At 36.5% G+C, this 72,089-nt stretch overlaps 3 protein-coding genes and 1 pseudogene across 3 annotated transcripts; 3 read left to right on the top strand and 1 right to left on the bottom strand.

The window, feature by feature from the left end:
- Positions 1–2,059: 2,059 nt before the first annotated feature.
- On the top strand, positions 2,060–13,033 carry LOC138331068 (uncharacterized; the record flags this gene model as incomplete). The annotated part of the gene is made up of 6 exons (XM_069278524.1): positions 2,060–2,288; positions 5,773–5,895; positions 7,786–8,950; positions 9,340–10,534; positions 10,735–12,110; positions 12,272–13,033. Coding segments are annotated over 6 exons (4,847 nt in total), but the record flags the coding sequence as incomplete, so codon positions are not given.
- Positions 13,034–13,070: 37 nt separating this feature from the next.
- LOC138331069 (uncharacterized) lies at positions 13,071–27,902 on the top strand. Its single transcript, XM_069278525.1, has 12 exons — positions 13,071–13,080; positions 13,200–13,316; positions 13,452–13,762; positions 13,874–13,981; positions 14,308–14,464; positions 14,839–15,022; positions 15,788–17,391; positions 17,599–18,858; positions 19,031–19,547; positions 26,113–26,423; positions 26,980–27,106; positions 27,431–27,902. Exons 1-12 carry the CDS (start codon positions 13,071–13,073, stop codon positions 27,900–27,902), a joined length of 5,178 nt encoding a protein of 1,725 aa, XP_069134626.1.
- An 8,400-nt stretch (positions 27,903–36,302) lies between these two features.
- On the top strand, positions 36,303–37,662 carry LOC138331071 (uncharacterized). Its single transcript, XM_069278528.1, has 2 exons — positions 36,303–37,008; positions 37,220–37,662. The coding sequence occupies exons 1-2, from the start codon at positions 36,303–36,305 to the stop codon at positions 37,660–37,662; spliced, it is 1,149 nt and encodes a 382-aa protein (XP_069134629.1).
- Positions 37,663–53,087: 15,425 nt separating this feature from the next.
- Positions 53,088–72,089, bottom strand: part of LOC138331072 (uncharacterized) — a 48,680-nt pseudogene continuing 29,678 nt past the window's right edge.

Raw genomic sequence — 72,089 nt, forward strand, 5'->3', positions numbered from 1 at the left:
GGTGCATGTACAGGATATGATTTTGATCAAATTAAGTTTTGGTGTTATGATTGATTTAAAGATCATCAATTAGTCCAATCAGGTTAGCTGCTTTCCCGTGGAATATATCTTTTACGGAATATTGCTTATATATTTCAGGTACATATTAATGTAAACGTTTGACAATAGGAATGGATTGTCACCTTTTATGGAGGATTTTTGTGTTTCTACTCATTCCTGTTTCTGTAACAGGTAAGGCACAGTAAGTTTTTTTTCTCAGAAATAATTTCGATGTAAAACATGAAAAAAGTGCATTAAAATAGTGAATAAAATAAAGAAGTATATGACAAGTATCACCATAGGGTAGATGACGAACCTAAAGCCGATGTTACTCTATTTTAGTTGGTGTATACCCAGGAATGACATTAACTATGAATACACAATCTGCTGATAATATTTAGATTCCACATAGAAGCATAGCATTAAGTTCTGATGAACATTTATATCTTACAGATATAATATTTTATTTAAGCATTATCTTGAAAAGATTTTGTTATATATCTCCCTCATTTATTCAAATAAATCATAAATGCATTGTATTTCAACTTTCTAATGATAATCACTTCAAATATTTGGACGCCTTTATCTATGAAATCGTTATACTGTTATCTCATCCAAACAGAAGCGACGTGACAGAGTCACCATTTTATTCATCTATAGGATGATAACTAATTTAAATGCTCGTTCACATCAAATTGAATTTTTTTAGCTTACAACAAACTACGTGTTACTTTTTTATTTATCCACGAGCGGTTATGTTATAAAAATGAAATATACGAACACATGATTATGGGTTAAGTGTATAATGTCTATCACTAGGGACATTCAAAACCCTGCTTCGAAAAAAAATTGTCATTGCAGAATACTATTTATATATTTTTTCAGCAGGTGATGTGTCCTAATTTTATTGATTTTTCACGAAGTACCCTTGTTATGAGATATTCCCCAAATGAATGTTAAGTATACATGTAACTAAGCGATTAAAACTTAAACCAATAAGGTATGATATGAGACAAGTCGCTTTTTATATGTTTGTATATATTTTAGCTAATCATTTCAATAGAAAAAAAAATGTTTTCTCTGCATTACGTATTCGGTTTTATACTCAGTTCCGTGTCAGGTTTGCTTTCATATCACATAGATATGATTAACATTATTGTACACTTCTGCCTTCAATGCATAAACAAAAAATGTGACTAAACATGAAATGTTTTTTTTTGTATACTTCCTTATTGCTTCATTTCAATTGTTTTGCTTGATACAACGTCACGTTTTTGTCCTCGAGTCGAGCACTCGTTCCCTGTGAGCTAGGCTCGCGGTTCTGAGACACGCAGATTACTTTTTAATTCTGCTTACTCTCTGGAAAGAGTAGAGGCGACTGGTTCGCTCGTTGGTTGCATAATATGACATGATGGATCGTTGTTCGGTTTGTCTCAGGACAACATTCTAAATCGCAGCTTAATAAACAATAGAAATTCACAGAGTATAAACATATCGCAGTGCGGTGGAGACCTCCATGCATAAGCCAAGCTGTTAAACCCAATCACAAACCAAGATGTCATGTCTGTTTTATGAATTAGTTCCCACTTTGTTGGTTGATCCGCGTTAAATAAAAGTATCTGCTTCAGTTTATATCAATTTGAAATAGAAAACAAACAAAAATAAGTCTCATCCACTGTACAAACATTACATTTCTTTTTTCTTATTTTGTTATTATTTGTAGGGGGGTCTTCTGATTATTTCGACTAGCAAATAACAACTCAAGAATAGTTAAGTCATAAACAAGGAAAATTAAACTTATTGTACAATCATGTTCTATGTTCCTTTAAAAAGACGAAAAACCCGAACTAATTTAGCCAAAGTTACATTACTTCTACCAAGATCCTTACCAGATTACTAAGAAGAATAGGAGTTTATCGTCATAAATTACCAATAAGTTCTTAAATCTGATTTTTGTTCTTTATATACTATCAGAAAGTTATAATGCTATTAGACCTTGTGTTTTATTTTTTGGTTTCAGGAGTGAGAGTTTTTAACTTCAAAATAAAAACCGGATCCAGATCGTGGTTTGCCGGAACCTCCGCCAATGTACGGATAGACGTGGAAGGGACAACAGGCAATGCAAATTCAGTGTATTTAGGCGATGACTTCGGTGGTGGGAATACCAACTATAAAGATGTGAATATCAATGTTGGAAGAATAAACAGAATTACTGTATACCATGACAACAGTGGATTCAATCCAGGCTGGTATTTGGATTATGTATGTACATTTACAGTATTTTTAATTTATGAAATAATATTTTTTCATGTCAAATAAAATATATTCAGTTTCAAATATATAATGCAATGCTATACCTATTTAGTTTTTTTACGTGGCACTCCAGTGACGAAGGGTTGTATGAATCATAATGCCTGAGATATCTCTAACTATTACATGAAGAACATATAACATTTACAATCAGTCCATTAATGAAGGATGATTTACGTATATTACACTTGCTTTGACCTGAAAATGGTTTTATTCATCCTTCTTTAACTTGGCATTGGTGTTGTCGGCGAAAAAATAAATACTTATTTTTGCTTCCGTACGTGCAACGATTCGACTGACCTTACTTCCAAGTTGAAAAGTTGAAAGACGGACATAATTGTAAACGACGGTTGGAATCTCATTCAGGCCAAAAGTAAGTAGTTGAGTTTTGATTCGAAAGTTGTGGGATAAAAAGTATACATGGTACAGATGATCGATTAAAAAATGAAGAATTTACTTTTGCTCAGAAAGAACATGTGGCTCGCTGAATGGCATCTTCACTTTTGTCACTCTAAACAGCTCGCTAAAAATACAGCTCATATTTTAATACACTGACCATATATTTCTTCTATTTCTTTAAAATTGGTTTTAGTGAAATGTAGATATATTTGTATTGGATTCAAAGGTAAAAATGTGTTTATTGTGGGTAATTAGATTGTACAATGTACGACAGGTCAGCTGCTCTTTTGGTACACGTTTGTAGTTGGATAATTTGCAGTGGGTGAAGCGATGAGAGACCGAGACTTAACAATAATAACTCCTAAAGGGAACCGCGACGTCTTTAATTGTCTCTATTGCTAATGTTTTAGGTCAACAAAGATCAGTCCTCACAAATATATTAACAGGGTTGCAGGATCTCTTGACTCAATGTTGAATGTTTTGTAATCGTAATTAGTAACACTATGTCCTGTGAAGCATTTTGCCGAGTTGCATCTGCAGTAATGTTTTTTGGCAGGATGTTCCCCAGACTATTATGTATGAGTCGGATACCAAGATTTATACAGTCATAACAGATACCAATTACAAATAGTATGGTTTTTTTAGACAATGAACCGAGAAAGACTGAGTGGTGAATATAAGCTGTCCCTACCGTGAAACATAATTGGAAGGACTTATCGCCATTCTTAGTGACGTAGGACTCATATCATTTTTTGAGGTCGACTGTATCCTCTAGGCCGTAATCACAATTCCACGGGATGTTGGACCAAAACCTATTATGATCGGATACAAGTATTACACAGTCAAACAGATTGGTCCATACAGATATGGTTTTAAGCTATGAATTATGAAGGACTGAGTGTGGTAATATGACGATATGATAGAGCTGTCCTGCCGTTGAAACATAAGTGGAAGGAACTTGTTGGCTAGTTGAGTCACATGATCCTCCCACCGGTAATTACCATTCCTCACGGGCTTAGGTGCCAAACAACTAGCTGTGAGAAGAAGGGAGGACCTCGTCATGTCTCACGATAAAATCGATATGTATTATTACTCCGTTTGTATCTTTCCGGTTGTATTAAATTCACTATGGGGGCTAACAAAAGAAAAAACGACGTAGGTAGAAGTTACGTTCAACAGGCCAAAAAAAGACTATACTGATTGTATGATTAGGTCCCGTCACAAAGAACCACGTCTAAATTATTGGACACTTTTACCTGAAATGGTGGGACGTAATCGACAATAAATCGTACATGACCCATGTACGCTTTTAGTATCGTCGAAACCAACGAATTATATTTTAATCGTTACTATAATATTTTATGAGTATTAATGATTTATTTCAATTGCGTCGTTGCAATTCATTATTTGTTTTTCTATAGGGAGTATCTGAACGCTAGCATGCATGGTCCAGAACGTGAATATTTGAGTTTTTTAGTATGGTTTTTACATGAATTTCACACTACAACGAAACAAACAACCAAATGCGTAATACGACCCCTGACAGATTTGAGTGCCACCAATGTGTGTAGGTGGTCCCAAGTGGTTTAAGGACGTGGTTACTTCAATCGTCAATGATATTTCATGTAGCGTGTTGATGTAATCATTGTATTTATATTCAAATGTATGGTTCTAGCATGCTCTTTCTACGCAAATAAAGTGTAATTCCTTCAAGCTATTTTTGTTTCAAACTTTATTTCAGAAACTTTGACCTAAAATACACAATTGTCTGACATAAAATGCATATATGTGTGGAGGGACGCCTTGAATATATCTTCAGGGTGTTGTGGTCCTTGAATAGGAAGATAAACTAGAAAGACTCGTTTATATAGGCTCATTTATCTCCTAAGTTTGATAAAGTGCACATAATTATGGGACACAAATCTGACAAAACATTAGCTTGGAATTTAATTTAAAATGTCACGCCAGTTTTCATAGATGATCTGACATCTATTAACAGAATGGTCTCGCTCTAGTTGCCTTTCTGACAAGCCAATCAAAATCCTACCTCCTGCGTAATCAGAGATATTTTGTTTTTGTTGTCCTATACGACCGTAGAGCACAATATAGCCACCTCTTAAAATGTTTTAAACTAGGAATTGACGTTTTCAGCTGTTGTGGTTAGTAGAAGGGGAAAATCTTTTTAACTTGAAAATGCTGGAAAAGAAGAAAGTCATCAGTTAACGAGTTACCGGCTGTTGTCTCGTGCTTTTTATGAATAGATCTGTGGCATTTATCAGATTGGTTTCCCACTCTGCCTATATTCCCCATGTATATTGTTTCAGCGTGTGTGATTGTAATAACCGTAACTTGCAGTATTACGTTATGCCGGGTGTACTCGGTCATAACGCTGGTGTACAAAGGTGCAGGAGATGATGACCTGGATTACAAAACTGAACAATGGGAGGAAAGGTCATGAGTGAAAGTAAATATGTGAAATTAATGTGTGTTAAGTATCTCTATACATATGCATATGATAGAAGAAGGTATTCTGAAACTAATCTCTTGTTTTCGCGAGACACTTTTCTAATATTTTGCGAATAATTGTAAAAAGTTTTAAGTTAATGTACCCAATGTCGGTAGAATTTCTTGATCGCTAGATTATGTATTCGCGAATATGTAAAAATAACGATAGTCTTAACGCTTAAAACTCATAAGTAATTTACATGGTAAAGGAATTAAATATTATGCTTATTCATATGACGAAAAAGTAAATTGACGCTTTAAACTTTTCAATTATACAGATCAAATTTACTCAAAAAACCAAATGTGAATGTAAGCCGTTATCAGATTGAACCTTAATGAATAAATGGCTTCTAAAACATCTCTATCATTTATCGCAACTAATTACCATGACATATACATATCCTATCACACATTAAAGTCTTGTTGATAATCAATTGTATTTCAATTCATTACAATTTGCATTAATCGTATTAAGTATAAGTGTCAATCCCCTGAATTGATAATAACTTGTTTTTTTAGGAACGTGTTCGCAACGACGGACGCGGTGGTGCCTGGACAGACGGGACGTGTGGCTGCCAAGTCAACGGACTTTCACGGCAACTACAAGTCAACTGTAAATGTGAAACATAGCAATAATCTTCAGTAGAGTGTACGATTCAACTCGAGGCTCAAAAAGCCAATTTGTGAACCGACTATGCATATCAGATACTCTAACTAATTAAAATTGCATCTGAAAAAAGGAAATAGGCAGGTTGATAGATCGCAAATTAACATGACATATGTAACTTGCTGTAAAATAATAGTTAAAAAAGAGAAAAAACAAATCACACGGAAAGAATGTGTTAAAGCTAAGTTAGTAAAACTAAGTTATATACCAAAGATTTCTACATCGCGTGTAATTGTGAAGTTTTTTGTTTAAAAGATTGTTTTTTTTTGTACATTATAATCTGCATTAAAATGACTCTTAGGCCATACTAATCTAAAGATTCCGGTTCCGGAAAAATATGTATTTCAATTAATTCTTTCCCTTTAATTTGTTGGTTTTCAAAGTGACGAAGGTTCCAGAAGTTGTGATCTTGTCGAATGAAAATATTTCGACCAAGGTCAACGACGAACGCATGTCTTTAGTTCCAAGCTGGACAACCGAGATTGAATTGTCCAATCAACAGGACTTTTACGGAACATACAAGTCAAGAAAGTGGAAACAGAGACAAAATTCGATCTTGTGGTTGACGTAACTCACCTCGATTCCCAAAAGCCACATTTCGTTATACGGACTATGCATTCGGTGTCACTGATGTAATAACATTTCTCATCGTGAAAAAGTATTGTTTCAGGTAAATGATACCAAATTTTCAGTATCAAATGGACCTTGCTTGTACAATACCGACCCTATAGGTGTGTGTCATTGACCGTTAATAACAGCTTGATAAAAAAAGTTGTATTTTTTTTTTTTTTTTGGAGAACGGACAAATATGAAATATTAATATAATTGCCAATGAATGTATCAATTTATGTTTTGCAGAATATGCTCAGTTTTATACTTTATATTTTTACGATAGGAAAAAATTTATTTAAACTGTAAGACAACGAGCTGTTACATTTACCCAGTAATCAATTGATATAAAAATGAGACTCAATTGTATGTGTGAATTTTCCTGAAACCGGTATAAAGAGTGTTTATCTTTCCGTCCGATTGATACAGTACGTCTTTCCCGGACATTTGTTTTCTAGACGAATAACAGAAATGAGAAACCAGCATTTTTAAATTTGTCGAAAAAACACAATTTAATTCCATATGGGATAACTCAGCCTGAGATTGAATATGGGTTTACAAGGTCTAATTTGAAATGTACAACGGATCCGGGGCTAATGTCTGATTTCATTATTGTTTAGTCAAAATTAAATAAATCAAATCTAACACAATAGCTCTCCCAATAGAATCTAATATGGCGCTGTACAATTTTTGATATGTCTAATTACAGGTCTCATTACAGTTCTGATTAGCCTTGGACAGCTGGAGTATATATAGCTAAACCCTAATTCAAGAATATTGGAGAACCTACTACTTCTAGAAATATCTAACTAAAAGCAGTAAACAAATAAACGCACAGAACTTTCTGGAAATAGATCATTCTAGATCCCTACTTATAATAAACATGTTTACAAACATATTTGTTTATACATGATAATATTTTAGAAAGTTCTATAACCTAAATTTATTACATTGTATATGAACTTTGTAGGATGTATTGATAATTTTGCTGTAGGAGTTATCTCCCTTATCCAATAACAACATGTATCTAGTGTCATACATAACAATGAAAATCAAATAATGTCATATGTGACGGTATTACTTTCAAAAATTGTATTTTTCTGCCATAGCTTATAGGATCGGTCACATCCCAGTCACCGGCATACCATTCTCAATTTATAAGTAGACGAATTATGTGTATATTACTATGATATTGGAATATTTAAGGATGTCAGCAGTATGTTGCTTTAAAAAAGTATCTGGTTTTATTGTGAAAGGCTTTGTCTGCGATTTGAAGTTCATGGAGGCGGCCATTTTGTGTCAAGAAATGTTAAATCACATGCAACACATTTAGTACCATACCCTAAAACGTCTTCTACTAGGGAATTATGCTATTGGTATGACAATGCCTCACCAGAACACTGCCTGGAACATTCCGCTTGTGGTACAGAACCACTGGACACGACCAGTCGTATCCTGACAAGTCGGGACTTCACAGTGACCTTCACAGGCTGGGATGACCCCTCTCCTGTACCGGGAGATCCAAAGTTCGCTTCCGGTATACACACATACGTGGTTAACATGTATGAAGTTAAAGAATCAGGATCTGATTTCCTTGACGTTGCAAGAATTCCTGTTATACCGGCAGTACAGATAGAGAAGTTATCGCCGGTAAATATCAGTATCCCCTCGAATTTACCAAATCCTTCTATGTATGCTGTAGTTTTAGAAGTGACGGACGTTGCTAACAATGTGCGACAAGCTCGAAGATTCGTCATATTTGACAACTCATCAACTGTAATGGCGAGAGATGACAAGCCTTTCTACTCCACAACAGCCTCTCAGAAAGCCAACCACAAGTGGCAAACAAACCTTGGACAGATATGTTACTCCTGGACCGACAAATACTACAACGACAAATTCCATACACTGAATCTTCTAAAACCAATACGAGACGATTCACACAGCATGATATATGGTGTGTATGAACAAACAACAGGAATCCTTCCCGTATCAGGAACTGAAAACATCCACGGCATTACGAGGTTTTATTACACACTAAGACGGGATGGGATGGTTATAAATAAGGCAGACGTTCCGGACTTTACATCACAGAAATTATGTGTCTCACCAAAACTAACTGATGGGGAAACTTATCGTTTAGATTTAGTAGCAGAAGATGTGATGACCCATACCTATACTGACTCCCTGGTTACTTACATTGACTCCAGTGAACCTGACATAGTCGATATTTGGCTTGAGAAAGACGGATATGAGCGACTCTTTGTACATAACAGTATTGACTTGTCTAAAATGATCCTCACATTCGAGGCTTCTGATATAAACAGTGGTATTTACTCCGTAGACTGGTCTCTTGGTACAACTTTTGGACGGAACGATATCGGACAGGGCTCCATTGGTGTACATCGGCTCGGCCCGAACGTAAGTATCTCTTCATTTCTTTCGTGTGAATGTTCCGCCAAGACCGTTTAATTACAACGATGTTGATTCAAGTACTCCCTATCATCAACGTGTATTTCTTTAACTGGTACTGACATGTGGAGGACAGAAAATCTTAATTGTGTAGTCAGATCAATGTTAAATCAGTTTCATAGTAATTTGAAAGTTTGACTTTCCTTTTTGAAAACCATTGTATGATCCGCTTACAGATGCCAAAGTTAAAATACGATACTTTTATCCTGTAGTTTGAACGTAATAGTCATTTTTTCATTACCAATTGGCTATTGCAAAATATATGTCTATCTGATAATGTTTCGAAAACAGTCAACTGATATCAAATTGTGAAATCAACAATTGGATTTATATTTCAGATGACCTGTCCGGATGCTGTACTGACCTGTTACTGTCCTTCTGTAGGAGTTTGTTCCTTTAACAATTTCACGCTCCATCTGAACTCACTCGTCCATAACCACACCCATAAAGGAAATCACAACCGCCAGTACCACTTTACCATAACAGTTACCAATATAGCTCAGCTTGTCTCTGTCGAGCATTTAGAAATCATGGCTGACGACTCGCCTCCAGCCCCGGGGGTTGTGATGGAAGGGACGATCGGGTCACCAGACATAGACTACACGAGTGATGAGATAATTACTGTTAACTGGGCCGGATTCATTGATCACGAGAGTGGTATAAAGTTGTATAAGGTCGGACTGTCGACAGAGTGTTTGGAAATTACAGATTTTGTACGATCAAACACCAATGTCACGAGTATTAATAATTCTATCTTGGAGACAACGTTAACATCATCTCGTCTTTCTCTACCAGGAGACGGTAAGTACTACGTGACTGTAGTGGCTTACAACAACGCCATGGAACCGTCAAAACCTGTTTGCTCGGATGGTATCGTTCTGGACAGGACTAAACCAAAATTAGTAAATCTTACGTTACAAAGTGCAACTATCAGAGAGACTATTCTATGTTCTGGTGGTAGGGCTTGGTTTATCACAACAAACCTTACGAAACACGAAATACGTAACACTGACTGCAGTGAAAGGTGTAAGAACTCCACCACAAATGACTTTGTCTCAAATCTTCCCCGGGATATCCCGGATATAAAACACGATCTTACTCCGACCTGTAAAATAAGTGCTTTCCATGGTACTATATATCTCCCGATCGATATGATTAACCTAAAATGGGACATCATTGAAGTTGAAAGCCAAACCCACGAGGCATTCTTTGGGATAGGCTCAACAAGGGATTGTGCATCTTCTCCAGATGTAATAGATTACCAGAAAACTCATCACAAATATTTCTACAAGAATAGACACACTGGCCTTAGTAACGGAGATAAGTTCTACATCTTCATCAGAGTTACCAACAGTGCCGGCCTTGGTACGACGGTTGTGATTGGTCCGGTTCTACTTGATGAGTCTCCTCCCTTTTGTCCTAGCACACTGCAACCAAATATCCATGGCGACACTTTGTTTATCAACTGGACCAATGGAGAGTTCCGTGATAGTGATCAACATGAGGACATATCGTCCTTTAACTACCGGATTGGTAAATTGGTTTACTTCGTATTTATTTCTTCATTAGTAACCTTGCTAGATCTAAAAAATCAAATAGGAACGATATACTTGAACTAGGGAAATATAGTTAAAGAAAGTATGTTCTACAACACTTTGATTATTAGCAATTAACAATTTTCATTTCATAACTGCAGAGTCAATTTCATGACTGGTACCTCCTTTGATTTTCAGGTCGTGACGGGAAACTAGTGTCCGGATTTATACCCCTTCTGAGCACTGGATGTAATGTGAGTAAGTGCTTCAACATTGTCGTGTCAGATATACAAGCCTACGACATCCATGCAGGATGTGAATTCTATATTGAAGTTTATGCCTTTAATAACGCCGGTTACTACTGTACTGTCGATACCGAACCATTCTATCTTCCATCGATTCTGCCTCCTGGTCATGGGATCGTTTTTGACATCACACCTGGTAACATCTCTCCTCACAAGAGCTACGATGACGTCGATATAGCGTTAGCGTCATCTCATGTTTGTGTTACGTGGGAGGGATTTGAACATCATGGCGGTGTTTCCTATGAATTCGGAGTTGGACAATCTCCTGGAACTGATGATTTGGTTTCGTTTCACCAAATCAGCAATACCGGCGTTCATTGTGATACAGTTACCAACCTGACCAAGTATACACAGTATTTCTCAACAGTCCGAGCGTCGTCAACAGGAGGAAAAAGGGTCGGAATCTCGGACGGTTTAATCATGGTCAACGAAGATGATATTGATTCTTCAATCTTACAGGTTTATGATGGGCAAGGATGTTCTGGACGCGCACACATTTTAAAAGAAACCGTGTTTTCAACAAAAGAATTAGCCTTTATTCCAGCCGACAAAATTTTCCATATTGGACATACATATACCTTTATAGCAAACGCGAGCGTTTCCATTCTTAGCGAAGAAGCTATCATTCACACTCAGAGACAGATAAAACAACTATATTACACAGCTTTTACACCAATGGTTCGCTCCCCTCGCTTCAACGTGTCATCCAATGACGATAAGAATTATCATGTCAGATTACACGTTGCTGACTGCGTCATCGATCATGACATCATGTTTGCATCTAAACGGGTGTCAGTCTACTGGGATAATGATGATTTCCATCAGTATGTATCACATTACGAAGTAGAACTCCGGGTGGTATCACGTGACAATGCATCACAAACTGATCTCGTGACATTGGCGTACGGCAAAACGTCTGGTAATACCGCGGTCTACAGTTTTAATGACGTATCGTTAAGATCCGGGAGGTATATTATTTCAGTCAGACCTTGTATTCGGGAGATGTGCTTGAAATGGACCAGTTCTGACGGATTTGTAGTCACGGATGCTACGTATGATGAGTTTAGTGTAGAGGCTAACTTGCATAAAACAGGAGACGCATGTTCAAGTGTTAGCCTAACAATATCAGATATTGAATGTCCATCCGGAATAGATCAGGGGTGTGATGTTATTGCTCGGTGGGGAATATTTAAGGACAACACGGCCACACTACAAGTTACACCATGGATTGCACATCAAATATCTGAAAACCAAACAGAAAATTTCATGGTGAGTTTATTTGTTTTTAAATTACAATGCTCCGTTAAAAAATATACCATGATATTTTTTATATATAGTAATGTTTTTTTATATATTATATATTGCTTTTTTACCCGTTTCGTGATCTTGTCATTTTAGTTTATATATTTGATGAATCACTTTATTTACAGATATTACAGTGTATCAAGATCCCACTGTATCCTCACCAGACATTGTTTACATGTGTTGAACTTTACTGCCCTTTGGGAACCTCTAGCTTACAATGCGTCCCTTTAACAGTATCAGAGGATCCCAACAGCTTCGACAAGACGGCTCTGTACGAGGTAGACTCTGATTCAGATGTTGTCAGGGAAATAAGGAACTTCATCCACGCTTCAAATTTAGGGAAAAGACTCGCGTCGTTACATGAGGCCGAACTAGACTTCTCTGCAAAGCCTGTTCGTGTTGGCGGGATAATACTTGGATTGGAGGATCGCCAAGTCACATGGTATCTACTGAAGGATAAAATGAACCAATCATTCACGTGTGACGATAATCCACTGTGTGTAACTATCCATCAAACTGTTGGAGGATTTTGTCCTTTTCAGGGGATTGTACTTGAAAACGAAATAATCCACTACATCTGTGCAGAGATAGAAAGCTATACAACTCCAAATGGACAGATACTCCCTGCCTTTCAGACTTGTGGTGATGGGTTCGTTTTTGACGAAAATCCGCCCGAGAAAGGTGACGTCATTATTGTATCACAGAACGGGTACATCACTAACAACAGACATATGCTGGTTCACTGGGATGGGTTTAAGGATTTCCATGGTTACAAAGACCTGGGATACCCGGGCAGTATATCCAGATATGAATATTCAATAGGTAAGATGGTTAGATCATGGTTTCTTTACTGTATATTGACAAGCTGCATTGAATTTCAATGAATGAAATATATATTTTTTTCCGATTATTATTGCTTTGTTCATGTTTTTGGGTTTGTTTAGTTGTTTTCTTTTTTCTTTTTCTTTTTTTTTTTTTTCTTTTTCTTTTTTTTTTTTTTTTTGTGGGGGAGATATACAACTTCTTACAACATTAATATCCTCTATTTCAAAGGAAGCAATCCATATGGAGAAGACGTTGTTGCCAGGAAGACAATCGGTCATTCGAATTCCGTGAAAGTCATCAGTCCGAATCTCCATCAGGGTTCCACGTATTATGCCACCGTTACTGGTATGACTTTTATTAGTTCACATTTAAGACACAAAGAACTCATCAATCATTACATGTTGATAATCTGTTTTGTATACATTGTATTATTTGCCTTACTTATGTGCTTTATTTTTTTTTAAATTATCTATCTACAAGCATTTGATCACGTGGGCCATTCAAGCACAGTTGTCTCCCCTGGAGTTCTGTATGACGACACGCCCCCTGTACGTGGATCGTTACATGTTGGAACCTATCTGATGTCAAAAGACTTTATTGAGTCAGAGGTCCACGTGCACTGGACAGGTTTCGATGACGACGATAGTGGAATCGATAGGATACAGGTGGGAATTGGATCAACCAAATCGGAAGCAGACATCATGAGCTTCCGGAACTTTTCCGGGAAATGCGCCATATTTACTGACCTCTCTCACTACCATGACGGACATGACTATTATGCTATCATTCTGGTGAGTAACTTTTCTTGTATTCAGAGTGACAAGACACAATCAATTATCGTGTAAGATAAACAATTTATGAAGCAGACTATTTTAGATTATTTTTTTGTGATTTTCATTCAGGTGACAAACAAAGCGGGACTGTCAGTTCTGTCAGCGTCAGAATCGTTTGTTATAGATAAATCCCCTCCTACAAAAGGCACAGTCCAAGATGGAGTTGACGTTCAATCGGTAATGCAATTTTGTGCAATTATCTGAACTCTTTCATGAAGTGAAGAATTAATAAGACTGTTACTGATTGAAGTATATGATTGTTATTAAAATTACTATCAATATGGTTTTCATGGCGACAAATATGTTTTTTTTAAATGCAAAAAAATCGTGAGGGATCTAGCGATCAATTATTGTTCATGCCTTTGTATTATCATCATGAAAACTGTAATGAAACAAACTGCTTAAGTTATTATAGACGAAAATCGAAAATAAAAAAAAATCTGTGGAAAAATATGTGCGGTCAATGGATCTTCGTTGTCATTTATATTTTATTGTATTTACAGCCGGACATTGACTTTCAAGCTAACACGACACATGCTGGATGTCATTGGTCCGGATTCAGTGACCCTCATTCCGGACTGTTGTATTATACAGCAGGTCTAGGTACCCAGCCGTCAGAGGATGACGTCAGGACCATGACTTCAACCGGAACACAGACAGGTAAGAATGAAATAATATCGCATGTGTTAGTCAGGTAAAATATGATTTATATATCTATATCACTTCATGAAAAGTTATATATTATGCAATAATTTTGTGATACCGATGAAATCAGTATTAAATCAAACGCATTCAATTTCTGATATTATTCTAAATGTTTTGGTTGGCATGGATATATTAGAATAATGCATTCTTAAACTATATGCATCAGTTGTATGTGTTCTTTTCTATGTCAACGTTGTGATCTGAGATATATGAATATAAGAATCATCAGAAGTAATATAACTTAAATCATTACACTAGAGCAAATTTATTGTTACATCCGAAGTCGGATAATGAAATTATATACACCAAATGTAAAATTGGTTTGACAGCAATACGCTGGCAGCATACTCTTGTTCCGGGCGCACAGTATTTTTGTACCGTACAAGCGTGTAATGGAGCTGGATTGTGTACGTCTGTGTCATCCAACGGCTTTACTACTGACACTTCTCCACCAGTCCCAGGAGTCGTCCATGTAGGAATTGATGGACATCACTCCAGATACTGGCCTCATCCGTAAGTAAAACAATAAATTACTACGCATGGTAGTTAATGATGTACCACAAAAGAAAATTTTAATGAGATAATTTCTTTATTCCTCATAAACCTATTCACCGAAACAATTTATTTTCCTAATACCAGGGAGGTTGGGAATAGCCTGCAAAACACGGTTATCGTTTCTTTGGGTAGCACGTGACGTCATATATGTGCTACATTAGAACCATTCGAAAAGTTCTCTCAATGCACCCTTTCCCTGTATATTACAATTTAAACATTTGGCGTGAAATTGCACGTTATAACAAATATTAGGGTTCTGTATGTTAGAACAGTTTTAAATTATAATAGCTTTGTAACAAATAAAGCTCCCAGCAGGTTACCGAACTACGGTACATAGTCACCAGATAAACACAAAACGGTCCATTTTAGCAACTCATATTGGATTCTTGAATATTCATTTTAAAAATAACCGGCCGTCAAAATGTTATATATGCGTGTAAATCATTGAAAACATGTGCAACAATAAATTGTGAATCAGTGGAATTACAACGCAGAATCTGTAAACACTGTGTCGTCATCGTGACGTCATCAGATTTTATTGTGATGTATTAATTGCAACGATATAAACTATCGTACAAAATTGTATCTTTTGCAAAGTGTCCTCTGAATTATAGGCGACAATAACTCATATGCGTAACCTGTTCTGTAGTTTTGCTATGCAAATATATCCCTATGGTAGACATATTTGGTAACAACATAAAAAAATGTTCTATTTTGGTACAGAGATACGATTCAAGCCCAGTGGTTTGGCTTCTCTGATGTGGAATCTGGGATAAGAAGGTACGAAGTGTGTATCCGAAGTATCGACAATGAAGCGTGTGACATTTTACCTTTCACCAATTTCCTTCTGGCCGACTTTATGACTATCCCAGTCACCCTTCCGCTAGACAAGACCCTGTGTGTAGTGGTCAGGGCAGAAAACCATCTTGGAATGTCTACGGAAAGCGTCTCCGACAGCTTCGTCGTGGATCCAACCCCACCAATACTGGTCACCAAACCAATTATCCATACTGAAGAAGGATACACTTCACTGAACAATTTGTATCAATTTGACCCTTCTGTTCTTAAACTTTCATGGAAGTTTCAAGATTCCGAAAGTCCTATTGTAAAGCACATCGTTTCAATCACAACGCATCACGAAGGTCACACACCAGTAGAAAACATCCACTTAACGAATATTAATGAACTACGTTTATCACTTCCAAATAAAGACTGGCTTAAACCAGGAGATACGTACATCGCAAGAGTGACAGCTTGTAACGAGGCAGGACTTTGTACTTCTGAGAAGTCAAATAGCCTTCCTATAGACCCAACTCCTCCTCATCTTGGTGGAATCACTGCACCGATGACATGGTACTCTATAACTGAATCAAATATTACAGTATCAGCAATAAACATCACTTTATCTGGATTCATAGATGTGGAATCTGGTGTCAAGCTGTACCACGTGACGGTTAGTAAGACATACAGCGGATCTGAGCTCAGTGACGGCGTTATTTCCTTTACACCATCAGGCTCTGGGATAGAAACCATCCATGTCTTATTGAATGACACAATCGATGCAGGACGGTTACTGATAATCACAGTTTGGGCTGAAAACTTTGCTGGACTTCAAAGTGAAGATGGTAAAGTGACAGTGACTGCTGTGTCCTCAAGTCCTACTAATAAACACGGAGAACTGGAAATTCTAAAACATTCCTGTGATGTACATTATTGTAACAAGGATTGTACGTGTGCTGTTGTAGGACAAAAATGTCACGATGTTGACGTACCCACTGAGTGTGTGAGAGACAACACAAGTTCCTCCATATCATTGTATATTGATGTCATACATGGATCCGTAAATACCCTGATATCGGCGTCTTCAGCTTGTATATCTGCTCGCTGGACAATAAACGGGTCTGATGTCGAGGACATCAAGCGATTCGAATGGAGCATAGGACAAACTGATATGCCCGTTGGAACTGGAATATTTGATCCCCTGTATGAAAATCTGTGGTATGACATCGGAAAACAAACATCAATTGTTCATTGTTTGAGAGATGAACGCTACCTTAAGCATGGAGCTAGTTATGTGGTCTACGTCAGAGTTTGGATGTCTGCATCAGAGTTTACTGTATTTACGTCATCTCCGATTGAAATCGATAACACCCCTCCATCTGTAAGGAGAGGTAGTTATATCAGAGAAAATGGCCGAGGGTCTTGTGACCGTGACCTTGACACTACCACGACACTGGATTCGTTGACTGCATGTTGGGGAAAAGTATTTAGTGACCATCAAAGTGGAATCGATTCCTTCTTGGTGTCTCTAGGAACCATTCCAGGAGGTAAGATATTTAGATCTCATACAAAGTCAATTGCTATCTCATTTATCATTTCAAAAATGTCAATAAATGATTATTAAAATAACCAAGCTGTTGCTTTATAGTAACCTATAATACATTACTTCTTCCCTCGTTGATTGTTTGATACATTGATAACTATTTTGAGCGAATTTTGCCATCACTGAACTTCTGCATCATTTGTTTTGACAGCTGATGACATCATAACCATTGATGATGTAGGTTTGAACACTTCAAAGTCCTGGTCTGACTTGACTCTATCTCCAGGAACAAAATATTACGTCACCGTCACGGCTACAAATCAAATCGGACTCCATACAACGCTTGTATCAGATGGTGTATTGGTCGACCAGGAAAATCCCTATACAGGTGAAGTTTTTAATACAGCGAAGTTCTATAATTCACACTCTCAAAATTATCAAGATGTTGGAGTGTCGTTCCGGGGATTCGCAGACCGTCATTCAGCCATCAAAACGTTTCTTGTGGCTTTCGACAGGTCAGGAAATGGAAGCCAAGAACTGTTAAAATTTGAAAGAATCGGTATACAGAATACACACCGTTATACGAATATGAATCTTACAGATGGACATTGGTATAGATTTGCTGTGAAAGCATTGGATGCTGCGGGATTTGAAAGTGAAACAATATTTTCGTCTCAGTTCATGTATGATTCTTCTACACCAACTGGATTTACATTGTGCGAGTACACGAATCTGTTTAACGAAACATTAGAATCAGAAAACGGAACTTTAGTTTGGACGAAACCGCTAGTCAACAACACGCACCCATCTGTGTACAGAGTTCATTTGGTATTTACTGAGATTAAGGACGGCGAATTGGTCGAAATTTCGTTTGAAGATCAAGGACATATGTATCCCATTCAATCTAATATGTTCGATGCCAATGAAGTTCATGCATCGTTTCTGAGTTCGTCACTCTTTAACGACGACCGAAACATTGTTGTACAAATTGGCAAAGTAGACACCAATGTAAAAGTGCAGCTTCTGATAGATGTAAGTGACAGCATCACACGTACAAACAACACCGACAATTCTGTGATTGTGCGACAAGTTTCGCCATTAGAGCTTCACATTACTGTCAACGTACTCGACGAAGAAAGTGGAATCAAAAACATTTTTGTAGGGGCAGGTTCCACACGCGGCGGGTTCCAGATCCATCCGTTAGTTATTGTGCCATGGTCATCAACACTCTTCACAGAGGCACTGCACGGACAGGAGGTACATATCACCGCCATTGCAGAAAACCACGCCGGAGATCGGAGTCACTTTCACGCCAGTCCAGTTATCGTGGATCACACACCACCACAGATATCAAACACAAAGATGACCATGAAATACAAACAAATATCGGAACAGACATTGACCAAGGTCACTCTTACTTGGGCTGTCACTGACGCAGAAAGTAAAATAACGCAGTGTGCCTGTGCGATAGGTATGACTATGTAATGATATTGATAAATATGGCATATCATGTGCATTAGTTTTGGTGTTTTATGACTATAAACTATATACTATAAAATCACAAATAATAACTAAGTACCTATATCGATAAACATACGTGTATGTCTTTAATGTGAGTCAATTCATTTTTATTTCTGTTTCAGTGGATGACGACAACAGACCAATATATGACGGTATAGCTGTCTCATTCAGACAGTTTGTGACACCATTGCTTCCCCTTCCACATTATACAATGATATCCGCTCACATCACTTGCTACAATGATGCTAACATGAAACGAGTAACTACTGTTGGACCGAAACTTATTTCTTATCTTCCTCCAGACGTGAAGGAAGGTGTAATATCCTTCGTAACAACAGCAGAGACATCGGCCGGAATTCCTGTCACCTGTCCGAGTTCACCATTAATGTTTTCCTGGGAAGGTATCGACGACTCATTTGGAATCGAAGGCTATTCGTACCGTATCATCCAGGGTGACCGGGTTACAAAGGACTGGGAGGACACGGAGATGCGGACCTCGGTATCGGTAGAGGACATCAGTCTCACAGACAACCGTCTGTACACTGTGGAGGTCATGGCCAGTAACTCAACGCTGGGGTTCATAGCGAGGCCATCAACGCCTCTATTTTCGTTCTCGGACATGCTCCTACTCTCTCACAGGTAAGTGTTAAGTTTTCGTCCTCAGAAAGGCTCAAATATTACTTGATTTATGGCTTAATCAAGCTTCTTTGCTAATCAAAAACGCTTGACCTAAAAAATGCCTAATGACCAATTAATTATAAGTATATTTACATAATTATTGGTTTGATTGGTTTTTAACGCTAAAATATGTAAATTTTATTCTAACCTTTGTTATTTATATTAATTTTCATGCAAATATCCATGAATCACAAGAACGAGCGAGACTGTTTAGCTGTTTAATGGAATGACGTCTTTTCTGTACGACCAGAATTACAGCCTTCATATACCGTCGCATTAGGGTCAGAAGAGGGTTTTACCGACATTGCATAAGTATTTAAACATTTACAAGAGAAGCGACACGTGTTTGATGTCTCCTATACCGGAAATGACGTATTTGCCATCATAACCTGTACATACATAACAGGGACTATCGAACGTGTTTCGTGGGAAGGGTGACAGTCTCATAGAATAGCTTGTGTGGTTTTGTATATTATCTAATAAAAAAAAACTCTATCTTATTGAATTCATACTCTGCAATACGCTTTTGTTCTCCCTGGATTTCATATATATTGCTTTTCCATATATATTATTGCGCTTCCAATGAATAAAATTTATGATGGATCTTTAAGAGTGTAGTGTCTTTGTTTTTCTCTGCATCAATGATATGTGAAAAAAAATGTTTGAGGTGAATATAGTAAAGCAGATGTTATGAAAACGATTCTATATAATAAGAAGTTTGTGATCATTAAAAAATGACTAGTACTAATTGAACCTGATCATCGCACACTGCACGAAATATGGTGATCGATGATAAAGCAAACCACTTGATTCTTTCAGAAGATGCTCTAAATTTGGATCATTTGTAAATTATATATTATATATGGCAAAGAAGTAATTCTAACAACAAAAAGAACAAATAAAATAACATAGTACGGACGGTCACGGACATTCACAAAAACATAAATAATGACCACATATAGAGCATACAGATAAACTATAGGGACAATAGCTATGCGTAATGTCTGAAATGATCCCTTCGTCAGTCGCTATATTTAGTTTCGATCAGCCGCTACGAATGCTTATATTCGTTTATTCATTGAAACATATCAAAATGGCGTGGCATTTAAAATAGCTTTTTTAATCAAAAAATATTTGCATTCTGTACATACGTAACATTATGTTTAATGTAATAAATAGGTGAGAGTGCAACGCTAGGCATATCAAACAGGTGTTAGTCAGTTTGTTTATAAATAAAAGGTGGACATAGCGTCCCCTTACCACCAGGACACTCGCCTGCGTGGGGATCTTGGTATATATAAGTACGGTCCTTACTATATTGGTCTGAGAACCAAAATGGAACTGGGCAAACTCAATAAACAAATGAAAATAGTATTTGTACATATAAAAAAGTAACCATAAAATTATGTGAAACAAGGGGAAAAAATACTGATTAGTGGCAACTCGCCCGATGTAAAGTCGTCCCATATGGTCGCCTGACTCCGTGATATATTTGGTCCCCTAAGACAGTACATCAGCGCCATCATCCCAATGTCAAACAGACGACAGAAAAAATTAAACAGCAGCTAAATAGTGCCGGAGAAAAATATTGATAGCTTGATACAGAAGGTCATAGTCGAAGTTAGAACCTTTATCGCTCGTCCATGCCTCGGAGGTATTCGGGGTCCTGTTCAATTTAGCGATCCAAAACCTTTCCCTAGATCAAGCCGCTTTGTCTCATTCCAAGTGGGGCAGTTGATTAATTGGTAACCACCTGCCTGTCCCTCTAACTATGACTCGGCATGTTTGAAATGTCTAGCCACCGGTAGTCATGGTTTTTGTTTTTTGGTGATAGAACAGCGTCGCCGTGATCCTGAAGTTGGGAGGGAGAGTGCGCAATAGCGTTCTGTATTATAGGAACGTGTATCCACCGCTGTTTCTATCCATCAGAAACAAACCCGACTATCCAGTTTGCTAGAACGAATTCCAATATGCCCGAAAAAATGCCCTTAGTGGATTTAAGAGGTATTTAAGTATCAAAAGTAGTGAAAATAAATCTGGCTAGGTCAGCAACGACGCATGCCGATTGGATTGCCATTTCGATCAATTGCTTTATGGTGTTTAAGCATATATAACGATAGGTTGATTTACTTATTTATAAACTTCATGTGATACCAACAGAACAAATAAACCCAACGTGGTCATAACAAATATTCATACCCGAAGTAAACCTCATTCTGCCGATTAAAAAAATGTTTTACAGATTCATAAAAAACGGATAATTTATGGGTTGTAGATAAAATACATACGAATGGTCAACACATTTTATAACCAAAAGATAATAAAATTCCGTTTATTTATTCGTGTTCAAAACAAGCAAACATTCAATTCTTAAGAGGTCTTTAACATTGTGTACAGCCATATTTTTATTTATTTTTTTCTTAGTCCGTAATTAAATGAACACAAATTTAAGATACCTTTTATCACCTATCATAAAAAAATACAATTATTATGATATAAAAAAACAAATAAAAATCAACACAAATACTGCAATCCCTAATATGCTTCCCTAGCTATCGCTGCTCTTCAAGGGAAGTTTTAGTCAATATTAAAGATTGGCCATAATTCAACTGATTTTTATTCAAAACCTACAGATTCTCATAAATTATCTGAATGATTTTACTCAAATTGTCCAAAACATATACTTTTTTAATTTAAACTTCTATGTTTGTTACCATCGTTAGCGACAGCAATGTACTAAACAGAAGATATAGAATGAACTTTTAGATTTTTAATCACGTGATTATCCTGAATAAATCACACTGGGATGTATTTTCATGAAGGCTCGAAATAGAGGACCCCTTAACTCGAAAATTACATAATAACAGTGTTGAGGGGAAAAAGGATATTATGATTTCGTTTGTCTATACATTTAATCCAAACAATTTTGATATGTTACCAATTACAAAACGTATTATTTGAAAAAAAAAACAGAATCTTGAAAAAAAACAATCACAATCATTAATAGCAAATGACAACCAAAATCCTCAAAAGCTAATATGCTCTTCAATTTTTTTAAAATCTAAGAACAGAACCCGTGTGTGGTCTAAATGTAATACGCCAAGATGTGACACATGTAAACTTATTTTAAATATACGGCGTGTATTTACGTCCAGTTAAACAGTGAAATCGTGACAAAATGGCCCGCAATCACAGAATGGTTTCAATGCATTTTGACGTTGAAATTCTTTGAATTGGTAGGTTGCAGTAGATTGTTTATTTTGTTTTTCAATATCATAATGCATTGTATATTTTTATAATAGACTAATATAAAATGCTAAGCGAAACGAGTTTTTAAATGGTTTTCCGTATAATCAGGCGCTATAATACAACAAACAAAAGATAAGAAAAACATCAAATCGATCCTTATAAACTTAAATCTATTCTGGTAAAAATTCCATGAGGAACCTTTTCTGTACAATATTGCTACCCACTTTTATAGCCAAAATCATAATCAATGAAGTTGCTCCTTATAAGCCAGATTGAATTAACCCGGGCAATATAAAATATGTAGAGAGAAGTGGTTTAGGTGCCAAACAGTCTAGCTAAAAAATATAAGATATGAGAGTGTAATCCACTTCTATAAATAAATGTTAATTATTATCGAGCATATTTTTCCCTCCTTAGAGCCTTTTAAATTAATCCGCTGTAATCTATAACCAATCAGTATATAAGCAAACAAAAGCAGTTTAAATTCTGGTGTTTTACACTTTACGACGCGGCCCTTTTAATCTACAAATGAGCCAAAACAGTAATATTATACGTTGTCTGTGATACATTGGTACTGATACTGGTAGTTCGGATCAAGTTGATGGTATATCAAGATTATTTTTTAAGCTGTAAAACTTGTTAATATCTATATAATATTATGAATCTCTTGTTCATAATTTAACGAAATAAGTTATAATTATATATATATATTGCATCTACAGATTATGTATGATATATAAAAATTTGGGCTATAATGATAGATTTTATTTAAATAAATATATATTGTTAGTTCATACTATTGTTTAATCTTTAATTAGTTTGTCTAAAATAACAAAAGTAGTAAATGAATAATAATTTGTTTTGTTATGTTAATACTTATTTCAAAATCGATTGAACATTGATATATTAAAAGAGGTGGCAATTATTATACTTCCGAACCGATATAACTTATGGCAAAAAACCCCCCCCCCCTTTTTTTACATCAAGCTATCACTAAAGAATCCCCTTTTGGTGCGGAAGTAAGTAATGTTGTTCCTTAGTCCAAGACTGCTAGCTCCCATGATATTGAATTTTGGTTGAAAATATAAATTCCTCTATTAGTCTTCCTTTATCTCTTATTAACAAAACTAATATCATTCTATTAAATCATCCCGTGGGTAGATTTCAAAAATGGAAATGTCCTATTCATCGTATGGTGGTGGTATTGTTGGATATTATTTCTATTGTTTTGAGTTACATGCGGGCCTAACCAAGCAGATATAAAAATCATGGTAAACGAACATTGACCCAAGAACGTTTGGGCCGTTTCGTGCTTCGTCTTCTATCCCTTTAAACGCGCAATCCAGGACTAACGATCATTTGATGATATACTTTCATCACACTTTTCATTCGCCATTAAAAAAAATGTTTCATCACGTTTTGTTTTGAGGATTTAAATGAATTATTTAGAAATGATAGGTTTAAAATTAATTTTAAAGAATATAATACACAACAATCTAAGTGGTACTCTAAATAAACCGCTAAACAAGCGAATTTGGAAATCTTAATAAGGTAAAACCCAGCAGTTTGATAATAATTTTTATCTTATTTAGGTGTTACAAATGAACGTTAAGATAAAAACAGGAACTTGTATACTGGGCTGACAACGCTGCTACAGTGATTATGGGATGTAGAGAGGAAGCAACGAGTATACAGCAAGGTCTCTGTGTCCCTGGCGAGAAATAATCCTTTAAAGTAGACCGGAACTAAACAAATAAAGACGTTGGAGGCCGAAAGTTGGAAGAATCAAGGCAATTACCATTTACCGTGACAATCGTGGCATGAGCCTGGATGGTTTTATGTGGATTTGTACGTATGCATATTTATATCTGGAAATGTAGATTACGATAAAACATGATTATTATAAGATTAGGGATGATTTACTCTTTTTTATTGGTATGAGATCTATTCATATTATTTGTCTTATGCTTAATCTAGTATGCGACCTATCGTATTATGTTCTTTTTTCAGATTTTCAGTTATATACAAAATGTATTATATTGAATTTACTGAATGAATGAAATATGATGCCTCAAACCGAATGACAAATTGTGGTTGATTAGTATGGCTCGCTGAGTGCATTTTATTTGAGGTTTTAATTTTTGTATTTAAATAATGTTGTATAGTAAATTTCCTAAAGCTTAACTACTATTCACATCAGTAATTCCTCAAATTGATAATGTTAGTCTCATATGTGCTATTGTGTTTATTGAGTGGCATTGTAAGATTATTATACCTACAAATCCATTTTGTCAGATTTAGAATGTACTTTTTCTCAACAAATACTATTTACCCAGTTGTTCAAACTGATTACTATAGGGCTAATTACAGTTAAACGACATTTTTCAAAATGAAACAAAAATAATTGTCTTTTGTGTTCCCAATTCTAAAATGTGCTGCAACTAAACGTTTGAATAACACAATTTTATGAGATGGTAAAGAAATCCATTCTTCACATACTTACTACTGATTCTATTGAAGCTATAAATCGATGGGTTTTGCAGTATATAAGAAAATGACAATTTTAATGAATTTATACGATCAAGCTAATCACTTTTTAAGCAACTGAGCCCCTAATAACTATGTGGATAATGCGATAAACGACTATCATCTTAATATGTATGCTTCATCGTGATTTAGATTCAAATAACTGATACATCAACTGGGCTGAAGTATACGTTTTAAATGTAACTGTTCAGTGGAAAAATACCGTGGCCTAAAACTACTCCCAAAAGGTATACTAATGCATTTTGTTATCATTCTTAATCAAATATCGAACTAGCATATTCAAGGATAAATACCTGTTACATGTAGTTATATATTTACACTTTAAAATAAGTTGGAAAGTTAAGAGCAATATGTGACAAGGAGTAAAGTTTGATATCTTTAAATAACTTTAGTCTTGCTTAATTAACCGGATAAATTGTATTCCTTAAATCACATACACATGGAAAAAAATGAAAGAAATAACCGTTATGGCAAATGTTTAAAGAATATTGTGGAAAGAAACAAAATAATAGACATTTCTTTTCTATGATTTACAGAATGTCACTATAAACCAACCTATCGATAACTGTCTGTCGAACCCTATACGAGTTGAATGTCACATTGGAAGATGTACAAGTTGTTGGGACGGGTTTCTCAATCGACGGAAATAAATGTTCCTGTAAGTATCGGAATGTAGAAGTAAGTTTATGTTATTTAATTTGTTTTTCTGTATTATATATTATTTGTTCAGGAATGAAATATATATATCATTGGACATTCATAAAGTTGCAAGATTTGCGGAAGCTTTGACATGTCAAATGAAAATAATCGACAAAAACAATGATGAACGAAGATCGCACGTGTCATTTGGGCAAGATTACCACTGCTCCAATCAGCGGGACTTTTATGGTAACCTACAGGTGAAGAAGGTGAACACCATTACGGATTTTGATCTTTTATTGAATATATCCCGTCCGGATTCCACAAAGCATCGATACGTCACTGATTATGCATTTGGTATCACTGACGTATATTTCCACTTAGTGAAAAAATCTTTGACAGGTAAATCCTTGATACTTTGAACTAACAAATTGACCAATTAGTTTCACTTTGTGTACATTTGTAACGTCACTACTAGTTATGTATAAAGCATGCTGGTAGTGATCATGGTAGAATGTTCTCTCATTGGTATATCTAAAATAACTGAATGTGTATATGTCTAAAAAGCAGAGTACGCTATCTCACGCAAAAGTTAATCAATCTACACGTATACATGAAACAATGAAATACAAATAATACGAAGTGTTAGAAATTACATATTTTGCATTTTATAAATGTCATCAGTGTTGCACGATATCTTAAGCTGTTATTCGGTCGTCATTTAATCAGAAAATAAAAATTATACTATTTAATGGCTTATCAGGCAGTAAAGGACTCTTTATCACAAGGTTTCGTTCATACCATTACAACATTTACCTATTTGTACATAGAACATTGCGTTGTAACCAATATATACCAAGATAACATTTGCTGTTATTATCTTTCAACGCTATTTAATTGGAGTAAGATAATTGTAATACTTAATCACTAATTGTGGCGTAACTGTTTGTCCCTACAGACTCGGAGGTGAAAACCTCATTTGTAATTAAGGATGACAAGGAAAGTAAGAACCCCGCACATCGATTGTCGTATAACCGGACAATGGACAATCCGACCAGTAACGGCGATTTGGAAAACGGACAAAGGTTAAATGTTAAAAATATCCTGTATTATTGTCTAATCATACAACTATCCAAAATAAAAGATCTTCATTCCATATACCATGTAGATTTTTTCGCATGGTGAATTTTAAATATGGCGTGGTTCCGACCTCCCTCGGGCAGTCTGTGTGGCGTGTAATAGAGGAAATATGAGTAATTCTTTTCAATCGCTTTTATTAGTTGATTTCTGGATTTATTTCAATATTATTATAAACTTTGATAAGCAATTTATTCACATATTATATAAATAATGATATAATATCTTTTAGTGTAATAAAAGTGTCATGATATATAAACTTTATGTTTAAGGCTTTGTCTACGACTTGAAGTGCTCGGAGGGGGCCATGCAAGTTTTAGAAATGTCTTACCCAATACCACGGAATCCGTTCAGTACCCAAAAACTTCTACTGTGAGGGACATATGTTACTGGTATGACGATGCCCCGCCAGAACACTGCCTGGAGCATTCCGCTTGTGGCACAGAGCCACTGGACACGACAAGTCGTATCCTGACCAGTCGGGACTTCACAGTAACCTTCACAGGCTGGTATGACCCCTCTCCTGTACCGGGAGATACAAAGTTCGCTTCCGGTATACACACATACGTGGTAAACATGTATGAGGTTAAAGAATCGGGGTCTGATTTCCTCGAAGTTGGAAGATCTCCTGTGATACCAGAAGTTGGGAAAGAGAACTCAACTCGTGTCAATATAAGCATTCCCTCAAATTTACCAAACCCTGCTATATACGCTATAGTATTTAGAAGTGAAGGACGTTGCTAACAATGTGCGACAAGCTCGAAGGTTCCTTTTGTTTGACAATTCATCATCAGCAATGGCGTGTGATGACAAACTTTCTATTCCACTACGACAGCCTCTCAAAAAACCAACCACATGTGGCAAACAAAACCTGGGCAGATATGTTACTCCTGGACCGACAAATACTACAACGATAAATTTCAATCTCTTAATCTTCTAAAACCAATACGAAACGATCCGCACGGTTTGATATCTGGTGTGTATGAACAAACAACTGGAATCCTTCCCGTATCAGGAACTGAAAACATCCACGGCATCACGAGGTTTTATTACACACTAAGACGGGATGGGATGGTTATAAATAAGTCAAACGTTCCGGACTTTACCTCACAGAAGTTATGTGTCTCGCCGAAACTAACTGATGGGGAAACTTATAGCTTAGATTTAGTAGCAGAAGATGTGATGACCCATACCTATACAGACTCCCTGGTTACTTACATTGACTTCACTGAACCTGACATAGTCGATATTTGGCTTGAGAAAGACGGATATAAACGACTCTTTGTACATAACAGTATCGACTTGTCTAAAATGATTCTTACATTCGAGGCTTCCGATATCCACAGTGGTATTTACTCCGTAGACTGGTCTCTTGGTACAACTTTTGGACGGAACGATATCGGACAGGGCTCCATTGGTGTACATCGGCTCGGCCCGAACGTAAGTATCTCTTCATTTCTTTCGTGTGAATGTTCCGCCAAGACCGTTTAATTACAACGATGTTGATTCAAGTACTCCCTATCATCAACGTGTATTTCTTTAACTGGTACTGACATGTGGAGGACAGAAAATCTTAATTGTGTAGTCAGATCAATGTCAAAACATTTTCATAGTAATTTGAAAGTTTGACTTTCCTTTTTGAAATCCATTGTATGATCCTTTTATCCAGCTTTTATCCAGTAGTTTTGAACGTAATAGTCATTGTTTTCATTACCAATTGGCTATTGCAAAATATATGTATATCTGATAATGTTTCGAAAACAGTCAACTGATGTCAAACAGATGAAATCAACAATTGTATTTGTATTTCAGATGACCTGTCCGGATGCTGTAATGACCTGTTACTGTCCTTCTGTAGGAGTTTGTTCCTTTAACAATTTCACGCTCCATCTGAACTCACTCGTCCATAACGACACCCATAAAGGAAATCACAATCGCCAGTACCACTTTACCATAACAGTTACCAATATAGCTCAACTTGTCTCTGTCGAGCATTTAGAAATCATGGCTGACGACTCGCCGCCGGCCCCGGGGGTTGTGATGGAAGGGACGATCGGGTCACCAGACATAGACTACACGAGTGATGAGATAATTACTGTTAACTGGGCCGGATTCATTGATCACGAGAGTGGTATAAAGTTGTATAAGGTCGGACTGTCGACAGAGTGTTTGGAAATTACAGATTTTGTACGATCAAACACCAATGTCACGAGTATTAATAATTCTATCTTGGAGACAACGTTAACATCATCTCGTCTTTCTCTACCAGGAGACGGTAAGTACTACGTGACTGTAGTGGCTTACAACAACGCCATGGAACCGTCAAAACCTGTTTGCTCGGATGGTATCGTTCTGGACAGGACTAAACCAAAATTAGTAAATCTTACGTTACAAAGTGCAACTATCAGAGAGACTATTCTATGTTCTGGTGGTAGGGCTTGGTTTATCACAACAAACCTTACGAAACACGAAATACGTAACACTGACTGCAGTGAAAGGTGTAAGAACTCCACCACAAATGACTTTGTCTCAAATCTTCCCCGGGATATCCCGGATATAAAACACGATCTTACTCCGACCTGTAAAATAAGTGCTTTCCATGGTACTATATATCTCCCGATCGATATGATTAACCTAAAATGGGACATCATTGAAGTTGAAAGCCAAACCCACGAGGCATTCTTTGGGATAGGCTCAACAAAGGATTGTGGATCTTCTCCAGATGTAATAGGTTACCAGAAAACTCATCACAAATATTTCTACAAGAAACGACACACTGGCCTTAGTAACGGAGATGAGTTCTACATCTTCATCAGAGTTACCAACAGTGCCGGCCTTGGTACGACGGTTGTGATTGGTCCGGTTCTACTTGATGAGTCTCCTCCCGTCTGTCCTATGATCCTGATACCAAGTATCCATGACGACACTTTGTTTATCAACTGGACCAATGGAGAGTTCCGTGATAGTGATCAACATGAGGACATATCGTCCTTTAACTACCGGATTGGTAAATTGGTTTACTTCGTATTTATTTCTTCATTAGTAACCTTGCTAGATCTAAAAAATCAAATAGGAACGATATACTTGAACTAGAAAAATATAGTTAAAGAAAGTATGTTCTACAACACTTTGATTATTAGCAATTAACAATTTTCATTTCATAACTGCAGAGTCAATTTCATGACTGGTACCTCCTTTGATTTTCAGGTCGTGACGGGAAACTAGTGTCCGGATTTATACCCCTTCTGAGCACTGGATGTAATGTGAGTAAGTGCTTCAACATTGTCGTGTCAGATATACAAGCCTACGACATCCATGCAGGATGTGAATTCTATATTGAAGTTTATGCCTTTAATAACGCCGGTTACTACTGTACTGTCGATACCGAACCATTCTATCTTCCATCGATTCTGCCTCCTGGTCATGGGATCGTTTTTGACATCACACCTGGTAACATCTCTCCTCACAAGAGCTACGATGACGTCGATATAGCGTTAGCGTCATCTCATGTTTGTGTTACGTGGGAGGGATTTGAACATCATGGCGGTGTTTCCTATGAATTCGGAGTTGGACAATCTCCTGGAACTGATGATTTGGTTTCGTTTCACCAAATCAGCAATACCGGCGTTCATTGTGATACAGTTACCAACCTGACCAAGTATACACAGTATTTCTCAACAGTCCGAGCGGCGTCAACAGGAGGAAAAAGGGTCGGAATCTCGGACGGTTTAATCATGGTCAACGAAGATGATATTGATTCTTCAATCTTACAGGTTTATGATGGGCAAGGATGTTCTGGACGCGCACACATTTTAAAAGAAACCGTGTTTTCAACAAAAGAATTAGCCTTTATTCCAGCCGACAAAATTTTCCATATTGGACATACATATACCTTTATAGCAAACGCGAGCGTTACCATTCTTAGCGAAGAAGCTATCATTCACACTCAGAGACAAATAAAACAACTATATTACACAGCTTTTACACCGATGGTTCGCTCCCCTCGCTTCAACGTGTCATCCAAAGACGATAAGAATTATCATGTCAGATTATACGTTGCTGACTGCGTCATCGATCATGACATCATGTTTGCATCTAATCGGGTGTCAGTCTACTGGGACAATGATGATTTCCATCAGTATGTATCACATTACGAAGTAGAACTCCGGGTGGTATCATGTGACAATGCATCACAAACTGATCTCGTGACATTGGCGTACGGCAAAACTTCTGGTAATACCACGGTCTACAGTTTTAATGACGTATCGTTAAGATCCGGGAGGTATATTATTTCAGTCAGACCTTGTATTCGGGAGATGTGCTTGAAATGGACCAGTTCTGACGGATTTGTAGTCACGGATGCTACGTATGATGAGTTTAGCGTAGAGGCTAACTTGCATAAAACAGGAGACGCATGTTCAAGTGTTAGCCTAACAATATCAGATATTGAATGTCCATCCGGAATAGATCAGGGGTGTGATGTTATTGCTCGGTGGGGAATATTTAAGGACAACACAGCCACACTACAAGTTACACCATGGATTGCACATCAAATATCTGAAAACCAAACAGAAAATTTCATGGTGAGTTTATTTGTTTTTAAATCACAATGCTCCGTTAAAAATATACCATGATATTTTTTTATATATAGTAATGTTTTTTATATATTATATATTGCTTTTTACCCGTTTCGTGATCTTGTCATTTTAGTTTATATATTTGATGAATCACTTTATTTACAGATCTCACAGTGTATCAAGATCCCACTGTATCCTCACCAGACATTGTTTACATGTGTTGAACTTTACTGCCCTTTGGGAACCTCTGGCTTACAATGCGTCCCTTTAACAGTATCAGAGGATCCCAACAGCTTCGACAAGACGGCTCTGTACGAGGTAGACTCTGATTCAGATGTTGTCAGGGAAATAAGGAACTTCATCCACGCTTCAAATTTAGGAAAAAGACTCGCGTCGTTACATGAGGCCGAACTAGACTTCTCTGCAAAGCCTGTTCGTGTTGGCGGGATAATACTTGGATTGGAGGATCGCCAAGTCACATGGTATCTACTGAAGGATAAAATGAACCAATCATTCACGTGTGACGATAATCCACTGTGTGTAACTATCCATCAAACTGTTGGAGGATTTTGTCCTTTTCAGGGGATTGTACTTGAAAACGAAATAATCCACTACATCTGTGCAGAGATAGAAAGCTATACAACTCCAAATGGACAGATACTCCCTGCCTTTAAGACTTGTGGTGATGGGTTCGTTTTTGACGAAAATCCGCCCGAGAAAGGTGACGTCATTATTATATCACAGAACGGGTACATCACTAACAACAGACATATGCTGGTCCACTGGGATGGGTTTAAGGATTTCCATGGTTACAAAGACCTGGGATACCCGGACAGTATATCCAGATATGAATATTCAATAGGTAAGATGGTTAGATCATAGTTTCTTCACTGTATGTTGACAAGCTGCATTGAATTGCAATGAATGAAATATATATTTTTTTCGATTATTATTTTTTGTTTGTGTTTTTGGGTTTGTTTTGTTTTTTTTTTTTTTTTTTTCTTTTTTTTTTTTTTTGTGGGGGAGATATACAATTTCTTACAACATTAATATCCTCTATTTCAAAGGAAGCAATCCATATGGAGAAGACGTTGTTGCCAGGAAGACAATCGGTCATTCGAATTCCGTGAAAATCATCAGTCCGAATCTCCATCAGGGTTCCACGTATTATGCCACCGTTACCGGTATGACTTTTATTAGTTCACATTTAAGACACAAAGAACACATCAATCATTACATGTTGATAATCTGTTTTGTATACATTGTATTATTTGCCTTACTAATGTGCTTTATTTTTTTTTTAATTATCTATCTACAAGCATTTGATCACGTGGGTCATTCAAGCACAGTTGTCTCCCCTGGAGTTCTGTATGACGACACGCCCCCTGTACGTGGATCGTTACATGTTGGAACCTATCTGATGTCAAAAGACTTTATTGAGTCAGAGGTCCACGTGCACTGGACAGGTTTCGATGACGACGATAGTGGAATCGATAGGATACAGGTGGGAATTGGATCAACCAAATCGGAAACAGATATCGTGAGCTTCCGGAACTTTTCCGGGAAATGCGCCATATTTACTGACCTCTCTCACTACCATGACGGACATGACTATTATGCTATCATTCTGGTGAGTAACTTTTCTTGTATTCAGAGTGACAAGACACAATCAATTATCGTGTAAGATAAACAATTTATGAATCAGACACTATTTTAGATTATTTTTTTGTGTTTTTCATTCAGGTGACAAACAAAGCGGGACTGTCAGTTCTGTCAGCGTCAGAATCGTTTGTTATAGATAAATCCCCTCCTACAAAAGGCACAGTCCAAGATGGAGTTGACGTTCAATCGGTAATGCAATCTTGTGTAATTATCTGAACTCTTTCATGAAGTGAAGAATTAATAAGACTGTTACTGATTGAAGTATATGATTGTTATTCAAATTACTATCAATATGATTTTTTTCATTGCGAAACATATGGGTTTTTTAAATGCAAAAAAATCGTGAGGGATCTAGCGACCAATGATTGTTCATGGCTTTCTATTATCATCATGAAAACTGTAAGGAAACAAATTGCTTAAGTTATTATAGACGAAAATTGAAATTTAAAAGAAAAATCTGTGGAAAATATGTGCGGTCAATGGATCTTCGTTGTCATTTTTATTTTATTGTATTTACAGCCGGACATTGACTTTCAAGCTAACACGACACATACTGGATGTCATTGGTCCGGATTCAGTGACCCTCATTCCGGACTGTTGTATTATACAGCAGGTCTAGGTACCCAGCCGTCAGAGGATGACGTCAGGACCATGACTTCAACCGGAACACAGACAGGTAAGAATGAAATAATATCGCATGTGTTAGTCAGGTAAAATATGATTTATATATCTATATCACTTCATGAAAAGTTATATATTATGCAATAATTTTGTGATACCGATGAAATCAGTATTAAATCAAACGCATTCAATTTCTGATATTATTCTAAATGTTTTGGTTGGCATGGATATATTAGAATAATGCATTCTTAAACTATATGCATCAGTTGTATGTGTTCTTTTCTATGTCAACGTTGTGATCTGAGATATATGAATATAAGAATCATCAGAAGTAATATAACTTAAATCATTACACTAGAGCAAATTTATTGTTACATCCGAAGTCGGATAATGAAATTATATACACCAAATGTAAAATTGGTTTGACAGCAATACGCTGGCAGCATACTCTTGTTCCGGGCGCACAGTATTTTTGTACCGTACAAGCGTGTAATGGAGCTGGATTGTGTACGTCTGTGTGTCATCCAACGGCTTTACTACTGACACTTCTCCACCAGTCCCAGGAGTCGTCCATGTAGGAATTGATGGACATCACTCCAGATACTGGCCTCATCCGTAAGTAAAACAATAAATTACTACGCATGGTAGTTAATGATGTACCACAAAGAAAATTTTAATGAGATAATTTCTTTATTCCTCATAAACCTATTCACCGAAACAATTTATTTTCCTAATACCAGGAGAGGTTGGGAATAGCATGCAATCCACGGTTATCATTTCTTTGGGTAGCACGTGACGTCATATATGTGCTACATTAGAACCATTCGAAAAGTTCTCTCAATGCACCCTTTCCCTGTATATTACAATTTAAACATTTGGCGTGAAATTGCACGTTATAACAAATATTAGGGTTCTGTATGTTAGAACAGTTTTAAATTATAATAGCTTTGTAACAAATAAAGCTCCCAGCAGGTTACCGAACTACGGTACATAGTCACCAGATAAACACAAAACGGTCCATTTTAGCAACTCATATTGGATTCTTGAATATTCATTTTAAAAATAACCGGCCGTCAAAATGTTATATATGCGTGTAAAATCATTGAAAACATGTGCAACAATAAATTGTGAATCAGTGAATTACAACGCAGAATCTGTAAACACTGTGTCGTCATCGTGACGTCATCAGATTTTATTGTGATGTATTAATTGCAACGATATAAACTATCGTACAAAATTGTATCTTTTGCAAAGTGTCCTCTGAATTATAGGCGACAATAACTCATATGCGTAACCTGTTCTGTAGTTTTGCTATGCAAATATATCCCTATGGTAGACATATTTGGTAACAACATAAAAAAATGTTCTATTTTGGTACAGAGATACGATTCAAGCCCAGTGGTTTGGTTTCTCTGATGTGGAATCTGGGATAAGAAGGTACGAAGTGTGTATCCGAAGTATTGATAATGAAATATGTGACATTTTACCTTTCACCAATTTCCCTCCTGGCCGACTATATGACTATCCCAGTCACCCTTCCGCTAGACAAGACCCTGTGTGTAGTGGTCAGGGCAGAAAACCATCTTGGAATGTCTACGGAAAGCGTCTCCGACAGCTTCGTCGTGGATCCAACCCCACCAATACTGGTCACCAAACCAATTATCCATACTGAAGAAGGATACACTTCACTGAACAATTTTGTATCAATTTGACCCTTCTGTTCTTAAACTTTCATGGAAGTTTCAAGATTCCGAAAGTCCTATTGTAAAGCACATCGTTTCAATCACAACGCATCACGAAGGTCACACACCAGTAGAAAACATCCACTTAACGAATATTTAACGAAACTACGTTTATCACTTTCAAATAAAGACTGGCTTAAACCAGGAGATACGTACATCGCAAGAGTGACAGCTTGTAACGAGGCAGGACTTTGTACTTCTGAGAAGTCAAATAGCCTTCCTATAGACCCAACTCCTCCTCATCTTGGTGGAATTCACTGCACCGATGACATGGTACTCTATAACTGAATCAAATATTACAGTATCAGCAATAAACATCACTTTATCTGGATTCATAGATGTGGAATCTGGTGTCAAGCTGTACCACGTGACGGTTAGTAAGACATACAGCGGATCTGAGCTCAGTGACGGCGTTATTTCCTTTACACCATCAGGCTCTGGGATAGAAACCATCCATGTCTTATTGAATGACACAATCGATGCAGGACAGTTACTGATAATCACAGTTTGGGCTGAAAACTTTGCTGGACTTCAAAGTGAAGATGGTTAAAGTGACAGTGACTGCTGTGTCCTCAAGTCCTACTAATAAACACGGAGAACTGGAAATTCTAAAACATTCCTGTGATGTACATTATTGTAACAAGGATTGTACGTGTGCTGTTGTAGGACAAAAATGTCACGATGTTGACGTACCCACTGAGTGTGTGAGAGACAACACAAGTTCCTCCATATCATTGTATATTGATGTCATACATGGATCCGTAAATACCCTGATATCGGCGTCTTCAGCTTGTATATCTGCTCGCTGGACAATAAACGGGTCTGATGTCGAGGACATCAAGCGATTCGAATGGAGCATAGGACAAACTGATATGCCCGTTGGAACTGGAATATTTGATCCCCTGTATGAAAATCTGTGGTATGACATCGGAAAACAAACATCAATTGTTCATTGTTTGAGAGATGAACGCTACCTTAAGCATGGAGCTAGTTATGTGGTCTACGTCAGAGTTTGGATGTCTGCATCAGAGTTTACTGTATTTACGTCATCTCCGATTGAAATCGATAACACCCCTCCATCTGTAAGGAGAGGTAGTTATATCAGAGAAAATGGCCGAGGGTCTTGTGACCGTGACCTTGACACTACCACGACACTGGATTCGTTGACTGCATGTTGGGGAAAAGTATTTAGTGACCATCAAAGTGGAATCGATTCCTTCTTGGTGTCTCTAGGAACCATTCCAGGAGGTAAGATATTTAGATCTCATACAAAGTCAATTGCTATCTCATTTTATCATTTCAAAAATGTCAATAAATGATTATTAAAATAACCAAGCTGTTGCTTTTATAGTAAACCTATAATACATTTACTTCTTCCCTCGTTGATTGTTTGATACATTGATAACTATTTTGAGCGAATTTTGCCATCACTGAACTTCTGCATCATTTGTTTTGACAGCTGATGACATCATAACCATTGATGATGTAGGTTTGAACACTTCAAAGTCCTGGTCTGACTTGACTCTATCTCCAGGAACAAAATATTACGTCACCGTCACGGCTACAAATCAAATCGGACTCCATACAACGCTTGTATCGGATGGTGTATTGGTCGACCAGGAAAATCCCTATACAGGTGAAGTTTTTAATACAGCGAAGTTCTATAATTCACACTCTCAAAATTATCAAGATGTTGGAGTGTCGTTCCGGGGATTCGCAGACCGTCATTCAGCCATCAAAACGTTTCTTGTGGCTTTCGACAGGTCAGGAAATGGAAGCCAAGAACTGTTAAAATTTGAAAGAATCGGTATACAGAATACACACCGTTATACGAATATGAATCTTACAGATGGACATTGGTATAGATTTGCTGTGAAAGCATTGGATGCTGCGGGGATTTGAAAGTGAAACAATATTTTCGTCTCAGTTCATGTATGATTCTTCTACACCAACTGGATTTACATTGTGCGAGTACACGAATCTGTTTAACGAAACATTAGAATCAGAAAACGGAACTTTAGTTTGGACGAAACCGCTAGTCAACAACACGCACCCATCTGGTGTACAGAGTTCATTTGGTATTTACTGAGATTAGTGACGGCAGAATTGGTCGAGAATTTCGTTGAAGATCATAGGAAATATGTATCCCCATTCAATCTAATATGTTCGATGCCAATGAAGTTCATGCATCGTTTCCTGAGTCGTCACTCTTAAAACGACGACCGAAACATTGTTGTACAAATTGGCAAAGTAGACACCAATGTATAAGTGCAGCTTCTGATAGATGATAAGTGACAGCATCACACGTACAAACAACACCGACAATTCTGTGATTGTGGCGACAAGTTTCGCCATTATAGCTTCACATTACTGTCAACTGTACTCGACGAAGATAGTGGAATCAAAAAACATTTTTGTAGGGGGGCAGTTTCCACACGCGGCGGGTTCCAGTAATCCATCCTGTTAGTTATTGTGCCATCGGTCATCAACACTCTTCAGCAGAGGCAACTGCAACGGACAGGAGGTACATATTCACAGCCATTGCAGAAAACCACGACCGTAGACCGGAGTTCACTATTCACAGCCAGGTACTGTTTATCGTGAGATTCACACACCACCACATAGATATCAAACGGCAAAAGATGACCATGAAATAAAAGCAAATATCGGAACAGACAAAGAACCAATGACACTCCTACTTGGGATGTTCACTGACGCGAGAAAGCAAAACTAATAGCAGTGTGCCATGTGCGATAAGGTATGGGGGTATAAGTAATTATGACTAGATCGATATAAATAGGTATATCCAATGCACATTGATTTTAGATGTCCATAAAAATACATGTATATAACAAATAATATCAAATAATGATAAAAATGTATCTATTGAATAACATACGTGTATACTAGTGCGCAACACCTAAAGGGATTATTGCGGAAGAAATGAGAGACAAAAAGGATCATGACTTGATAACTCGTGGTAACTCTCCAAAATGACGAAGCGAGTATGCGCATATGCATACAAATATACATGTATACTGTACATACTTGTATGGAAAAATTGAATGAAAAATAACGCACAAAGGACCATAGATACAGACCTTGAATCTAATTTGGTCGATGTACCTAATATAGTGAGTCGACACAGGAGTTGTCGCCAACGTTATACCAAAAGTCTTTGCTGTTTACACTATAAAGAGAGCGGTTTCATTAGCTTTAGGAAAAAATATCCCATGGGTTTAAAGTAATTTTTATGATTTAAGTCTATTTGACCCTTGGACTGTGACTCCTTGAATAAAGGTCAAGGTCATTTATTTGATCAAACTTATATTTAGTAGCCCTTCATCCCGGCATGCTACAAACGTAATACATGTACCATGCATGTCACAGGCTATGTGGCTAAATTAAGGTCAAGTCTATTTATTTGAAACTCGGTAGCCTTCCATTTCAGCATTTAACAGACCCTACATCAGGTATGTAAGACTATCTGACAGGACTTTAATGCCAGTTGGAAGAAAACTAGCATCTCCCAAATCACAAATGGTAAGCTGTTTTCTTTTTACGACATATCCATATCTTTGGAAGGTAGCCGATTAGGTGTATAACCGAACATCACAAAATCTCGAAGTAAGTCCTAATTCCTCACAAAACACCTGACTGTACGCAAAACACCTGTTTGGAAAAAAAATTCAGGATAAAAGATTTTAAAATGAGTAAAATATATAATAATTAAGCTTCTCGAATGAGTTGATGAAGCAAAAAAGCAAATGTCATGATTACATAATTTTTCCTATTTGTCCCTGACATACATAAACACTCAAATGTGACAATTCTGAAATATGCAATATGCATTAAAAGATGCGTAAATTTATATATTGGAATAAACAGGTTCGTAAGAAAGACAATGGGTAACACCCAGTGACCTTCATTATACAGATAAGTTTTGTTGTAGTGATCCGAGTATTATATGTTGAAAAATAGCTATGCTCAGCTATAATTTATAATTGGAATTGCTGAACCGTCATCCGAAAATTAGTGGAGAATAGTACCTTAAGTCCAGAACTACACACATCATATATTAATCAATTGAGTAACTTACCTGTAGAAATATTGCAGTATTTTTATCTTTGAAAAACAGAATATGGGTATGTGTACTAGAATATATAGCCCAACAAAGAGTAATTCCTCCTTCGAATAACAACAGTCTCCGGGGACAAAAAAACAGTTTATACTACAGAAAATCTTGCTTTTCTACTTAATTATTAATAGTACTTAAATTCGTGACAGCGTGATGAGAATACCAGTTTTTGTGGGCTACTTGGGCGGGCCGTTACAGAAATTAACAATGATAATTTGGTATATCAATTGTAAAACCTATAAAACAATGATAAAATTCAAGTAAATATAACATACGAAAACCAAAATTTTCCAGTAAATACTACTCAATAGTGAATATATCATCATCGGGTTCCAAAAGTGATCAGAATAGCTTTAAAGGAATGGGCGGCCCAAGTCCTGGAGAAACTCGACTGTCGTGTAACATTACTGGTAACCTGAGAAATACCACTGGATTCAAAGAGCCGACTGATGGGTCGCTACTGTATGACATTTCAAAACACCAAAAAATACCGAGTTTTGTTCAGCAAATGCCGTTTTGTGCCTTTTATAACCCAAAATATTCTCGCCTATAAATTTAATTTTCGTACAGATCCTCTAGCTAAACTCAGTCGATTATGATCACGTCAAGGATTTATTTGTTATCTTTGTTTTTTTTTGTTTTTTTTTTTTTACTTTTTTCTTTTTATACATTTTTTTTTTTTTTTTTTTTTTTTTTTTTTTTTTAACTTTTTTTTTTTTTTTTAAAAAATATATCTGTCCGTTTCCCTTATTACTCAAAACTTTAAGGCGTTTGGTACTAGGGTAAACAGTTGGTCGAGAATAACAATTACGTTCCGAGGGGAACGATAACTCTGTTAACGCACCTTACGTCTCTCAATTCATATTATACTTGAGATTCAATTCCTTCTTATTTCTGTTTCCCAGTGGATTAATGGCAACAGACCCAATAATAATGACGGAATATCAGATCCCTCACTCAAACAGTTGGTTACACCATTGCTGTTTCCATACTCAAGGAGTGCAATGATATCCAGCCACACATCACCTGTTTCAATGATGCAAACAAGAAACAATTTGAACGCCCTGATTGGACCCGGATCTAATCGCTTATCTCCCTCCAGGACGTGAATGAAGGTGAATATATTCCTTCGTAACAACAGCCGAGACATCGGCTGGAATTCCTGATAACGCTGTCCCCAAGGTTCACCATTAATGTTTACCTGGGAAGGTATCGACGGACTCATTTGGAATCAAAGGCTATTCGTACCGTGTAATCATCCAGGAGACCGGGTAACAAAGGACTGGGAGGACACGGACATTCGGACCTCCGAACTCAGATAGCGGACATCAAGTCTCACAGACAATCGTCTGTACACTGTGGAGGTTCCATGGCCAGTACATACGCTGGGTTTATATCGAAAGCCATCAACGCCTCTAATCTCGTCCTCGTACATGCTACCTACTCTCACATGGTAAGGGCTCACAGTATGTACTGTGATGCAGTAACTGCATTTTGAAAAGTTTATATAAAATTACACATAGTGTTAATAATGTAATAGATTTTTTTTTGCAGACTGTATACTATGTAGTGATTCAAATTTGCGATACAATGAACATTCTATTTGAATAGAAGCAAAATACTAATATATGGTGATGGACTGCTAGTTAATACACCAGGTTTTCAGTGATTGGCTAATTACTTAATGCTATTTGTCATATATGTATATGTTTTCTTAAGAACAAACTTGATAAATAAAATATAATAATACATCTTCATGATTTTAGAGTTTACGATAATAATAATGGTTAATTAATAAACTTTTAATGATTACATTTTCACAATAGAATATCAGTGAGATGTGAACTTGTTTGTAGGAAAGCTTCTTTGGTAACTGATCAAACATAACTTAACCGATATCATTGTATGTATGATTACATAATTATTGGCTATGACAATGTAACAGTGAGATGTACTCTCAGGATATCTAACCTATGTTCTATATCACCTTCCAGGTATATATACCATTGATCACAAGGGACAGGCGAGACATTAGATGTTTCATGATGGCGTGTGGGATGTAATAAAAAGAATCTTAACTTTAGAGTAAATTTTGTTTTTTCTGTACGACCTGAGTTACAGCCTTCATACACCGTCACATTGGGGTCAGAAGAGGGTTTTACCGATATCATAAGTCGTAAACTCTTACAAGACCAGCGAAACGTGTTTGATGTATCTTATACCGGAAATGACGTATTTACCATCATAACCTGTACATACATAACAGGGACATCAAACGTGTTTCGTGGGAGGGTGACAGTCTTATAGAACAGCTCGCGTGGTTATGTGTATTATCTAAATTCGTTTGTTTGATTAATAACACTGTTTTTTTTTAAGATTCAGTCTTTACAATTTATGGAATGACTTTAACCAAGACATAAACTTATTATGCACTTACAGATTGAACACTGCCATTTTTCATACGGGAAAAATGGAATGGGGAATTATGCTTTCCACTTAGCTTTATTGATCGCATTGCATAAATAGTTTTTATGCTTCAAATTAATAAAAGGTGTTGATCTCTAAGAATCTCTGTCTGTGTTTTAACTGGTTTCTACTACTTTTGTTATCTGTGGAAATAAACACTTTCTATTTAGAGGGTTCTATCGTGATTCTATTCAATAAGAAAGTACCCATAGAAGAAATTAATTCGAGTCTTACATTGTTTGAAGATGAAGAACTCACAGTAAAATCACCATATCATGTCAGAGAGACGTTTAATTTGCCAGAATAGCCACATAATATATAGTAAACATGTTCTGTGGCATACTACTGTGATATTTATCTAAATGACAGATGTTGATTTTCCTAATATATTCACAAACGTAAACCATTTCGTTATATTTTACACTTGCCTGGCTTGATCACTATACGTAAGTACTAGCCGATTTTGTTTACCATAACTGCATGGTAACATTGAACTTTGAACTTGCGTATGAAAATGTTCTATGCAACGTACAGGGGCTACTTTTTTTGTTTACATTTTGACGCAACATTACGCAATACGTGTATATTGTTGTTTTTCATAGAATTTTGGAAAAATGTAAACAATATATATATGTTTTATATTTACATATGATACAAACACATTTAAAATTAACAATTGTATAAAGAAACGGGAAAAAATATCCCGACCGGGGCGACGTGCAGTGCTCTCATTTTTGTTAAAAATGATGGATGTCAAATGTAAACATTACCTCTGTGTCCGTGTCCTACGATCGAGTCTTTGGGGATGACGGGCTTCGTGAGACCCTCTGACAGAGCTAGGTCAGTTATAAACATATTCTCTTGTCTTTGTTCTTTGAGAATTTAATCATGTGTATTATAAAACATGCACCGCTAGTAATCCACGTGTTGACAGTTACGCGTCACCACAAATACATTGTATCCATCGAACACAAGTGAAGTTGTTCCATCTATAGATGGCGATGGATCTAAGCGTAGATTATATAATCACATGGCTCCGAAGGATGTAATATCGTCAAGTCAGACGACAATCTCAAACAAATTTAGCTACTTGAACACTGGTGTTTTGACAACTTTGAAAAACTCCAGTGTGTAAGCGTGCGTCAGCCTCGCCTCGCTGCACAATAGGTCACCGAGTTCACTCATGTGGCCGAGAACAAATACTTTATATCTTATTTACGCTATATATGAACTTTTAGCAAAATTGAATACCTATTTAAAGTTCTGATCTGATAAAATAAGATAATTATCTCTGAAATTCGCTTTGTTTGTCATGTTTTATTTTACACTAAAATATTGAACTTTTTTGTCGTGCGGATGAATAATTCTACCTTACGTGATGCGTCATCATTCGCTGTTCAATTGAATAAGCTCCTCCCACTTTTGACCGACTTTTATTGAATAATTACGTCACTTTAAAATCGACGATTTTATTGCATATAAAAAGTCGTGTGAGTGTAAAATATAGGGATTGGATTTCGTTTTTATGTTAACAATGCTTGTATGGAGCAATTCCTCTAAGAATATATTCTATGTGAACAAACTACCTACTAGCGGATAAGACACGTTTTTGTCTGAGGTGAATCGCTCGCCCAAACAGCTACCTGTGTCAGTATATCAAAGACCAAAAGTATCAATGAACATGAAATCCAAGATATATTTGTCTATCTTTAAGTGTTTGATGAAAGAACAATCATTTGCTTTAAAAGGGTTATTTTAATTGTAGCCAAAGATCAATGCAGTGTTTTTATCCTGCAACTGCCGCACATAATGATGGATAACTATTGCCGGATAAGCATGATGTTTTATCCGTCAATACGAAAAATAAATTATCCAATACTATCAAGTGAATTTGTTCCACATCTGACAAAACTCTTTCCAAACTTTCCGATGAAATGAAATATGTCATTTCAGTCTTCTAAAAAAGTGATATCACATTCACCGGAATGAGTCATTTTTTTGCGATATCGAAACTGTTGTATGGCGTCGTCTCAAGGCAAAGGTATGTATTGTGAAGTAAATATTCGATGGCTGATTGAGTATTGTCTCTAATGGTATTCCATACTAAACAGTATTCTACGGTACAAAAAGGTGTGCGCTCTCATTCAGTTTAGTGAATTATTGTTTCTATGGGGCATCAAAGAAGCGTTTGCATCCGTTTTTATGTTCATCTAGAAGGAAATATGTTGCAGGATAAACATAATACATGGGTAGTATCTTACAATACAAGTTTTATCTCGAGATTACTCGGCAAAATCTCGTCCGTCTTTCTTAAGTCTCACACCAAAATCAACAATATACTGTAATATACTAACCATCTATTCTCTATATCATTAATGCTGTATAATTCATATCTATAATATTCATCTATAACAATAAGATTTTAGACAACCTAATTCGTTCTGTTATGCAAAGAGTCTTAATTAGATTTACTCTTTGAAAAAACATAAAAATATATTAAAATTATAAACAGCTGTCAAGTTTTGAAGCAGAATGAAGGGACGGCATGTTAAGTGTTCTGTCTGTACTACATGAAGTAACTAACAATATGGTTTACGACTAGAATATAACTGTTCTAGTCTTTTAGTCAAATTAATTAATAGTTTATAATATTTCTATGATTACAATAAAATCGTTATCACAATTAAATCAACCATCTATAAATGAATAATTGAAAAGGTTAGGATTCTTTTTTTTTTGAGTCCAATGATTTAAATAAATGTCAAATTACAATTGTCCAAATTTACTCCAGTAAAGTATAAATCTTAAGTATCATTATATGTTCGGATGTTTCGTAATACCAAAACGGTGTGTGGATAAAGTTAATTATTTACCGTTGATTGGATTCACCTTCTTGTGATTTCGAGGTCACAAAACCTTACAATCATCAGAAGGTGGAACTTACCCTCAGTAAATTTTAAGTACTCACGTTGTTTTGGTATCTCGAAATCGACGTATATTGTGGATAAATTTGATTGATATAGTAGATTTTTTAAAAATCACTGAAGAAACGAATTTGGTTTTAACTTAAAAATTGGACCATTATGCTTTGTTCTTTATACACTGTAAAGATTTCCTTCAGGTCTTTAAATGAGCCGCGGTGGCCGAGTGGTTAAGATTCATATTACCACAAGCCTCCACCTCTGGGATGCGGAGTTCGAATTCCATGTAAGGCAGTTACCATGTACTGACCACTGTTCGGTGGTTTTTCTCCGGGTACTCCGGCTTTCCTCCACCAACAAGCTTGGTTTGTTCTTTCATGACTCTGGCTGTTAATAGGACGTAACACTAATAAAACCAAATCTTTAAAGGAATGTTGCACGTGTATGGACACCACATTATAAGGACCATTTATCAGGATGGTTCTTTGGGCGAGCGTTTTAGCCAGTCTGGACTTATTTGATTTTGATCTTTTATGGCTTCAATTGACAGTTTGCCAACTGTCTATCACACAGCACGTGGCTTTGTATTTTGCATTGTGAATGCTTACACATTACCCCGATATTAAATGGGAAGAACGTGCGTGTGCAAACACAAGACGTTGCTGCAAACCGCCTGGCGATCGGTCTGTAATTTCCTTAGGTCACCCTTGACGTTCCATAAAACTATATAAAGCATTGTCCGTCTGAAAACACCTTTGGTTATACGCCTAGAATATTATTGTTATTAGGTTACTATGATATAACTTGGTAGGTGTGCATTAGCTCAGAAAACGATAAAAATGGACGACGACAATTACAACGTCCCATAAAATCATGTAAAGCATGTTTTCCGTCTAAAGCCACCTTTGCACCAATTGCTAGTGTGACTTTTCACTCAGAAAAGTATTGCTATATATCGATAACATCCACAACAATTACCGCATTTTTCAAGGAAACGAGGAGTTTACGTGAAAAAAATTGTAGTATTATTTACCTTATATTTATCATCAAAAAGGAAAGTGATGCGATTTTGTATATATATCACAATATTGTAATCGTTTATTCTATTTTGTAACGATAATTTTCATCGTCTTAATTTGTTTATTGTAACATCCCATCAAAGAAAACACGACATTGCCGTCTGTAACGTCATTTTTGGCTGATACAAAGGCGTATTATTTCATAGGAAAAGGAGTCCTTGATTGATTTTATTATAAAGAAATACATTAAACTATAAGGATTAATTTTTATCTTTTATAATCAATTTTTATTTGTTTTCATACTAAATCTAGCTTTCTGATTGGTCAATTTTTCCCTATACAACAATGAAAAGAATGGCGCGAAAATCCTACGTTTTCGTGACGTCACAATAGAATCGGTTGCGTATTGATTTGGACAAAAATCCATTGAAAAACTAATAAAATCGCATAAAAACAATGTTTTTTTTCTTTAATATCAAATTTTGAATTAAAAAAATTCGATATCGCATTGTCTATAATTCAACTAGTTATGAAAACAAATTGCAAAACATCAGTTTAAGTAAACGATTTATCATAGCTTGATGAAATTTACAAACCATTTTACATGAATGTTATGGAAAGAGACAACAAAAAAAAGAGTATGTTTTCCGCAAAATCTCTCTCTCGCGGTCTATAGTATACACTACTCAGATTGTTGGGTTGTTTCTTCTTCATACAACATATTCAAGTACTCTAAATCATCTGTCTTAACCCCGAAGTCCTGCATGCGTAGGCAAATGTTTTATCCACATTTCATATTTACATTGCATGTGTAAGCAAGATTTTTTACCTTAATAACAGTGCAATATTTCTGACGGAATAGAAACCAACAAAAACTTTTTGTTTTTGACAACGAAATAACATACCCCGGTTGCGATACCCCTTGCCTCACCTCAAAGGTTGGTCATTTACAATTTGTCGTTGGAGGTTTTAAAGTATTACAGGTTCATGACAATTGACTCGTAGTCAGCGTCAATCGAATTACCTTTTTTCGGTCAATTTCCGTCTGATTAATTTTTACAAAGAAAATGAATTTACTTTAAGAGATAAATAACGGGATTTGCATCAGAGTAAAAAATGGTCCAGAAATTTCCATGCAAGGAAATTCTTGCAAGAGATTTCGAATTAATCTAAAAATGGCGGAAAATAATAGCATTAGTATTAATGCAAAAAACGTCGTGATATGAAAAAATAATATATATACTCTTTCATACGTTGATATGAAGGCATAATCACCGATATTTCTACCCCCAATCACCAGAAAATGTATGTAAAATATTAATAACAAAAAAATCGGGATTTACAACATTATGTGCCCGCTGCTAATTGTAATATTCCTATAAAAACGATATTTTTCATAATATGAGATATATTAAAATAGATTTGAATATTTAATAATAGGAATACTTAATACAATGTACAAACTAACCTTTTAACCTTTGCGCTATATAATATTAAAATATATTTACCCCGGTTGCGATATCTTGTTTGGGTCTGTAGGTCGTGGGTTTCGAAATCAGGACACAATGTTTTAAAGTAATTGCCACCTTTATTTAATTGTGGTTTTGACTGATGTTTCATTCAACTCAACACTTGTGTTATATGCACTTGTGTTGTTAATCTGAAATAATTAAATTTACTATTTACATTTTGAATTTTTTTGTTGAACCTAAAAGGATTTAAACTGTCTCACATTTCCATTCTTTCAGCGATAACACCAGGAAGTAAAGTCATTTTATTCCATTTAATTGAAAACTAACCAATACTCATCGACAGTCATTTCAAATAAATGAATTCAGAGGATGCAGTGTTATCTCAAATTTAGTTTGTTCTTGTAAAACGTAAGAAAAGACAATGTTTAAATTTAATACAAAAATAGTTGATATCTCATTATGTTAATTGTATCTGAATATGATTTAAAATGTCTGTTTTTTTAAGTATAAACGAGATGAAATTTGAAACAAAAAAACAAAAGCCCTACAACATGTATGATAATTTTTATTATTTTTTTTTTTTTTTTTTTTTTATCCAATTATTTTACATTGCGAGTACTTAAAACCAGTGCCTTATTGATAGTTGTTGGCTGTGCTGGTAATATTTGATAAGTGATATTACCGAATCCCTTCTAAATCTACAAAAGTCGTGGTATATAAAGATTTTTTTTCTTACATCACAATATAGATACCGTAAAAACACATTAATACCGAAACACGTTTACAACAAATTCAGGGTTTTAAAGCAGATTACAGTGAATTGTCTTTTTGCCGAAAATTTACCATGATATATCTGCATTATCTGTACAACGAACTATGGTTAAAAAGAAGTGATTTGATTGGTCCCCAGAAGTTCGTTGTAACCTCGTCTTAAAGTTTATGTTAGAGTATATAGTAAACATTCACCTCCATTCGGATAAAAGAACAGCACGTGTAATAAATGGCGGAATCTGTTTTGGATTTGCGCAATTATATTCTGAACGTGTACGTTTTATAGATTGTTTGAAATGTCGGTTGTTGTATTTATGTGATAAAGGTATCTTAAATCCGTGTTCATTTCATTTGCAATTGATGAAACTCGTCTCGAATTCATATTTTTTGCTGACCAAAGGCACTTCCTAGGTTCGTTATATCAAATTTCATATCATGAACACGTAATAAGATCCTTCATATACACTTTATAAATGATAATTCATGCGGAAGGAATGTATATCGGGCTTTTGAAAATACATTGTTTATCTAACCAACAACAAATCAAGCCAAACAATTATTCTGATGAATAATCATATTAACAAGATTCTATATGGTACATTGATTTTTTTATCTATCAATACGTGTTTGTGCGTGGGTAATAAAATTCATGCTGTACATGCCGAATGTTTCAAAAGAGCTAATCGATTATAAATACGTGTATATAGGAAGTAGATTTGGGATTGTAAGCTTATTTGTATTTTGCAAAGCAACATTCCTTTGTTGTCACAAAAGAAGGTTGTGGAATAACTAAATTAGGGTTATAGTTCGTAACTATAACTGTAGTGATCACAGCTACATGGTCGTGTCTCAACTCGTTTTTATCAGATAGGGATTATAATCCATTGATTTTTTTCTTATATACTGTATAATTGTTAAATTCTGCGGATGTACAATTTCGGAATAATTTGTTTGGAAATTATTCGCGAGGTATTATTTTCGCGGTCTTCCATCGTAGTATTTGAAAGCGTTATTTAACGTGACAATATTGGATATGCTAAAATATTTCTTTGAATCCTTGAAATCCCACAAATACTAGCTATATAAACTTCCTTTCGTGGTCATTATTTGGCTGTTTTCATTACAAATAAAGTTCGCAAATGTTAATATTGGGGTATTGAAAACAATAGATGGAAATCCCTATCAATACTTATGACGTAGATATCAATTTGCGGAGATAACATTTTGCGAATTGATTTGGATGACGAAACTCGCGAAAAGTAAATCACACGCGAAAGACAATTGGTTTACAGTATCATAATATGTACTATACTTATGCTTATTAATAAAATACTTTGATACTTAGTTTTTGTTATTTCAGTGCATATTTTTACTGTTAAAACGATTAATAGCATATGATATTTCAAAATTTTAAACTTAGTTTGAGGTGAATAAGCTGATAGTGTGCGATATGTCATCATAAGAACGCTATTATATATTTTTATTTTTTAAATGATTGTAAAAAAATCGACGTAAAAAAAGTTACAATACACTACATTTTATTGCTGTAAAGATCAAGATGGGAACAATAACCTTGAACAAACCGTGGTTTGCACTTGATTTAATATGAAATGAGAGACGTTAGGTGCGATAACAGGACTTATCGTTTCTTCGGAACGAATGTTAACCACGACAAATTTTACCTACCAACACGCTTGTAACCGCAAGGTTGGTAATAAGGAAATTGACAGAAAGTTTTCAACGATAATTTTACAGTAAAGTATATCCTGGCGTGATCTATCGACTGAGATAGTTGTTGACACTGTGTAATACATTTGAGGAAGACATTTTGGGTCAAACAGGCAAAAATCGACATTTTAATCGCTAGTTTCTGTTTAATTCGTCCTAGCGAACAAACGCTATAAGTTGACAAACTGAGATTATACACATTAAAAATTAAAGTAATTCTGAACAAAATCATATTTTTAGTTTTTGAAAATTATTTCGAAGAATGACCACAAGATGGTCTTGGAAATTGGTGGTATTTCATAGATTCCCGGTAAATTTCCACGGCAGACGTGATATTTTGGGACTTGGGCCGCCTTCCTTCAAAGCTAGTATTTTGACCGATTGGATCGTGATTCACAATTTGTGTGCTGTTTGGAACGTTCAACCGCCCAAAGACATACAATACGACAAGCGAAGGAATATGCATGTTAACGTTGTGTGACTTGTGTATCCGGTTCGAACCGGTTCGGATTGAAGTTTGAAAGCCGCCTCGTTTTTCAAGTTACAATCGGTAATATCAGGTAAGTAGGTCTAGTTTTGTATATTGCTTGTTAAAGCTATCACTATCAACGGATGTTAGTAATATCCACTATCTAATAGTTGAGGTTGCTGTTGTTTATTATGATTGTTTTTCGTATGCCTACTGCAGTACAAAGTCTGATCATGACAGCGACTGAATCAAGTGTTAGGCTAGGCTACACTGCATGGATTGAACAACTCGTTAACTGACAGTCTATTGTACAGACTCTGAGACGAATGCCGTTATAATATGTTCTCCTAATGTATTGCTTAATATAATTGTACGATTAAATTGCTACCTACTAGTATAGTTCAACCATTATCAGATGACACATGTTTTGTTGATCAGCTGCAGTCTAAAAATAGCACCGAGACAACTGTGGTGAGATTAAAAGGGATACGTCCATGCGACAATGTCAGGCAAGGAAAAAAGCCGTAAACTAAATACAAGTGACAACTAAAGAAGACAAACCTGAAAAATCTGGTAGCTTGACAATGGATATGATCAACATTTGATTATTAGATATGCACTGCAGTTTTAAATGACACAAACCATACACAATGTACATTGCCTTACACTTAGGCGGGCGGCATTAGTAACAACAGATTTTTTTTTAAAAATAATTGTACTGAATGTCAAACACTAAATAGCCTCTTCACTTTCGGTTTCGAGCACATTGGAGATCAACTAAACTTAATTGATTTTTTATATTAAAAATGTATTCTAAAAAGTGATCTCTAATTTGTGTAAAAATGTTGTTTGAGTAGCCAATTTCTCAGTCGCCCAGTCAATTCCGTAACGAACAATAATTTATAACTACTAAACAATAATTTTTGGAATAGATATAAAAACACCATATATCTCTCATTAATATACATTTACATTTTAAAAATTTAAGTCATTTCGGTTAAGGTACAGTGTTGTACAATTAAATCTATGATATGCTTATGACAAGTTTTTTGAAATGCATCATTCTTTTAGTCTTTACATGTTCACATAAAAAAATCACTGGGGATTGTATAAAGGGGGGCAATTTGCCTATTTGTTTATTTTCTAAGTAGATTTTTTAGCATAATTCTTAAAACTATTGAGGAAAATTACCCAAAATATAGAAATGTTTGTAATAGTAATAGATTTCTTGTTCAGCCAGACCGATATTGTCTATAATTATCATTTTCCTATTTATATGAGGAAAAAACAATCTTTTTGATAAAATAGGGTTAGCGGATACTTTTAACATGAGTGAGTTTTATAACTTTTACGTCCTATTAAAACCAGGGTCGTGTAAGGACGTCCGTTTGTTTCTGGAGGAAAACTTTGTAAAGTTATGGTAAGTATTACATAATGAAAATTGGGTTTACAAGGAAAACTCAAATTACTTCTGTTAAAAATTACCAAGAGTTATGGTCCTTTATGTCTCTCATTTCATCTGCAACACTCCTTAAGGTGTTGCCCCACTAGTAAAAGATAATGTGGGGCAACAATACCTTTTTGAATTTCTGTTGATTGTTTATATCTTTAGTTTCATTACATGATAAAATGTTCTGAAAAAACCCAATAAAGTTACAAATTAGTAATTCTAGGTATTCACACATTTCAGAACAAGTTATCAGAGAAAATAACAGTAAACAGATGCATAAAACGAAGTGTAATGACCATTTAATGCAATGCATCTTTGGTGTCATCACTAACAAATGAGGTGAACTTTATCCAAAATAATGTTTCAGCTTTTTTCTGAATTAGGATATCAATTTAGGTACAGTATCATTTTGGGTACAGTGGACGTTACATCAAAGGAATTTATAACGGTGGTTGACTGGGATATTTGAATTTGGGTGTCGCTCATATCCTTTAATCTTCAAAGAAAGTCTCTGCAGGCATGTAATTGGTCAGTTTTGTTCTCCCGCACTGCCTTCAGTTTTATATGATAATAGCCCATAGGTGGATTAAGTGGTAGTAACTCTCTTCTTCTCTCCTTCACCCCTCACTCCCCCCTCTCTCTCTCTCTCTCTCTCTCTCTCTCTCTCTCTCTTTATCTAAATTGTAATCTTGAAAGGAGGCCAGTGCTTGGTCTAGTTTTTTCTCCTGAACTGTCTTCTAGCTTTACATGAGATCGTCCATGGGTGGAAAACGTGTAAGTTACAGTAACCCTTGGAGTATCGAGGATGGATGATACCGTGCAAGACAAAAATGTATATGATAATTTTGTTACATTAGCTCGCAGATGGAACTATTACATTTAATTAAACTACATAAAATGTCAAGCGAGTAAACGTTTTATTGTTCAATGATTGATATTCCATTCAAAATATTGTGTCATTTCATTGGTGTTTGTTATTAGTATTGTATCCGTTAGAACTTAAAAATGTTCATTTGATACGAATGAAACTTCATAACTTTAACTGACAGAGAAAACGACATAATTACATTATTTTACTATGAATCATTTGATTTTTTTGTAGTCATTATTTATTATTTTTGATAATTCGATTCCATTACCCACATATGGACAAATTAATCATTAGAAACCCTACATGCTATACATCTACTTCAGCCAGCTGCTTGTTGGTCATCTTCACAACATTTCCACTGCTCTGTTGACGTTTAAAAAGTGATTGATAGCCTTTCATTTCAATCGGATTACGCATAATTCCTGGTGCTAGAATATGCTTATCTAGCTCCAGACTCAGCGGTTTCACATCGCGTTCATGAGGAATCCTTGGTGTCGGTTCCGAATCCATCTGCACCTTGGCTGGCGGAGGATCCTCGTCTTGAACGTCGATAGGATTGTCAGTCCCTGTTTTCGATAACAAGTTTGAGCCGAGGAAGATAGACTTGGCGGAGGCCATTCCCGGATTGAGCTGGCTTGTTGATCCTTGATTCCACAATTCGTCCTCTAAACTCCACGTGCTGTAAATAAAACATGATTATATCCACTTACACATTGGTCATTCAGGCATAATAATAAGATTACTGTAAGAGAATAGGCATTTCCTGCTGTTCGATTCCTTCTCAATTATATTGTGTATAAAATAAAAATTATGTTGCTATCGCATAATTCTGTATCGTGTCTTAAAACTATATATGTGTCATATTTACTTATAGACGCAAATCATGAAGGAAAGAGTAATTAAGATGTTTCCGTCTTTCGTAATAATTTATTTGAAAGTGCAACTCGAGCAAATGTTACTTTTAGACATATCTTTTTTCGTTTGTAACATTTGAAAAAGTCAATGATTATCTTACCTATCCACGCGTACAGTGTACTTCTTCAGCTTTTTGTACCTGTAGACAATGAAGATGCATAACCCAGCTACAACAATACTGGAACAGAGAATTATAGCTGTTAGTTTCCCGGCGTTGATCTTACATGTGAAGAAGGCGATGTGATCAGTGCAGTCATAAAGAGGAGGACAGGGGTCGTCGGCACATTCGTTGATTTCCTCGTCACACCATTGTTTGTTGGTACCCAGCATTACAGGTGCATGTATACATGTTATAGCTGTCAGCTCTTGCGCTGTCATTACATGGGGCATTCCCGTTTGCCTGTGTGTACATCTGCCATATTTACAAGGTGAAATAAGCACAAACACATGCAAATCTATTCTAGCTGTCCTTTGACCACCTCTGTCGCTGCCAATCATTTTATAATGTAAATGCCCATGGAAATCAGTCTCCGTTTTAATCCTCAAATCGGTGCGTTTGTATGAGGCACTTTGACTAGGCGTAAATGTGTTATTCGGTACAATGGGATCAGCCGAGTCTTCTTGGACAAGACGCGCTCCGGTTGGATGCATCTCACGGCTAACGAACGTCAGGCTCTCCCCTACGTCAGCGTCAACCATCAGCAGAGATCCAATATGGTGTTTCGTATTGTTACCTTCTAGGAAAATAACAATTTCAGCGTCTAAATGATCCGCCAGTGTAAAGTTATCATCATGGGAGAGGAACCCTACAACTGGTGGGTCATCTACTTCAGTCACGTGTACCGTTATGACCTTTGACACTGAATGGCTGTTACCACAGGGTGATTTCTCCTGTGCTTCTACTTCAATATTAACTTGTCCGGAAAACTCTTGATGGTGGTATGAAAGTCAATAACCCGTCAGCAGTGACTGTTAATTGACCTGCTAATGGTTGCTTGCTGGAGAATGTCACTGGGTCATTTTCTGGATCAGACCAAGTTATTTTGGTGAATTATTGTAGTGTCTTCCGCGGTATTTATGGACGTCAGTGGTGACGGTGGGCGCGGTATTAAAACACGTGCTGCGCATCGTGAAATAGTCCAAACTGGAATGGTGACGTCAGTGCAGTATTCGCGGCAGCAGCACGTTTCTGTCTAGTAACATCATTTTTACCTTTACCAACGAGTGTTTTATGACAAACCTGTAATAAATTATAACGTATAGATAAAAAGATGTATTTGGTATAACGAATGCGCTTGTAACAGTTTCATAAAATTGCGAAATCATTCTGTTGTGTTCTGCGTATGTAACGAAATACAATTATATACAGGACATGTCTTTAAATTGCTAAAACCTATCTCAAAATCGGGGTTTGCTTTTGTTGTTTTTTTGCAAAACGTTCTTATTGCTTTTCACGTCAATGCAATCCAAAAATAAAAAGAAATTTGATTTGATTTTTTTTTGTATTGTACTTGCATGTTTCAATAATTACTTTTTCCTGATGTCTTTTCTCATATATGACTATTAAAAGTACTCTTTTATAAACCATATTGACTGCAAACAAATGATTCCGTAGGCTTGATTTGAAATGCGAAATGGTGACCATGTGTAATATGCAACCTTACCTTTGTTATCAGATATGAGCCGTTGTTTAGTTTATTTATGCTTTCAGGATTACATTCCTCTTGAACATGTATCCATTTTCCGTCCTCTGTGAAAACGAATCTAGTTTAATATCGGTATGAGCATACGTGAAAATATAAGTATTCTGACATTCTATCGGCATTTTGTACAGTTAAAGGTATACAGGTCTTGAGCCGAATATCGGCTTTATACCCTAAAATGCTAGAATATTCCGGACTAGCATACAAGTAAACGCACATTTCAAATTTAAAAAATTGGCAGAAAGAAATAATGCATACCGAAATAAAGACAATATAATCAATTTGATTTAAAGACTGTTCTATTCTAAAGACATGAGGATATTTCACACTACACTTATACAGATTATTATAGAATTTTGCATTCCGGATATAAAGTTTAACATATTATTTAACATTTTTTTAGATTTATTTCAACTACCTTAATATAGAAAACCTGTAGAAGTACTATCCTCCAATAACTTCATATCAAATTTGAAATAGACGAAAATATTTCTCAATTGATAATGTGTATGAAACACGATATGTCCTATGAAATCACATGTATATTTAATTACCTGTAGTAGGGTTATCCCAAACAGCCAGGGCGGGCACGGTGTCGTACGTTATAATCAGCCGCGTTAAATCTTCACACTGATTCTTCATTTCTACGTTCGGATGACTCGATAACCGGCATCGGAGAAATGAAAAATGACAGTCCCTGGTGTAGTTCTGGAGTCTAAGAAAAATAGTTCGTCTTTAAGAACCACCTAACATTGTATTAGGAACAAATATCAGATACGGTTTTTCATCCAATCTTCAGTCGCCACTCTATAAATTGACAGATTTAATTATCATTACTGTGATTATCATTGCATACCATCCAATAATCATTGCACGTCCTTTGCTTTGTTATCCATTAATTACTTAAACGGTTAAATTCGTGGGGTTTCTAAAAGTAATCTTTAGTTATCTCGTATTAGGTTTAATAAACTATTGATCATGTATGTTAATAATACGACAACACAAAATACTAGACAAATACTACAATACCCGCTATATCAGAGTAATGATTTACCTGTTTGTGAGAAGTCTTGATGTATACATCATTGTAGTTTTAGGGTCGACTATTGAAGGAGAAAACTCGTCGGACGCATCAGTGCCGTAATTCTTTGTGACGTCAACGGTCGAAAGAGAGCCTATCATTATACCACTGCGACGTGCTATGATACAGGAAAGAAGGATGTTTTTAAAACAAAATACACGTAATACTGACAATAATTTGATTATGCATCATATCACTTGATCATTGAAGTTATGAGTTTGAAGGAAGCTATGTAAATAACACATAGTTCAAACAAAGGATACAGACTCTTTTTATTATCCTGAAGGATATTACATATACGTCGTACTAAAATCAATAATTATCTATTATGGCCTGGTTGAGAGGGCACTATTGCCTCATAGTATTGTCGAGGGATGGAATAGTCCCACTATCCCATCACGAGACAATACTATGAGGCAAAAGTCATCCTTTCAACCAGGCCATAATGGGTTTAGTACATCACCCCCACATGTGACTCGCTTTCATGGCATCAAAACAGAAGCACGTCAAGCGACACTTCAAAAACACTTTTTCACAACGTTATCTTCATTTTCGACACCACGTTGTTACATTACTAGTACAACATTATGAAATATGTGTTTCTATAACAGGACTTTCAGTTTCATGAAGATTGAAAGTAGAAGAATATAGAACAAGAGTGGAACTGTCTTCTGTAGAAAAAAGCAACATTTGCTTCCATCCCCGCACACAATAGCCTGTGCGCCATCTTTACGTCTTGATCGAAACACAACGTTATATTGACGTCATGCAATGGTGACGTCACAATGCATCCACGTTCAATTTTGCGCCACATCAATAGTGGCCGCTTGCCCTGGCACTATTTCACATATTACGAATACCGCTGAAGAAAAATTTAATTCAATATATGCCTGATTTATTCACAAAAATCTTCACAAAAAGCCTTAACAGCCATACATTTATACGAGAAAAACAAAGATTGCTTCAAACAAACCTTTTATCTGGATTATCACATTAGCATTATCCGTAGATGTCGACGTTTGCTCCAGTTTCTTAATTGTTCCATCTGAAGCCATCGTCAGTGTTATTTCTTCGCTTTCATTCAACATCAGCCGGAAATCCTTGCGACCTTTCAGGACATTTTTATAAGATTTTAATTTACTACTGTGTATTTAACATTTTTAGGTAAAATTTTTGCTTAACAGTTCAAGCATAATTTGATTCTTTAAAAAAAAAATACGAAAGCAAACAAACAACATTTTTGATTGTGTAAGCAGGAAATAAACATATTTCTATAACAAACTGGTAATAATAAGTCTAAAACAAATACATACGCCAATGCCGCCCAATTAAATATATACATTTTTTCTTACGCAATGCTTGATAACTCTATATGCCATCCGCCATGTAAGCAGCGTGTTATCAAAAATGTAAAGCATAAACAAAAGAAACATGTTTCTGTAACATACGTGTGATACATGTAGGTTTCATGGGAATTGCACTTCTCAGGTGAGATCTCCCCACAGCCACGAGTGAGTGGTGAAGACAGCGACCAGGCTCCAGTAGGAAAGTAGATCCGCCATGTGTGTTGTTTGGATGATCTCGGAATTTTGACACGGTTGAGTTCATGTTGGTGCCGTTGAACCAGAAATGTCCGTGGATAATTTCTGCCTGTCCCGTTTTTGATATGCCAGCCTTGATCATAGGTAGAATGTCAGACGTGTTCTCAGTTGTTCCAATACTCCACTCTGTACTCAAGAAAAATAAAATAGAAAAAATATAATTGCAGAATAAGTATGGAAGACAATATTTTTCTTAGTTGCATATACAATCAAGTCATAACTAGAGATAACTTAGTTAACACCTGTGTGCTTATGTTTGTCTAACAAATATATATTTTCATGCCAGTTGATACTTCAATAAAAAAAATCACAAAATCTGACAAAAACTATTGCACGTTCTTAAAAATTATGATATGCTAAGACCTTTCAACAATAACATAATATTATAATCGTATTAAATATATCATTCAGTTACTCTACACCAGACAATTTTATTCTTACCGTACACATCGGCTATATCATTTTTACTATTCCATGCCACGCCGAAACTGTCCTCGACTTCTGTGAATGACACATCTTTAATGGGATTGCCATTTCCATCAGTAGCGTCATATTCGAATAAAGATTTCGATGCCACATGTTTGACATCTGGGGGATACAGCTCGACATTGAACTTACAAGAGAACCTTCCCGTCGTTCCTGCAGCATTGTAGGCCCAGACATTGAAGTAGTATGCATCGCCGTGGTTGAAGAACTTGTCATTATCTAGGTAGATTTGACCATTGGTTGCCAAGCCAACGTCAGTCATATTGTATAAATCGGTGTCATTCTCAGAAGTTCCAATGCCGATAGAGTAGGAGTAAACCTCACTCTCAGGATCTATACAGGACCAGTAGGCCGCTACAGTGTTGTTGGATCCGATATACTCCGTAGGCTCGTCCATGCTGTTCAGGGGATCCAAACATCTGACATATTCACATATAGCTGGGGTTGTATCTACCATAATACCGTTGGATCTTGATACAGATTCCTGTCCGGCGAAGTTCACAGCCTTGATATTTACGTAATATGTATGCGTGTCCGTTATTTCATATTCGTATTCAGACCCATTACCCGGAGAAGCTATTGTAGGCAGTAAATCCAGGTCACCGATTTCAATTTTCATGAGATCAAAGTCACCTGGTAGACATGTTTCTGGACAGTGATCGAGACAATCTTGTTCACAAGGCAAACACATTGTCTGATACAGCCGCATAGCGGATACACTATCCGTTGAGTTTTCATTGTCAGTTACTCCTACCCATATCTCCTTTATGCTACTCTCACCATCATAAAATCCGGTTCCTTGCAAACAGGGTTTTCTGATATCGGTTGGAATGAGAATATTGGTAATTACTACCTCAGACCGGAAGGGATCGAACTCATCCTGGATTCCTGGTTCATAGTCGTTGTCATTTATCGTGTTAACAAAAGTTTTCAAACTTTCACCAAAATTTGATTCCATTTGCAATCGCCTTAATGACTCCGTTCACATATAGCTTAATATTGTATTTTACTTCACCACGCAAAGATTCCGATACCAACGCAAATGTAATAATTTCTTGCGATCCATACGGATTTGCATCTAATGTGATCCATTCTTCTACATTTTTTGTATTTGCCAATAACCCAAAACATAGCATCCCATATATCACTTCCATTCTGCTGTGTCCCCATAATACTTAAGCCGAAGCCGAACTGTTGAGGATTTGGAAGTTCGCCGTATTCGGTATCTGTGAAATTCCTGCCTTTAACAGTAGTTGTACCGAACGTTAAGGGCGTTTGTGTGGTTGGCGTCGTGGGTTGCTGATTTGTAGAAGAGTTAGATTTATCATCTGACTCATCTGGTATCGTCATATTGAAGCTTACCTCGTCGATGGTTGTTCTGTATGGAGGAGTATAATTGGTTGGGAGAGCTGAGATTCCGATCCAAAGGAAATTATTGAAACGATGTTATCTCCCCTTGCTGCTTTTAACGATACTGTGTAGTTGCCAGGTTTTAGAGAAAACTCAGTACTCTCCATTCCACTTTTGATGAATTTGGTTTGGGCCGTGTTATAACCTATTGTAAGGGTGGCTTTGGTTTCAGTAAAGTCGACGAATTCTGGACTGTATGATGCCGCCATCTTTTCCCCACGAAATACCACTTGAATTATGAACGGGAAAGGCTGCTCTTTGATTCGGACAAAGGAATTCCTCTTGTGTTCTGGCAATAGCGATCCATGATGTTATTGTATCTTCGGAAGATTGAAACGTGGATATTGAAGACCAATCTGGAGTTATCTTCACATCACCATTTAGAGGGCCGGATGTGTCCACTCGGAATCTGGAACTGCTGACCGAGGAACTAAGTCCAGCCGTGTTGAGTGCGGTCAAATGCACGAAATAAAATGTGTTAGGCAATAACGATAACCGATACATTGTAGCTTTGGTATCCCCTGTCACTAATATTGAATCAACCTTGAATTCATCAGCAACGGTTTTCAAATCACAACTCGCCATTTGGTATAAACGTTACCTCAAAGGAAGCGATGCTACTTTCAGATTCTGTAAAGTTTCTCCACAAGATATCAAGTTTATCAAAATCAGCGATAAATAAGTCATCCTTCCTTTCGTCTATCACATTTCCGATTTGTAGTTCTATCGCTGTGAAATCCGGAGGAGTGGTGTCCACCAAAATAGCTGATGACGTCACTGACCGACACATATCGGCCTCGTTCTCAGCGACAACTGTGACGTAATAGGAATGACCGTGGATCAGATTAAGGTGTTGTATCTCCGCTAGAGTATCTAGCCCATACGAGGACATTGATTTCTCGTCAAACTGCCAAATGATTTATACATTGTTTCACATGCCGACGTGCTGTTATCACTTTTAGAGGAGTTGAATGTGGAACTGTTGCTGGAAACTCCGACGAGGTATTGTCTTATCCCTATATCAGATTGAAATTCTGTCCATGATACAATTATTTTTGAAACGTCTGACTGCACATCTGGTGTTTCGATCGATCCAAGAACTATTAGATCTTTGAATCCTGCTTTTACGCCGTTCGAGGTTGATTTTTCTTGACTTCCAGCCATACTAGTAGCTCTAACCGTTACATAATACGTCACGCTCTGGGCTGTCAAGTTCAGATTACGGAATGTATAAGATGTATTTAACCCTACATTAACATAATAGTGGACATTCGATCTGGTTTTTTCGTAGCGATTGTTATCACCTAATGCTACCTCATAGTATCTCACTGTCTGTGTAGGACCTCCCGTATCGTCCCCAAAAGTGTCCCAATTAGCAGATAATTCCACGACGCTCTGCTGGTAGCTGATGTCCTCTTCTAGGCCGTCGCGGACGTCGCCTGGGTTTGGTGGTTGGATACGGACAGTGATACCGTCGGACGCAGACGTGAATGTTCGATTTAAAGCGTCCCTGACTCTTATAATATTTATGTAAGTAAACCCATTCTTCAGACTGAATTCGTCACTATAAAATGTGTGTGCGTTCTCAACAACATCTTCGAAGTCTTTGATTACGTTTCCTAGGAGATCCTCGATTTTCCACTGTACCATTTCTATAGGACATGTATCAGAGAAGCGCCAGAATCCACGGATTGTGTTAAGACTACTTTGGTAATCTTCGTCCTCTTCTGGAACCCCATCACCAACGGTCAGCATGGGTCGAGAACTGACCGTTACACTGTCCGAGTAGAACATTTTGGACAATCCGCCTTTATTTGTTGCTCTTGCTGTCGCATAAAACACGTCCCCATGGCCAATGTCTAGGTTTCCAAAGAATATTTTACCCGTTTGAGAGATATCTTTATAACAGCTGATATCAGTATGTCCAGGCTTGGAACCAAGTGCTACCTCCACCCTATGTAAGAAATTGCAAATTTATCGTAGTTTCATTATTCTATTTTTGTTTAACAGCAGTTATTTCGTTCAAACATATCAACCACGTTCTTTATCAAGCAAAAAAGAAAAATATATATACGAGATTGTCATATGTAGAAGTACAACTTGATTTGTAATAAAAACATTTTTTATCGGATTTCCATTTTAATTTTAGATTCAATATGAGAAGTCAGTACTGAATGAAAACTACATCGATAAAAAAATGTAAATTTGTAGTTTTATTTATCGTCATCATGTGGGATACGTGGTCATTTCTGGTACTGACAGCAACAATTTTGTGACTGAATATCTAATGAATGTCTACATAATCAGAAAGAAGTAAGACGGACGTTCAAAATAGACAGATTATGCATATGCATGACATTTCGTTGTTTACATATCATTAGATATTCAATCAAAATTTTGAAAAAAAAATAGAGAATGAAACACAAAAAATAGCAGATCATTTTAAAAATAATGAGAAATATAGAAGTAATAACATGTATACTTACTTTCCGACTTCAGTTTCTTCGTCTGCGACATTCTCCACCAAAACTTCAACGTATGTCTGAGGAATTTGACATCTTTGATGAACAGTGATTTCTTCCCGAGACATTTTCGTTACAACTTTGACGCTAGCAGAGGACGGAGGGGTACTATCGACGGTAACAGCTCGAACGTAGGTCGTATTTTGATGTAAGACATTTGAAAACTGTCAGATGCACCGATACTTCCTTAACGGTTGTTTCACCCAGGAATTCAGCCACATCGACAGATGTCTCGCGTCTCCCGTGCGGTATATCGCGCCGGATGGGTACCCTTTCGTTTGGCGAAAAGTAATTTACTGTCAGCGATTTCACAACACTCTCTTCTTCGACGACGAATTCCCATGAACATGCCACAATGGACCTTTCCACAGAGATTGCTTCAGTACATTCCAGAGAACGAATCATAGGTGGTGATACATCGGCTATTACTGGATCAGTGTTCATTACTTTGACATTACCAGCGGGATCTTCTAATCCTAACGCCAAAAACGTAGCAATACCAGATTCAGGAGACAGGAAATCAGCTGGGGTTTTCATTGTCTCAATTAATTCGGTGTCTTTCACGTCTGTCAGGTACGGAAGGCTACCGGCCGAAATTGACATGGTTTTAACCGCAGAGTCATCAGAAACATTCCACACGAGATTAAGAGAATCCGTATTAGATTGGTAAAACACATCTCCGTAATGTATATAATGTGTATCGTCGACTTCAGGCCCGATGTAGTTGATTTCCGGAGCCGAAGTGTCGAGTTTGATGCCGTCTGATGTGGATACTATGTATTCCTCCTGGCAGTTGTGACCAGGCAGCGCTCTAACGGTGACATAGTAGGTACCCCCTTCTGTAAAATCCATATGAATCTGAGCTTGTCCGTGTGACGAGTTGTGAACCACCAGTCCATACCCAGTGTATAAGGTAATACATCAGATTTGTAGGCATCAGAACCAATTGCCCATTCATACTTCCTGATGTCACACGCTTCACTTTCAAATCCAGCAAAAGTCACGGCTAAAGAAGCCCGGTCGATAGTAAAGTCGTCGTCGACATATTCCTCCCTGCCATCAGATATCTGACCCGGCACGTTTGCCTTGATTACTACAATTGGTTCAGAGGAAAACTACGTCAGATTCCAAACCAGCGCCGTTGGTTACTTTAACGGAAACATAGTATACTGATTTTGATTCAGAAAACGTTTCAAGTTCAAGGTTAGAAACTGTCACGGTGAGTTCGTCTCCTCCGTATTCTATATAATTTCCAGTGGTTGATAAATCTCCGGGGAATGTGCCGACTCCTACATACACCTTGCTGATTCCACTCTCTGGATCCTGTCCCATCCAATTTAATGTTAAAATGTTACGATCGGAATGTAACACCCTGTTTAAGTCGTCCAGTTCTTCATCTTTCATTGGAAGTCCTATATGTACCTAAAATCATACAAAACAATGTAATACGTTTTTACTTTGTCGGTAACCCAATCTCCATGTTTTCTCTTTACTTCTTGCTATATAGATGTAGTGCAGTTGCCATGTACTAACCGCTGGTCGATTTTTTTTTTTGCAGGTAATCCATGAGAGTCCTTAATTGATAACACTGCTTTAACTAATCGCCCTAAGCTTATTGCTTGTATACATAACATTTGTTTTATTATTATTTAATACTGGATACGGGAATTTCATCTTCGATACTCCAGGGGTTACTTTCACTGTCGTAATATGCACCCCTGAAATATTTAGCAAACATGAAAGCCACACAGTCAACCCCAGTATATTTCGTTTTATCTTATCAGCTGTAGTTTACATACATAGCCTTCAGTTTTGATATAAAATATTCCAGAAGTGGATAGTGTAACTGTAAATGATTATAAAATATTTTCATATGTGTACAATTCCTGCTATAATTAAGTGTTTACAAATACCTTTGTGAGTATCGGAGCTGTCCCATCAATCAAAACCCCAAATGATTCGTGGGAGGTGGACAGAAGAGCATGGTTTATGGCTGTTACTACAAGTGAGTACTTTGCACCGTCTACGAGATTTAATTGATCAATTTTCATTTTTACCGGCCCGTCGTTCAGATCCAGGTCTGTCGTCATGTACGGCGTACTGATAGGCCACGCTTTATGTTTGCTGCCTTGATGTTGTCTGATGATGAAATATCTGTATTCTTTGATGCCGGAATCACCATCTTCAAATAACCAGGATACATCAAGATGGTCGTTAAAGCTTTGGTAGCGGTTTCCTGTCTTTGTGTCGTGGAGGTAGTGCATGGTTGGTGTTGTATGATCAACAATGAATCCGTCTGACGTCACTTCCACTGTAAGCCCCGCCCCATTCTCAGCAGTCACCACAAACTCTACTTCATCGCGATGATTCATGGCGATTGACCTTTCCGTAAACTGGGTCAGGTCATCCACCTCAAACGTTTGGATATGTTTACTGTTGATGAATAAGGAAACATCATATTTGGAAATGTGACTTTCAGGATCGGTGAAGTTATCCCAGGTACAGGATTTTGTAGCTCTTTCAGACGAAAAACCAATATCTCGTCCTGTGTTTGATCCGTCGAACACAACGCCAGGCAGTGGGTGTGTAGTATCAATAAGTACTGAAATTTGATAGCATACAAGTTCATGTATAATTGAATAAAGCATTTTCTTGGAATAATGACGAAATATATTAAATAGCATATTCTTCCATGAGTAATACATATTTCTACCACAATAGGCGGTGCTATTCAAGTCTCAGAGTATCAAATAACGGCACAGCTATTGATTAACAATTTGTTTATACCACACGTGGTATAAACTCTGTACGCATTCTGACTGGCTTACACGGTGAACTTTGACCGAACTACTTATTTCTCAGTGTCATCATTTGTCAACGTCATCAATAATAAAGTGACGTCATGCTATATTGTGATTGCGCTTGCATTGACGTCAAGACTGCTGTTGGAAAGCCTACAGTATGTGACGTCGTCGTTGTGGCAAAAATGTTACGTGTTTATGTGTGGTATAAAAATCTGTAACACGTTTTGGTGGAAATTCCGAAAAGGATCTTACTGGTGAGTTTGGTAGATTAAACGATTCTGAAACAGACTTGAACTTGATTACAATGGCGTGATGATTATTTGACGAGAAGTAAACGGCACTGTTCTACAGTGTGCATGCATTTATATAGTCCGACAATGAATGTTATATTGATGAAATAAAACTTTGAAAAATTGAATTTAATAATACGTCAAATGAAAAGTATTTCAAACTAAAGATGTTTTCAATTAGAAGAATTTTATATGAATGAATTCATTATCAAAATGACATATGCATATTAAATAGTGCTTTTTTGCTGATGAAAATAGCACTACATCTTATTTGCATATCTCGGTAAACATATGTTACCTTTATCTTCGTCAGATTTCTATCGGCTAAAAGCGGATATAATTGTGGTAGAAACAGGTCACACGACTCGTGGTTGTTGTATATGGAATTTATTCCACACTCGTAAGTTATTTTTTAAAAGTTACAAAAGACACGAGCTTTCGAGTGTCTTTTGTAGCTTTTAAAAAAATAACTTAGGAGTGTAAAATAAATTCCATATCCAACAACCACTCGTTGTGTAACCTCTATATCATAATCTAATGTCTTACACGAGTGATTGCTTTTGATAGATTTCATAATAGATATAGTAACGAGTGAAACAGCATTTTGTCAGGTTTCTACATTAACTTTGTAGATGGCAATATAAACCCATCACCTATTTATTATAGAGAACGTTTATAGAATACTTGTCAAGTCAGAATATATTGTATCTATGTTTTCGACGTGTACAGATGTTATTTCTGTTGAGAACCAGTTCTCTAGTACTCAGTATAGCCGGGCAAGCAGAGGGTGAGTCCCCGCTGTATTGCATATCACAGTTGTATAACCTAACGCTAGCAAATCAATGGCTTTTATGCTAATAAAACCATTATCAAAAATATATATGGAAACCAACATCTATACATTTAGAAAGTATAATATTATTTTGTTTATATCTCAGAAAAAAGTCATTTTAATTAAGAGAATCAAAGATTTCTATATAGGGTCAAATTGTAAGTTAGTGACTGATTATTTAAGATGGCCGTTAAAGCAGATTTACATTAAATACTTCGGTAGGATACTGTAAAACGGGTTTATTTTCGCACAGAGTTCACGTTATTTTCAACCTATTCGCGAAAAAATGTGAAACTACGTGAAATTACATGCATTTAATAAAAAAATCTTAATCATTGTTTATTTTTCACTGGTAATTATCCCGACTTCCCCTCGAAACAAATGATACATATGGTACTTATAATTTTTTATATAAGTAAGCAATGATAACAACTCACCTCCGTCCGACGTGACGCTGCTACCTTTCGAGTTGATTGCTGCGTTGTACGCCTTAACAGTGGAATAGTATATGTCGTGTTGTGTATCAGAGTAAGGTGCCTCCACACACGATCGCTTAAAATGGTGGGTTAGATTGTGGAAAGTGACTATGTTGTCTTTGTCTGGTGATGTACCCGACGCCCCAGATAAAGCTGTATATCAAAGGAAAGACATGGACACTTCCTATTGTCCTTAATTCACGCTATTGTTATAAACGCCATTTACCTATCTATTTAGATATTTTGAACGAATTATCCCGTATAGCATTATCTTTTAAAACTAGAGGCTGTGATTACCATTGTAAATAGTAATAGAGTCAAACATCAAACAGATAAAAAAAGATGTGTTTTTAATTAGGTCAACTTATGTTGAAATGGCCATTTGGAACCTTTACACAAAATGGACTTTTTTTTTTTTCACATAATCCGCCTGAATATCCAGTGATTTCGCCCGTGTAATATTTTTGCATATGTCACTAGTGTAATATGACCTGGAGCGATTTTCATTGGCTGGAAATTCATTGTGACGTCAGACAGAAAACAATAAAATGATGTCAGGAAAAAAATGACGTGACGTCAGGATTACGAGGACGGGCGGGACAAAGTGGCGGCCTCTGCTGGATATTCGGAATAACTTCTGACGTGAAATTCTTTATCATATAGGTATTTGTAGACCATGTGATAAAAAGTATCTTAAAATTGTGTTCATTTCACCAAGGCTCGCAAAAAATATAAAACTTCTTAGACACTCGTTTCAATAAAATCTCATATGAAATGAACACTCATGTAAGATCCTACTTGTATCGGGCAAGGTATATTTCTTCTAAACAATATTCCAAATATTACAATAAGTATAAGTTTACAATTATTACCGATATTACAGTTAAATAAACTTGATACAAACAGTCTGTAAATGAAGCCAAATACATACTCACCGATTCCTGACTCTTCGTCATAGAACTTCACCCACTCGGCACATATAGTGGGACGTGTCCGATTGATAAATCTATGTCTGTGTCGAGTTTTGTCCCACCATCATGGACGGACGGACTCTCCACGTGTGGCGGGGGGTCAAATCAATTAGTATATTGTTTCGTCACCATTGCCGAGCGGTATTTCAGACAAACTGAACAAAATATAGGAAAAGAATCATACAAGACATCACATCCACAATATACTGTGAACGCATCACATGGTTGGTGCACCGTATATAAGAGAACACTAAAACATTGGGTATAGGTTACGTACTTCAGTAGTCGGGAAGGTTTTCATCATTGGTGAGGGTTAGAAATAATCCGAGGTTGGGAATAAGGATTCTGAATTTTTTTCAAGAGTTTTCCAATGACTCTATAAAGGAGGAATGCGTTGTTTTTAGTAATCTTTCCTTTCAATACAAGGGCTATTTGAGTGCAAGACCATAGGACAGAGCTCAGAGATGACGAGGCTTATTTGCCGGAGTCATCTTGCGGTTTCCAGGTGTTCGAGCACGCAAAACATAATGAGATGTGGAACAAATTCACTGTCGAGTGTATTGGGACGGATAAAGTTTATCCGGCAGTAAGTATATCGGAGGTCCCAGGGGTATGTGTGGCGACAGGCTGCAGGATCAAAAGTCAAACGACAGTATTACACACAAAAAACAATACCGAGAGTTTATTTTTATTTATTTATCATTAAAATTAACCACAACGAACGTGATAAATGGATAACCGCCAGTAAAAGCACACTCCCCCGCGGATATACCTCTATATAAAGGAAACTTAGATATCGTCCCTTTCCCTGCGCAACTAATTTTTTTTTTAAATTTTCCAATCCAAACTATATTCTCCAATTGGCTTAATACCAATGATCAGGAGGCAACGTTCAATTTATATAGCATTATTTTTTCGACTACGATGTTTCCTTTCCTTTCCTCTTCCTTATACAAATAAAGTTATTTTATTTTAAGGTGACCATTGATGTCACATTATTTAAAAAATTTAATCTGGGTATGAAAAAAAAATATTGTAGGAAACTGTGTGAATCCGCGTAGCGGATTCTCACAAAAGTTTGCAAACAATTTTTTTTTTTCATATACCCCCCGGATAAAATAAAAAATAGTGACATCAATGCTTATAGTTAATCTTATATAAATGAAGTATGTTTAAATGTACCATTATAGTGGATTTTCAAGGGATTTTTTCTTCCGAATCAATACGCAACGTCAATGTCTCTATTGTGACGTCACGATAACGTCGGGGTTTCGCGCTATTCTCGGGTATTTTTTTTTTCCATAGTGGTATGCAAAAAAAGTATTGGCCAATCAGAAAGCCAGATTTGGTATGAAAACAAAGAAAAGTTAATTATTCCTTTGTGGACTTCATTGCACAAACACTGTATTTTTCAGGGTGCTGTTCTTTGACCAACGTTTTTATTATAATTAATATGCACATTAGAGATTGTTTCTGCCACTTTATGAAGAAATGGACATATATAATAAAAAGATTGAGGACCTTTGTTTCGGTCCATATTATTTGAGCATGTATGAATGTCGAAATAATATCAATATTTTCAATAGTCCAGCAGATTCGTGAAAAAATATGTACAATATTATTTGATAAAAGCGTGAAACTGGGCACGGGTTCTAAAAAAGTTTCCTTTGGTTGTATTCTTGATATGTGCCAAGGTCCATGGTTTTATCAAAAATAGCACAATTTTACCAAATTTCTGCACGAACCCGCTGGACTGTAATTGGTAAGATATGAATAATTAACAATTATCGATTCTGCTATTAGTATTTTTGTGGATCATTGTATTACCTTTATGGTAAAATTGTACAGAATTCGAAATGAGAAAACGATAAAAACGTGGAATGGATTGAATATTTAGAATGGAAATTCAAAAGATTTATGATTCACGGTAGATATCTCATCTTCAACAACTATGTCTCACTTTCTAATTGTAATGAATATAGAGAAAAATCACATGGACAATATGATGTAGACACTGACCATTATTGACAGCTCGGAGACGTAACCAGGCTGGTATTCCATGACCAAGTCCGAGGTGTTCAATGACCACATATGGCTCATCTCTTGTGATGTAAGTCTGTAGTTCATATCCTCGAATAGTGACGTCATGCTTTGTTTTGCCAAGTCCAAAATCAACTCTCGCTAGCTGAGAAAGTGGATCGGAAGCATTGAAATAAACTGCAAGAAGGTCGAAATCTTCGTCATAGAAAATATCAAGGACTTTTGTGAATATTGGCGGGGTTGTGTCTACCGTGAACGGTGTACTATGGCAGACTGTGGTCACGAGAGCTCCGCCGAAGACGATGCTGTTCAGAGCTCTAACAGTGGTGTAGTATTGGCCATCTGGGAGGTGAAGGTCTTTTGGTAACCGCTGTATGTCAAGTACTTCTCACTAGAGTGATGTTTGTGTGGATCAGCTTCCCCAACGACATCCTGTTTACATATTGACTTCCCTACCATCCAGGTATAGCCCCAAATACCACTCTCGTCGTCATGGAAACCGTCAAAGTTCACTGTAAATGACAGATTACAATACTCAAAATTCAAGCGTCGGAAGCGTTGAATTGAACAAGCCTTTTTTGTTTTGTTTGAAAACATGCACGTTTTTTTTCATTAAATCAACTGAACATGAGAAACAATGCATTACCCGAAGCCAAGTGATGTTGATAGTATATTTCTCGTCCTCTAGAGGTTTATGGCCATTGAATACAGTTCGAGAGTCCTTGTCATCAATAACCATCCTTAAATAATTAAAAACAAATATGACGAATCAGCTGTATGAAGCGACCACTGAAAATATTGCTAGCAAAAACAAAACGCATTTAGGTATAGATAGTCATTGTCATGCGACCTAAACGACGTTTTAAATTCATATTTTTACATAATTGCGTTTTTGGTATATGATGGAATATTATGCATATCTAGATTAATTTTCTTTTAGGTATATTTTAGATTGGTTTGATAAGTTTAACAACCTATTAACATCAAGGTTCACTTAAGGATGTGCCTGATTTTGATGGTGGAAGAAAGTCGGAGAAAACCACAGACCAGCATTCAGTACATGGTAAACTGTCCAACTGAGGTGAATAAAAAGTTCCGACGTCTTAACCCACTAAGATAGAAGAAATTGACTGACTATACAATAAATAAGCATAGAAAGAAGATTTTTTCGATCTCATCACCATGTAAAACAGAAAATTTCGCCTTACCTGTGGTTTTCGTTCCAAGTGACGTCCACACATCTCTGAGTAAGGGCTGCGGAAACACCCACTGGCATGCATTGTCACTTTGGCGTCTGGTCCCAAAGGACCTGTGAACGGAGGCGTAAAGTCTACGGTGGTACCTACAGATGAAGAGATACGCTTTATACCCTAATACATTGCTGATTTTAGCATTAATGTAATAGGTCGTGGCGTGAGCGAGGTCTAAATTCTCGTAGAGAACATATGAACTATGACCTACGCCAAGACGTCGTCGTAACTCTTATATGTCCCGCTCAGACGCAGTGAAGCCCGTGGTCCCTCTACAACTTCATGCAGGTCACATACTTCGGAATAGTATTCATAATCAAACGAAACGCACTTAATTGAATATTCCAAACACAGTTTAGCACAATCTACTGCTGACCTGGCTTTAGCTGTTTTAAAATTAGGAGCCGTGAGTTTACCATCCCGAGGGACTCCGAAATACTTAAGTTCGTCATTAACTCCATCTCGAGCTGTTGTCTTGTCAATATCAAGAGAATTCCAGGGTACGAATGTGCTGCCATATTGACCGGAACTAAATCCAAGAGCCTTTTCGTGTGAAGGTATCAATGTGCTATCATCAAATACCACCACTGTTCCGCTGATTTTGTTGGGATGGCTCGAGAATTTATATGATGGGTCCACTCTC

The sequence above is a fragment of the Argopecten irradians genome, chromosome 9 (genome assembly GCF_041381155.1).
Source record: "Argopecten irradians isolate NY chromosome 9, Ai_NY, whole genome shotgun sequence".
NCBI lineage: Eukaryota > Metazoa > Mollusca > Bivalvia > Pectinida > Pectinidae > Argopecten > Argopecten irradians.

Bases quoted from the DNA above. Each gene is read 5' to 3' on its own strand.
- LOC138331069 (XM_069278525.1), top strand. The intron at 13,763-13,873 runs GTGAGTAACTTT...ATTTTCATTCAG, and splicing joins ACTATTATGCTATCATTCTG to GTGACAAACAAAGCGGGACT. The intron at 19,548-26,112 runs GTAAGTGTTAAG...TTATTTGTTCAG, and splicing joins ATGCTCCTACTCTCTCACAG to GAATGAAATATATATATCAT.
- LOC138331071 (XM_069278528.1), top strand. From the start codon at position 36,303: ATGGTTAAAGTGACAGTGACTGCTGTGTCCTCAAGTCCTACTAATAAA. The intron at 37,009-37,219 runs GTAAGATATTTA...TTGTTTTGACAG, and splicing joins TCTAGGAACCATTCCAGGAG to CTGATGACATCATAACCATT.